This window comes from Ranitomeya imitator, chromosome 8 (assembly GCF_032444005.1).
Source record: "Ranitomeya imitator isolate aRanImi1 chromosome 8, aRanImi1.pri, whole genome shotgun sequence".
In the NCBI taxonomy this organism is placed as follows: domain Eukaryota; kingdom Metazoa; phylum Chordata; class Amphibia; order Anura; family Dendrobatidae; genus Ranitomeya; species Ranitomeya imitator.
This window is the reverse complement of record NC_091289.1, coordinates 60,307,685-60,379,773: the sequence shown is the minus strand read 5'-3', so window position 1 is coordinate 60,379,773 and position 72,089 is coordinate 60,307,685. Positions and strand designations below refer to the sequence as shown.

The 72,089-nt window shown below is 43.3% G+C and overlaps 1 protein-coding gene across 1 annotated transcript; it reads right to left on the bottom strand.

Moving 5' to 3' along the window:
• Window positions 1–11,939: 11,939 nt before the first annotated feature.
• CBX6 (chromobox 6) lies at window positions 11,940–52,907 on the bottom strand. The gene is made up of 5 exons (XM_069737009.1): window positions 52,694–52,907; window positions 28,324–28,367; window positions 19,048–19,113; window positions 18,660–18,726; window positions 11,940–14,852 (listed from the first exon to the last, which is right to left on the bottom strand). Exons 1-5 carry the CDS (start codon window positions 52,760–52,762, stop codon window positions 14,010–14,012), a joined length of 1,089 nt encoding a protein of 362 aa, XP_069593110.1. The 5' UTR covers window positions 52,763–52,907; the 3' UTR covers window positions 11,940–14,009.
• Between the last annotated feature and the right edge of the window lie 19,182 nt (window positions 52,908–72,089).

The following is a 72,089-nucleotide window of genomic DNA, read 5'->3' as shown; positions in this document are numbered from 1 at the left end:
TTAGATTTCTCCTAAATTTCAAATCATTGCCGGAAACAGAGCTTTCCCCCATCAGTGTAGTAAATTTTTCATTTTTTGCACAAAAAAAAAAAAAAAGTAGTGAGGAGCCATTTCCTGCCAGACTATAGCATTACATTGCAGCCATCCATGTAATGCGAAAACCGTTTGCCAAAGACCTTTATGCAGTTACTCTCTACCTTGGTCTTGTAGAGACAGCCACTTCAATTTATGGATTTGCAGAAATAAAACAAAACATTGTATATGCATATATGACATTTGCAGAAGCTACCATTACTGCACAAGTTCATGCAGACGAATGACTTATCAGTCGCATAGTAATCCAAGTTGTGCAATGCGTGAGTACAAAAAAAACCCAAAATAAATAGAATGTTTTATTTTTCTGTCATTTGTCCTAGAAGAAAAGCACAAATATCACTAATAAAAGATATAGCTATATGCACAAAGCGCATCAGAGAAAGACCAAGCATAGAGCACGTGTGGAGAGGCACAACATTGTCGTAAAGAGACGTCATCGCTCGCTCACACTGCACATACAACTACGGAGCTTCGGATTAGCAGTATCTTCAAGATTATTTCTTAGACATAATACTTCTCCAATAGACAATTACAGAATGTTACTTGTTAAGCAGAGCAGCTGTGAATCCATCTTCGTTGACATTTAGTAGCTTACAAATATTTTTAAAAACCAGCACCAAAAAGGAAACTATGTATTCCACAGCGTCCCATATGCACCTTAAAACAAAACAAAACTTCAAAAGCCAAAACTGATTCGGCAAAAATGGTAACACTGAAGTCTAAGACTCCTCCCTAATACAACGAAACGTGTTCCGTGATAATACAGTACACTGCGATTCCTACAGATAAATAAGTCGCGGTTTAGCATTTCAGAGGCAATAGTCAAAGCTACTCTCTAAGGCTACTTTCCACATTTGCGGTTTTTTGGTCAGTATTTTGAATCCACACTTGTATGCCAAAACCAGGAGTGTAAAAGAAACAAAGAAAAACACATAACGAAAAGATTTGCACCAACTCCAAGTTTTGGACCTACGTAGACTAATGTGAATGTCCACCTTTTAATATCAAGTATAGGTCCAGCACTATGTGCTAAACAATTTCATTACATCACTGAGGCTTGAGCTTTTTTTTCTGATACATAAAAGGAATAAACCAGGAATCTTTGGTTTAAGATGTTCATGGACATAAAAACAAAAACTGAATAAAGTATAAATTCTGGCAGATGGTTTCTCCATATCCTTGCGTGACAAAGTGGGATCTACATCTCCAGACATACACGATGTGTAGCAATGACAGCAATCAGAGCAAATCGCTTCCATATTGCATCTGTTGTGCTACTAATATATTTACTGTGTCAAGTATGCAATAAAGGGGTCATCTGCTACTGGACAACCACAGCTTAAATCCAGACCCCACACTCGCCTATCCCATTGGCACTGTTCCAGCAACGTTGCCGCTGTTTCTAAAGAGTGATGTGCAGGCTGCATCCAGTCAGTGGCCTCTTGTTGGCTGAAGGTTAGCACTTTTCCCCCATCGAGGAAGATGTCCGCTCTTGCCTACATGGTAAGGCTGTAGCTGACGCACGCCCGAGGATTGTTGCGTGCTGGCTGCAGAACAGTAAGTCACGTCGCTTTCCGGGATCAGTGGCAAAACATTGCAAGAACAGGGCTGCTGCAGCAGGCAAGCGTAGATTCTTTTTTGCTTTAAAAAAGGGGTCATCCACTACTGGGCAACCCCAGTTCAACCACTGCAAGACACCAATTAAAATAAAATAATATATACTTAACACACTCCGGTGAATGTGATGCAAAGGGGACATTTAATACGATACATACAGTAGTCACAAACGTTTCGGTCTGCAAGGACCGTCAACAGTGTGCTAATAGCTAAGAGACGGAATATGTGGTATAATCCCTATTTTAGTGGATATTAGCATCAGTATTGCATGTAAAACAAGAGTGCAGGTAAAGATTTTGGAGGGCCGCTCAAGCCTAAGGGAGGCTGCAGGGAAGAGATGCGGTGTCCACCGTCCACCACTCCGACTTGCGGTGGACACCGCGTCTCTCTTCCCTGCCGCCTCCCTTAGGCTTGAGCGGCCAATGAGCGGTCCTCCAAAATCTTTACCTGCACTCTTGTTTTACATGCAATACTGATGCTAATATCCACTAAAATAGGGGTTATACCACATATTCCATCTTTTAGCTATTAGCACACTGTTGACGGTCCTTGCAGACCGGAACGTTTGTGACTACTGTATGTATCGTATTAAATATCCCATTTTCATCACATTCACCAGAGTGTGCCAAGTATATATTATTTTACAAATTAAGGTTTGGGAACCTATTCTTAAGCACCTTTCAGGCTGTGCTGAACATTCTCTCTGCCACCAATTAAAATAAAGTCTTAACAAATAACACCCCTACCTTAAAAACCAAAATGCAAAAACAAAAGCGTATCTCGCAATATAGAAATAAATATGAAATGCAGCTAAAAGAAATCCAGTGAATAAGCAGGTAAGTGACATAATTGCAACATTTGTACAAGGGCATACAAACTGTACAGCAGTGCTTCTGAAAAGGTGAGGCGCCCCCTAGCTGATGGTGAGGCACACCTCCTTGGTGAGACACCTCCTTGGTGAGATGCCCCCTAGCTGTTGGTGAGGCACACCTCCTTGGTGAGGCGCCCCATAGCTGATGGTGAGGCACACCACCTTGGTGAGGCGCCCCATAGCTGATGGTGAGGCACACCTCCTTGGCGAGATGCCCCCTAGCTGATGGTGAGACACACCTCCTTGGTGAGACACCCCCTAGCTGATGGTGAGACACACCTCCTTGGTGAGATGCCCCCTAGCTGTTGGTGAGACGCCCCCTAGCTGATGGTGATGCACACCTCCTTGGTGAGACACCCCCTAGCTGATGGTGAGACACACCTCCTTGGTGAGATGCCCCCTAGCTGATGGTGAGGCACACCTCCTTGGTGAGATGCCCCCTAGCTGATGGTGATACACACCTCCTTGGTGAGACACCCCCTAGCTGATGGTGAGACACCTCCTTGGTGAGACAACCCCTAGCTGATGGTGAGACACACTTCCTTGGTGAGATGCCCCCTAGCTGTTGGTGAGACGCCCCCTAGCTGATGGTGAGGCACACCTCCTTGGTGAGATACCCCCTAGCTGATGATGAGACACACCTCCTTGGTGAGACGCCCCCTAGCTGATGGTGAGGCACACCTCCTTGTTGAGATGCCCCCTAGCTGATGGTGAGGCACACCTCCTTGTTGAGATGCCCCCTAGCTGATGGTGAGGCACACCTCCATGTTGAGATGCCCCCTAGCTGATGGTGAGGCACTCTTAAGGGAGTTCGTTTTGGCATAAGTATTCATATTCACGCCAGGAGCTTCAATGGTTGCACAGATATTGTGTTTAGCACCATAATTGAAACTTTGTGCTTACTTTAATGTTACATTTCATTTTTACTGATCTTGGACTACAAAAAAACGCTAAGGCGCTTGTCATGGTTAACCCTATTGCTTTTGGTACTAGGTGGAGGAAACCAATGCAGCACTAACCTCAACATAAAAAAAAAATTGTTAGGCAAAACAGTTTTTTCTTTGTTCTAGATTACAAAAGTAAGCACCATAATGGGAGAAATTTTGACCTCTTGTTTTTTTTTTTTTTAACAAGATTAATATTACCGTATTTTTCGGACTATAAGGCGCACCCAGGTTTTAGAGGTGAAAAATAAGGAAAAAAAGTGGTAAAATATTTAATAACATACTATTATATATAATAACACCACATATAATAGTATGTTATTATGTTGGAAGCTGCGGGACCAGTGTGGTGTCTGTACAGTACTATATGAAGATGCTGGAGGGTGAATATAAGAATGGGGGCACAGGGCTTATATTTAAAGCACCACTCCAGCACTGCAAAATAACACTGGAGTGCTGCTCTAAAATGCAATGGGAGAACTATAACGCCCAGCATGTCCTGCAGATCCTATGACATGCTGGGAGTTATAGTTCACTAAAGAAGTGGCAGAGTGCTTTATTTTGTTTTGGAAAGACTAACCTCTTAATTGTGGCAGCCAGCCACACTGTGGTGAGGTAAAAGCATCCCATGACTGCACACAGAGCCCTCCCTCTTGTTGCCTTTCCACAGCACAGGTAATGGAAGCCAGCAGATTCTAGTGTTGGAGTCTGAAGGACCTGTGATGATGTCAAGAAGAGGGAGGGCTCTGTGCTGCCATGTGATGCTCCAGCCCGCCCACTTCTGACATCATCACAGGTTTTCCTTGTGCACACTGCACAGCACTCAGCTCCAGCCCAGGAAGGTACAGCGATCTCCTCTCCCCCGGACCCTGCTGCTGCTGCCTCCTCCTGCCCCGGACACACAGATCACAGATCTCCCCAGCTGCTGCAGGAATCAGCACTGGGGAAGCCATGTGTTTCCCTGCTTAAGTGCAGTATTCATTTGCCTCTCCAGGCTCACCACTCAGCTGATAGGTGGGCGGGGAGTAGCTAATGAATATTCACTGCACTTAATCATCGGGACCACATGGTTTCCCCAGCACTGATTCCAGGCAGCGGGGACATCCTGAAGTGGGATAACAGTGCAATTCCACTCACTGCTGACCCCTCCCCACATCCTACATCCGTACCATAAGACGCAACCACACTTTCCTCCCAAATTTGGAGGGAAAAAAGTGCGTCTTATGGTCAGAAAAATACGGTAATTTTAAATGCAGTTTTTGTAGCCAAAACTAATAAAGGATTCTGAAAACGACACGTACTATTTTGGGGACTTTCTCCTTTATGTTTGTAGATTTTTAAAGCCAAACTATAAAAGTGTAAGATATGTCAGAAAAGAAAATTAATCTAGTCTTGTACATTTTTACGTTTGGGTTGAACCATCAGATCTGCAGATTGCAATAAAATAGAGTTATCATTATAAGTCTGTTTGTCATATAAATGGATAAAAAAAAAAAAAGAACCAACTTCCTAAGTGAAACTTTTGTGTCAAATCTTTACTAATGGTTCCGTGGGAGCGATAATTAACGTTCCAATGTAAAAGCCTCATGATTCCTCTTGCTCATCTTCATATACTATTCTTTCATTATATTGTTATATACTCGGGCTGCAGACAGTATTACCAGCAGCACACTTTCATAATGAGTGATCAGACGTGCGGTAAATATTACTGGATCAGAATAGAAATGCAACCCCATAAATGTTTTAATCAACTGCACTAATTAAAGCAGGTAATGAAAATATATACAATTTAGAAATTTTTTCAGTCTGTCAATAAGTAGTATGAAGAATTAAAACCTATTGGATATGATGCAGGGTTTCATTCTTAGGCTCCTTTCCCACATCAGTTTTTTTGCCGTCAATCACAATCCGTTGGCTAGATGATCCATCGCAGATTGTGAAAAACTGATGCGACTAATCCGTTTTTTTTTTCGATGGATCAGACAAGGGGGGCTGGCTAAATAAATCGGAGTATGCTCAGTTAAAAAAAAAAAAACGGAATCCGTCGCCATAGGCTTCCATTCTAGCCAACGACGGACGGCGACGGATCAGTCGCTGTCCATTTTTTTCGACGGAGGCAAAAAAATAACTTTACTTTGTCCTATGTCTCCGGCTGCCGGTCAAAACAATTTTCAACGAATCCAGCGAGCGATGGATGAAACGTGAGACCATCTGTTGCAATCCGTCCCTAATACAAGTGATGCCGCCGGATCCGGTTTTTATTTCAAAATTCGAGGGATTGCGACTGATAGCAAAAAACTGATGTGTGAAAGGGGCCTTATACAAGTAAAACTATGTGCCCTTCATGTTTAAAAAAGGTAAAAGCAGAGCCAACAATATAATTAACTAGAAATTTAAAACCCTAGCATATATAATCAAAGTTCTGCCTTCAGATAAAGTACATGCCACTTTTATTACTACAGTCTTTACTTGACCCCCCCCCCCCCCCCCGATGTGCAAGAAAACTGGGTAGGTTAGTGCCAGCCTTCGTTTTCTTTTACCACTCTAGAAGTAGAGGAGTTGTGCAGCCATGAAGAGTTGTAGCTCGGAGGCTCAGATTCAGAGCTTTTCATGCCCAAAGTGGCGTAAAGGCTTTGAAAAGTCACAAAATGTTCACGCAATTCAAAGATGCACCAAAATTGGTTTTTGGAGGTTTCACACTAGTTTTTCCAGCTCAGCCCAAATGAGCAGAACAGGGTGGAGGATGGGGGTGTGACGCGATAGCTCATCTAATTCACGAAGAACTGTCGCTTTCCCATGCCAGAAATCTCACTATTCCCGGCGTGAAACCCGTCACTTGTCAGAAACTCCAGATTCATGAAGAGGTGTGCACATCCAGAATGTCTGACTTCAGCAGGCCACCTCATCAAGACCGGTGAGAAAACTGCCAGCCTTCATGAACCAGGTTTTAAGTGTTGTGGGACTCCCAAAACTGATCGCAGAACAGGCAAACACAGTCAACCATCAGAATACGACTCACAGTAAAGGTACCTTCACACATAACGATATCGTTAACGATATCGTTGCTTTTTGTGACGTAGCAACGATATCGTTAAGGAAATCGTTATGTGTGACAGCGACCAACGATCAGGCCCCTGCTGGGAGATCGTTGGTTGCTGAGGAAAGTCCAGAACTTTATTTCGTCGCTGGATCTCCCGCTGACATCGCTGGATCGGTGTCACACACCTGTCTTCACTGGTAACCAGGGTAAACATCGGGTTACTAAGCGCAGGGCCGCGCTTAGTAACCCGATGTTTACCCTGGTTACCAGTGTAAATGTAAAAAAACAAACACTACATACTTGCCTTCAGCCGTCTGTCCCCGGCGCTGTGCTTCTCTGCACTCCTCCTGCATCCTGGGTCAGCGCCGGCCAGCCGGAAAGCACAGCGGTGACGTCACCGCTCTGCTTTCCGGCTGACAGTGCAGAGGAAAGCAGAGCGCCGGAGGACAGACAGCTGAAGGTAAGTATGTAGTGATTGTTTTTTTTAATGTTTACGCTGGTAACCATCGGGTTACCAAGCGTGGCCCTGCGCTTAGTAACCCGATGTTTACCCTGGTTACCAGGGGACTTCGGCATCGTTGGTCGCTGGAGAGCTGTCTGTGTGACAGCTCTCCAGCGACCAAACAACGACGCTGCAGCGATCGACATCGTTGTCGGTATCGCTGCAGCGTCGCTGAGTGTGAAGGTACCTTAACTCGAGAGCCACAGGTCAAAGAATCCCTATTCTATACCATTAGCTTATGCAATTCTTAGACTTAACGACCACATACTCTTCAGATAGGAACACAACTTTTTTAACTAATTCTCAGCAAAAGACAGAAATCAAAGTTTTTTTAAATTTAATTGCAGGTCCTAAATGTTAGCAAAGTTAAAAATATAAGTTTACTGCAAGTGGTTAAAGAGTAACTAAACTTTTTTTTTTTTTAATAGTTTTATATAACATGAAACTTTGCAAATCGCTTAACTTATCTGTTTACAGATTGGTTTTCACTCCAGAAATAAATTGCATGTAGGTGGCTTCCAGAGCCATGCTGGTCTATTGGTCTGCCTTTAGGTGAATGGTTGTTGGAATATACTCAATTGAACCCTTTTATTTCAGCGATTTGCAAAGTTTCATAAATTTTCCATGCAGGAAAAAAACCCAATATAAAAGTCTAGTTATTCCTAAATTCTTAACATGAAAGTGGCAATACACAAGTGCATTTAGATTTGAAGATCTTGAGGTTTTACCTGTGCAATTTCAAAGTCTCGGTCTAAATTTTATATGAAAATATATTATTTATCAAAGTGAACCCTTGCATGCTGCTCTTTTTACTGACAACATCCAACACTGGCCACAGATGAGATTATGATTAAATCTATGTTTATGTGGCCAGCTTTAGAATAAAATCACAAAATTTACACTTTACCCAGAGCCGATCTGGATGGGAAAAAGAAGAAGTGCATTCTTCCAAAATCCTTTATTACGCGTTTTAAAAAAAGCTTCGTGAAAATTGTAACTCAGAATTACATTTGTGGAACTTTTATTCCAACCAGGAGTCATCCTGAACAGGAAAGCAGCAAAAAGAATTGATAAAAAGTTGCAAGTCTTTTGTTTTTTTCCTTTGTAATAAGTGACATGTTAACTAGACTTTGTGATATATAATACGGTAGGTCTAATCTACAAATCAAATACTAATTACTATTAATTAAAAATGCCCTCTTTATAATCCATCAGAAACAATGGGACACTGGCTTAAGATTTCAAGCATAAGTCATCAAGTCAAAATTTGCTATGGAATCAAAGTAGCAGAAACTCTTAATCTGGCCGAAGCCATCATAAGTGGTTCAAAAGGAGAAAAAGATAGAATGGCACAAGCCATAATTTAAAATAAACACAATAAACACAAACTTTTCTTGTACATGTCAAGTTAGGAAAAGCCTTATTGCCCTTTCCCCATCCTTGTAGGTTGCATACATTGGCACCTTCACTCCATTCTGCTTTATTGCTCCTTAAAAGAACCTCAGCAGATGGGTAAGAGGAACCCGAGGCAAAACCAACAGTGCACACAAAGTCTTTCATTTCATACCCAGATTAAGGAGTAGGTCTGGATATCCGGTAAGGTACATAGTCACAAATTACCCGCCACTTCTTAATCCTTCAAAACCAATTTACCCATAAGAAACATGAACGTAAAACCCATTCAGGATATAGCACCGAGGACCCAGGAGAACGGAACGTAACTCCCGTGGTAAAAGGGTTTCATTAAAGAGCATTTGTCATCTGCACCCAGCATTCTGAGGTTTTATAGCACCAATTATTCTAGAGTAACTCAAACTTTTGCAGTAAGTGAGGTCCAATAACTTAGCCTGTCTTTGTACTTACATGATTTTATTTTTTGCATCAATTAGTTAAAAATATAGCAAAGTTACGCTATACATTAATTTTTTTTTTTTTTTTTAAGAGACAACCTGTTAGCCTTAAATTTTTGTCATGATTTTTTTTTTCATTTTGGAATTATTACCCAGGAAAATTATATATATATATATATATATATATATATATATATATATATATATATATATATATATATATATATATATATATATATATATATATATATATAGTGCCAAAATGGTAATAAAACTGTATTCTCAGCATGCAAAAGACAAGCCATCACACAGCACCATTGACTGAAAATGTAAAAAAAAAAAAAAAACTTAAAAGAGGATGACACCAAAAATGTAGCTTTTTTTTCCTTTTACAAACCCTTCTGAAAATGTACAAAACAACCATTTATAAATTTGGTATCCCTGTGCTCACACATGAGCATAAGAATACTGCCAGATCGTTTTTACTTCATACCGAAAAGCATAGCCCCTTCCTCTCCCCGCCCCTATTTTACCACCAGCAGAATTTTTTTTTAAATCCGTCATTTTTCAGTCCATCACATGGTTGAGTGAATGGTGTCATGGAGTACACAAAAAACAAACAAAAAAAAAAAAAATCTCGTACAGTCATATTGAGAAAAAATAAAAAAATAAAATAAAGAATACGGTAACTCTTCGAAGGAAGGAAGAAAAAAAAAATGAAAGAGGAAAAACGGAAAATGTTCTGGTCAAGGAAACATCAGGAGTTGGTGTTCAACATATCTAGTGCATGAAACCAACAGAAATCTGTGTGCGGTCTATATTGTACATCTGGATGCTACATCAAGGTTCATAAAAAAAGAAACGTGATCAGGTACCGAGCAGAAAACAAGACGCTGTTCATGGGCGCATACAATACACTTCTGATCCAGAAGGACCGTTATCTCAGGACAAGCACCGTGCAAACAAGTGCAGGAGACCACAAACTCATCCGTCTGAATGTCACTCTCCGTTATTTAATATGGCGGCGGCTTAGGCTTCTTTCACACTAGCGTTGGAATCTCCCCGTCGCAATGCGTCGGGCAGAGATTCCGACGCTAGCGTTTAACGCACTGCACAACGGAGGCAGCGGATGCATTTCTCCGGCGCATCCGCTGCCCCATTGTAAGGTGCGGAGAGGTGGGGGGCGGAGTTCTGGCCGCGCATGCGAGGTCGGAAAAAGCGGTCCATCAAGAGCAAAAAGCGTTACATGTAGCGTTTCTTGCTCCCGACGGTCCGCCAAAGCACAACGCATCCGTCGCACGACAGATGCGACGTGTGGCAATCCGTCGCAATGCGTCGTCAATACAAGTCTATGGGGAAAAAACGCATCCTGCAAGCACTTTTGCAGGATGCGGTTTTTCTGCAAAACGACGCATTGTGACGGATTGCAGTTAACATGAATAATCAGGATCACTTTGCACTCAATACAAGTAGGTGCTTAGGAGGAAAAAAATAAAGTCAATAAAATAGAACAACCTCCAGCACACAAAAAAAAGGTGAGAAAAGTCTTGTCTTCAATTCACAATGATGCAATTTTATTCATTAATTCTGGGGGTTCACAGCCATGAAACAAAGTATAATGAGAGATTTTCCCAACGTTTCGACCGTAAAAAGGTCTTTATCAAGGGTACAATCTTTAGTGGTGAACAAGATAAGAAACGGCCTCCCCGATTGCAGTTAACGCTAGTGTGAAAGTAGCCTTATAAATATTCGGTAAAGGTCCCATCAGGTCATTCTGTAATCTACCGACATGTATGTTCCCAGCTGACTCCTCAGAAGAGCTTTCCATTTACCTCCTGTCCAAGTGCCAGTCTACAGAATTATTCACGGACTGCAAAAATGTGGTAACGTCTTTCATTAACTATTGTGTTACCCAGGATTAAGAAGCAGGACTGCCTTCCTTCAAAAACAGCACCAGTGTCCGATCATGCACTTCAGCACCATTAAAGTGAGGACTTCCAATACTACACATATATTGAACGTGGGCTAATGCGCTGCAGTTTGAGAAAGTCAGCCGCCATGTTTCACTAATCCTGGACAACCTTTTTACTAATATTATAAAGTGATGAATGCAATCCTACTGAACAGTGACAGATGCTCTTTAACTTCACAGTTGTTTTTCTTTAAAAGGAACCGGTCACTAGGTTTTTGCTACCCCATCTGAGTGTAACATGATGTAAGGGAAGAAGCCCGGATTCCAGTAATGTATCACTTACTTATCTGATTTGTAGTGTTTTGATACATCGGATACTGAAAGATCTAGCAGTTCTCTGTATGCTGAGCAGTGTTATCCTCGCCCACACCACTAATTGGCAGCTGTGTACCATCTGCATAGGCAGAAATTTGCCAATCAGTGGTGTGGCTGGGATTTTACAGAACTCATCAATATGGGCGACTACATGGCAGCAGGTTTACAAATCTTCTAGTGAGCAAAGATTAATCAGCAGATTATCAAAAAAACTACAGCAAACAGCCCAGTAAGTGACACACTGCTGGAATCAGGGTCTCTGTCCCTACATTAGGGTAGGTGGCAAACATCTGCAGACAGATTCCGGTTAAGGCTGGTTTCACACTTGCGTTTCAAAACGCATGCGTTTTTTTAAAAAAAAACGCATGGTGAAAAAACGCATGTAAACGCATGCAAACGCTGCGTTTTTTTGACGCATGCGTTTTTGCATCTGGTGAAAAAAACGCGGCGTTTTGATGCGTTTTTTCATGCGTTTGCGTTTTTTAAACGCATGCAGATAAATTTGTGACAGCAGCCAATCATCAACATAAAGTAAAAAACCCACTATAAACAGAAAGAGCTAGGGTTAGGGGTAGGGATCCTAACCTTAACTCTAACCCTACCCCTAAAGGGATCCTAACCCTACCCCTAACCCTACCCTTAAAGGGATTAGGGTTAGGGGTAGGGGTAGGATCCCTTTATCAATTTTATGGTGTGGGGTGGTTTATCAGTGTGTTTTTATGTTTTTTTTTAAAAAATGCATGCGTTTTTAACGCATGCAAACGCATGCACAAAAAAACCGCATGCGTTCCCATTGACTCCAATGTGTTTTTTGACCCAAAAAAACCCGCATGAAAACGCATGCGTTTTTTTGTGTCCAAAAAACGCCTCTCAAAAATACAAGTTGCATTTTTGAAAATGCATGCAGTAAAAAAACGCATGCGACTGAAAACGCGACCAAACGCATACACAAAAAAACGCATGCGTTTTCAATGTTAAATATAGGGAAAAAAACGCATGCGTTTTTTGGTGCAAAAAACGCTGCAGACAAAAACGCAAGTGTGAAACCACCCTAATACAAATCTTCATGTCAACGTGCATGAAAAATTACAGTCTGATTATTGAAAAGACAATGTATAGAAGAAAAGCGTTGGGCTAGAGATGCAGTCACCGTAAGGTCGGACAAGAGAAGATGTAGCATGTTAGCACCAGGTGTGGCTTCCTATTGTGGAGGCATTGCAGAGCAGTGTCAGATTGTGGCTGGCAGCTCCTGACCAGCTAACTACCCACCGTATTCACGCGCCGATATAAACAACCTTCATCTACAAAATGGACATAAATAGGTTTCAGCACCAGTGAATTGTACAACACCACAGACCTCAGCGGTGTTCCCGAGATCACATTCCTCCGGGCCTTGTACGAGCTTCTCCACAATTCAGCTTAAACACTTAAAGATGGATTCACTCAAAAGCTTCAGGTTCACGTTTTATGCTGGAAACAATAAGAGTTTCCTTCTTTCAGCCAATAAGTTAAGCCTTTCAATAAAAAGCAATTACCTACACCACCCTTTCCAGCAAATTCATAGAGTTTGTGACTCTTCTACCCAGAAACCTGCAAGTATAGAGGTTACGTCCGCGAATTAACCGTAAAATGTGATGGCAGAGAAATACTGCCCTGGATTATAAAAAGGAGTGGGATTTCGGAATTATACCATAAGAAGTTCATGATCATGTTCTACATCCCAGGACGCAGATTAATTACAGTTGTGCATGATGGCAATACATCTGCTCATAAGGAAAGCTTCGCTGTATTACACACAGATCTGACGTGAGCCGAGGTGGATTGTGATAAATGTTACAAGAGTCAACTATACCTTTTATGATATAAGTGAGAAATTGGGAAACATCTCAGCATCCATCATATTTCTAGGCTGGGGCTGCAAGGCAACATTTGTCACTCAACGGCAATTCTCTAAGAAAAGTCACATGACAAGATTGCCGTCACGCACGACTATATTAGAGCTTGGATTTTGCGCTAAATAAAAACAAAAAAGCCGCATGCGACTTCCCGAAAATCCAAGACATTTGGAAACATTGGCGCAGCACATTGCAACATAGAAAATAATTTCCTCCAATATGGCAATATGTCGCAGCGATTTCAGTGCCATGTCGCCATGCAACCCAAGCCATACGCTTATTTTTCTGTGTGTTTTAATGTCGCTATGATTTAAACACAGATCTGTACAGAACACTACGTAAAGCACATTTCTTCTAGGAATAAAGAGTCATCATTATAGAAATGAAATAAGCAAAGACGTGTGAAAAGCAGACTGAGCGTTTTAGGGAAAGTATTCCATCATAAAGGAAAGTTTTCCTAATAGTGGATCTGTGTCCAGAGACTCGTGCCAGAAATATGTTGCCTCCTGTTGTGTATACCATAGAAACTTGCTTACAAGCTTGAACAATATAAGTTTAAAAGCCACAAAAATGTGCATTTCATGGTAATATTCATGTTGCTTTCTGCTCTACTACCTATTAGAAGAATGACACACTGTTTTCATGAAGACTAGTACGTGCCATCACATTCTAAGTGTACATTGTACCATCACAAGCAAGTACGCACAAAGAGGAGCCGTTTCCTCAGACATCTATTAACCTAGAGGTCAGGCCTAGTCAATGTGATGCACACCATCGAACAGAACAGCACCACAAGCGAATCATGACCTTTAAATACATACTGAATGGGTAGGGTGGTGTAGCAATAGCTTAAGAGTGAATTAACCTTTAAATTGTTGAACCGTTTTAGTACAGTCCCTTCTCCGTACTATTTGCCAGCAGCTGCCACTTTTTCGAAGTCTTGTGCATTGCAGAACTCTTTTATGGTGACTGTCAAAAGGTTGCTTGTAACATCAGTCACTACCACGTTGGAGCATGGCGACATGTCTGGGCGCCAGTCTCCAGCCTCTTCTGGGTCAGATTCATCAGGCTCACCTTGCCCACGTTTGCTTGCTGAAGACTCCGGTGGAATAGAGAGATCCAATGCTTCAGATTCCCGCCAGTCAGGGACAGCGGGGCTAAGGGTCTCGGGCAGTAATTTAGGAGGTCTATCATCAGATGGAGCTGGAGAAGGACACCCAGATGTACTAGAGCTCTCGTCACCAAGACCTTGGTTTGCGCCTTCATCTTCTGCCTTTTCCCCTTCTGGGCCTTGAGTAGTTGGCTTGTTGTATAGGGAAAAGGCTCCGTACTTCAAGTGGCGAATCTGATTCCGAAGCATGCTCTCACTGTACTTCTTGCTTTTCCCGATAACTCGATTTCGGGATGGAATTTTAGGACGTACTAAAGGCGCTTTTGCTCCTTTGTCAATTACCTTCAGATTAAGAATGATTCTGCTACGCTTTGGCTCTCGGGGCTTGGCCTTCCGGTTGATGATCCGTACAGTCTCTGAGAAAGGAGACACAGGGGCACGGAGACCAGAAGTAGTTCCACAGGGCACGGAGGGATCTGGTCGGGGAAGAGGCCGACGAGACATACTATGACAGCGTCGTATGTCCTTCTTCAAACGATGTACAGCAGCACTGGAGTGCAATTTAGGTGAAACACTTGAGCCTGGTTTAATGCCAAAGTGGACATCGTTTATACGAAGAGCTTCAGCCTGGGCTCTGGCCTATAACAAGAGGAAAATATTATACAAACAGTACATTCCCCAAAGTTTAGTCATGGAAATTATTTATCAGTTACCAGTGCTGGGGTCTGAGCACTGAGAAGCTCACCAATCCTGAGAACCGGGGCTGTGAAGAACCAGGAGTCAATGGAGCAGTTGATCATGTGCACTGCTGCTCCATTCATTCCTAATGCAAGCTCCAAAGATAGTTGAGCGCTGTGCCCGACTGATCCTCAAGCATTCCCATTAAGAAGGAAAAGTGCAGAAGTGTGCATGATCAGCCAATGCTCCATTCACTCAGGGCTCCTCAGAGGCAAAGTTCTTCAGATCAATGGGAGTCCCATCAATTGAGACATTAGCCTTTATCCATAGGATGGGGGTGGAGATGTTCAAACTCTGTGTGAATTATGCAACACACTCCGCTATCAATGTCAGTTTAGCGTCAGTTAGCTACCTTACATCAGTAAATGGGATATCACCCAAGACCCCCAAGAATATTATTCAGGGCACAGAATGTTTAGTTCAAAATATACAACTTTTATTGATTCATAAGAACAGCTCTAAAATTACACATATAACACAAAACATTATACAGGAACCTCTAATCCAAATAGAACCTCAAGGGTCTCCTTGAGTGTGCTTCAGCAAGGTGAATATGCTTTCTGTGCCCTATATTTACCATTTGTATATACATTGAAAATAGACATGTGCGTAATAAAAAGGGATGTTTTCATTGGGGCATGAACCATAGAAGTAGCATTATATCTACTCTTGAATATAAGTACTAATGGCATTACAGTGGTTTTTTGACAGCCCAATCCCAGTATGCAGATTACTACTCAAGCACATTGGCACTTTAGTAAATTTACATTAAAGCAGTCACCTTAAAATAGGAAATCAGGGCCTGTATAGCATTCTGTATGCAATAATCTGACCTATGACACCTGTCTATAAATAAGGTCAAAAAAAAAAAAAAAAACACCAAAAAACAGGCAAAGATGCTTACCTGTCTAAATAGGCCTCAATACAAATGCACAAGCAGGGTGCAGCGGACCCAAACAAAATAGCAAGCGCACAGGTGCAATACCTAATGAAACAGCCAGCCTTCAATAAGGGTTTGGCCGTGTGGTACACCAATGCACTAAGATAAAATACTCTGTATGTGGCGTGTTCACACAAGGAATACAAAGCGTCTGGCTACAGCCTATTAATACCGCCCTATGGCGGGCTGCCCGCTTATGGCGTCATTAATAGGCTGTAGCCAGACGCTTTGTATTCCTTGTGTGAACACGCCACATACAGAGTATTTTATCTTAGTGCATTGGTGTACCACACGGCCAAACCCTTATTGAAGGCTGGCTGTTTCATTAGGTATTGCACCTGTGCGCTTGCTATTTTGTTTGGGTCCGCTGCACCCTGCTTGTGCATTTGTATTGAGGCCTATTTAGACAGGTAAGCATCTTTGCCTGTATTTTCTTGAATGTGTCCTTTTTTGGTTTTTTTTTTATAAATAAGGTCAGCATTAAGGTCGGATTTAATAACTACTAAGTACACATCAATGGTTCTATTTGGATTAGAGGTTCCTGTATAATGTTTTGTGTTATATGTGTAATTTTAGAGCTGTTCTTATGAATCAATAAAAGTTGTATATTTTGAACTAAACATTCTGTGCCCTGAATAATATTCTTGGGGGTCTTGGGTGATATCAGTTATTTGAATGTGTTCTGGTAAATTTAACGGACTAATATGTATAAAAAAAAAAAAAAAAAAAAAAATCAGTAAATGGGAGGCTGTGCTTGGTAATGAGATATTGGAAGCAGAGCAGTCACAAATATGGTCTTCCAACACCAAGCGTGGTTAACAACCTTGATACCATTGTGAAGGTCCTCATGAGGTGGTATTGGGACCCTGCCGGTGTGGGTAGGGTAGAGCAGTCTTGGGTTCCTCTCCAGACTGATATATGGGTGCTGGGTTCAGGGGCATCTATTACTTAGAAGCTTTTGTGAATAAGATGGTCCCAGACACGGCCGTCATTCTCCCTCAATAATATAGATTGTTTCCTTGGCTTTGAAACCACCAATTTGTACATCTTCAAAACATAATGGCCTCGCTTTTCAGGAGCGACGTATATATTTTGGAATGTGAGGAAAGAGAAATTGACAGCTATGAAACCAGATGCCAGTTTATCTGGTGCCCCTGGACTGTCTATATTAAGAGCACTCCCTTTACCAGGCCTACTTGTTCTCCTAATAGAGTTCCCGATCGGCTGGAGAGGCCTGGTACTGGTGGCTACGGGTTCTTATCTCCTTCTTATATGGGCACACACAAGCTCACCTTTAGTGCTGTACTTGAGTCTACAAGAAACTACAATAATGCAAAAAAATAAAATAAAAAAGGCATTTAATTACACTTTAAACATATTTGGGTGGCAGGTTTGATCAATTTTACTTTTAACCCCTTCATGACCGGGGGATTTTTCGTTTTTCCGTGTTCGTTTTTCGCTCCCCTCCTTCCCAGAGCCATAACTTTTTTATTTTTCCGTCAATTTGGCCATGTGAGTGCTTATTTTTTGCGGGACGAGTTGTACTTTTGAACGACATCATTGGTTTTAGCATGTCGTGTACTAGAAAACGGGAAAAAAATTCCAAGTGCGGTGAAATTGCAAAAAAAAGTGCAATCCCACACTGGTTTTTTGTTTGGCTTTTTTGCTAGGTTCACTAAATGCTAAAACTGACCTGCCATTATGGTTCTCCAGGTCATTACGAGTTCATAGACACCAAACATGACTAGGTTATTTTTTATCTAAGTGGTGAAAAAAAATTCCAAACTTTGCTAAAAAAAAAAAAAAAAAAAAAAAAAAATTGCGCCATTTTCCGATACTCGTAGCGTCTCCATTTTTCATCATCTGGGGTCGGTTGAGGGCTTATTTTTTGCGTGCCGAGATGACGTTTTTAATGATAGCATTTCGGTGCAGATACGTTCTTTTGATCGCCCGTTATTGCATTTTAATGCAATGTCGCGGCGACCAAAAAACGTAATTCTGGCGTTTCGAGTTTTTTTCCCGCTACGCTGTTTAGCGATCAGGTTAATACTTTTTTTTATTTGATAGATCGGGCGATTCGGAGCGCGGCGATACCAAATATGCGTAGATTTGATATTTTTTTTATTGATTTATTTTGATTGGGGCGAAAGGGGGGTGATTTAAACTTATGTTTTTTTTATTTTTTTCACATTTTTTTAAACTTTTTTTTTTTAACTTTTGCCATGCTTCAATAGCCTCCATGAGAGGCTAGAAGCAGGCACAACCCGATCGGCTCTGCTACACAGCAGCGATCTGCTGATCGCTGCTATGTAGCAGAATTGCACGTGTGCTGTGAGCGCCGACCACAGGGTGGCGCTCACAGCGACGGGCAATCAGTAACCATAGAGGTCTCAAGGACCTCTATGGTTACAATATACAAGCATCGCCGACCCCCGATCATGTGACGGGGGTCGGCGATGACGTCATTTCCGGCCGCCCGGCCGGAAGCGGTAGTTAAATGCCGCTGTCTGCGTTTGACAGCGGCATTTAGCTAGTTAATAGGTGCGGGCAGATCGCGATTCTGCCCGCGCCTATTACGGGCACATGTCAGCTGTTCAAAACAGCTGACATGTCCCGGCTTTGGTGCGGGCTCACCGCGGAGCCCTGCATCAAAGCAGGGGAGCCGGCATCGGACGGTATAGTACGTCCGATGCCGGTAAGGGGTTAAGGTCTTCAACTGAGTGTAAGGGACAAGACTACGGGATGGTATTGAAGAATAAAGCGTGTACCTTTAAAAGAAAGTTTTTTGGCTTTGGGCCCCTCTTCTTGGGTCCATATATTTCCTGTTCTCGCTCTCTGTGAATATATATATAAAAAAAAGAACATTACAAGTGTAACAAACACACAATAGCTTTGTTCTAGGCATGATGTATCGGTTTGGAATTTGCTGTAATTAGGAAGCGCAAAGACTAAAAACTATTACTATGATAGAAAATAGGAAAGAAATCCACTGTAAATGGTAAGTTCATCAGAATTAAAATACTGACAGGGGACACCTGAAGATCCCAGCTCCCCTTGTGTGGACCTGAAGCAGTTAAATGGGCCTCCGCGCTGTGCTTCTTTAAGCATACGGTAAATCAGACATGAAGAAGTGATATAAAAGAACCTGGAACTTACTTCTGCTCAAAAGCAACAATAAGTCTCGAGTCCAATATGTTCTCCTCGGGTTCCCATGTGCTGTACCTAGAAAGTAAAATAAAAAAAGGCTGTTCAATAATTCTATTTCCCGCATTATATTTTCCTACATAAAATGTATTCTTTTCACATGTTCTTTTGCATTTTTTACACTTGTTTTCTTAAGGATTTTTACCAAGCATTGTGTAACAAAGCTCCTATGTACTGTGCACATGTGCCATTACTCTTCATCCCCTTCTTTAAAAAGGGAAATAACTTCTTTAATGGTTACTTTTTCTTTTTTTTTTTTTAAATCCTTGTGCCTGCATAGGAATATGAGGGCTTAGGTTTTTTTTTAGGTCTAGGTATAGCTTGGAATGACACCATTGAATTTACCATATAAAAACGTACTGAAAGCTGGGAGGGGGGGAATTTATGTGCAGTATAAATGTAAAAGTAAAAAAACGCATTTCCGGTACATATATTTGGTTTGTGCTGCCATTTTCTGAAACTCAATGTTTTTAATTTTTCCATGAATAATATCGAATTGAGGGCTTTTTTTCTCCTCTGTGGCGAGCTGGGTTCCAGTAGCTCAGATTTATACAGATATTGTGATACCAATTCTAATTCTGCTAATGTTAATGGGGGTACAGGGATATTTTTAATTTACACATATATACAAATTTTGTAGTTTTTTTTAGTCCCCTTGGGTACCTGAAACGGAGATCCTTTGAGCATTTAAATATAGTGAAAATTACATTTTTCTATGAAGCAACTTCCCAGGATGACGAAGATGGCCGCTTTGACTGACAGCAACAATTAAATGGTAAAATCTTAGAGATCAAATAAATGGGTCCTCGATGGAGGATGTACTATAAGGGAGTGTGCACATAACCGATTATATTGGACAAAACTATTCGTGGGTACTACTCATACCCATGATATTCTAAGGGGCTGTGCACATGTCCGATTTTGATCTAAAAATGGGCTATGCAAGTCTACGAGTCCATGAAAGCCCATCAGACTGCACTAGGAAAACATCCGAGAGCTGAGCGATTTTCACAGATTGAGACTGGTTCCTTTAAGTGCTCTTCCTCCACTTTCTCCAGTCATCTGATTCATGCTACCCAAACCATGAGCAGAATCAATTAGGGTCTGACTACGATCAGTGTTAGCAACGTTTAACCCCATACATGCTGATGTTAACAGTGACAGCGGCATCTAGATCATTAACACAGAGGTAACCAGGCCAAGTAATGGCCACAAGGTCTGTCAGCTTTGGTGGCCTGTTTTAGTAGAGAAATATCAATTTTCTATTCCATGTACTCCATGCTTTGTATTCATTCCTGTGAAGGGCCTGAATAGCCTTCACCACCTTGGGGTTTTCAATTTTTGAGCTTTCGTTTTTTGCTCCCCTTCTTCCCAGAGTCCTAGCTTTTATTTTTCCATCAATATGACAGTGTGAGGTCTTTTTGCTGAATGAGTTGTACTTTTGAACGACACCATTGATTTTAACATGTCGTGTTCTGGAAAATGGGGAAAAAATTCAAAGTGAGGTGAGATTTCTTTAAAAAAAAAATGCAATTCCACAATTGTTTTTTGCTTTTTTTTTTTTTTTTTTACACCATGTTAACTAAACCCTAAAAGTGACCTGTCGTTACGATTCTCCAGGTCAGTACGTGTTCGTAGATACCAAACACATACCTCCCAACCGTCCCGGATCCAGCGGGACTGTCCTGATTTTGACAGTCAGCCCCGCGATCCCGGGCGGGACATTAAATGTCCCGCACTGGTTGGGAGGTGTGTATATCACCCGGTCAGCTGAGAGCTCCCCGAGTCCCTGCACAGGCTGCACCCACAGAGCAGCACACCACGTAATGGCTGCTCTGTGCAAACAGGACCTGTGACGAGGTCACAGGATGGGAGGAGTCAGGGATCACATGATAGATCGGGAGGACCTCCGTGTACAGGACTCTGCTGGTTGCCATGGCGCCAGAGGAGGGTAAGTGTATGTGTGAGGCCAGGAGGTGTTTACAGTGTGGATGTAGCAGAGCCGTGTGTGTACGAGGTGTATGGATCGGAGCAGCGTGTGAAAGGTGTATAAAGCGGAGTCGTGTGTGTAAGACGTGTACGGAGCGGAGCCATGTGTGTAATACGTGTACGGAGCCGTGTGCATGAGGTGTACAGAGCGCAGCCGTGGGTGTACGAAGTGTACGGAGCGGAGTCGTGTGTGTAAGACGTGTACAGAGCAGAGCCACGTGTGTACGAGGTGTACAGAGCAGAGCCACGTGTGTACAAGGTATGCGGAGCAGCGTGTGCAATGTGTATAGAGCAGACCCGTGTGTGTACGAGGTGTATGGAGAGGAGCCGTATGTGTATGAGGTGTACGCAATGGAGCCCTGTGTGTGCGCGCAAGGTATACAGAGCGGAGCAGCGTGTGCAATGTGTTTGGAGCGGAGTGGTGTGTGTATGAGGTGTATGGAGTGGTGTCATGTGTGTACGGGATGTATGGATAGGAGCCGTGTGTGTATGAGGTGTATGGAGCGGAGGCGTGTGTGTGTGTGTGCGAGGTGTACGGAGCGGAGCCGTGTGTATGAGATGTATGAAGCGGAGCCGTGTGTGTGTATGAGATGCATGAAGCGGAGCCGTGTGTATGAGGTGTATGGAGCGGAGCCGTGTGTGTATGAGGTGTACGGAGCGGAGCCGTGTGTATGAGATGTATGAAGCGGAGCCGTGTGTGTGTATGAGATGCATGAAGCGGAGCCGTGGGTATGAGGTGTATGGAGCGGAGCCGTGTGTGTATGAGGTGTATGGAGCGGAGCTGAATGTGTACGAGGTGTATGGAGCAGAGCCGAGTGTGTACGAGGTGTATGGAGCAGAGCCGTGTGTGTACGAGGTGTATGGAGCAGAGCCGTGTGTGTACGAGGTGTACAGAGCGGAGCCGTGTGTGTATGAGTTGTATGGAGTGGAGCTGTGTGTACGGAGCGGAGCCGTGTGTGCAAAGTGTACGGAGCGCAGCCGCGTGTGTAGGAGTAGCTACAGTCATGGTCAAAAGTATTGACACCCTTGCAATTGTCAGATATTACTCATTTTCTTCCTGAAAATGATTGCAAACACAAATTCTTTGGTATTATCTTTATTTCATTTGTCTTAAATGAAAAAACACAAAAGAGAATGAAGCAAAAAGCAAAACATTAATCATTTCACACAAAACTCCAAAAATGGGCCAGACAAAAGTATTGGCACCCTCAGCCTAATACTTGGTTGCACAACCTTTAGCCAAAATAACTGCGATCAACCGCTTCCGGTAACCATCAATGAGTTTCTTACAATGCTCTGCTGGAATTTTAGACCATTCTTCTTTGGCAAACTGCTCCAGGTCCCTGATATTTGAAGGGTGCCTTCTCCAAACTGCCATTTTTAGATCTCTCCACAGGTGTTCTATGGGATTCAGGTCTGGAATCATTGCTGGCCACCTTAGAAGTCTCCAGTGCTTTCTCTCAAACCATTTACTGGTGCTTTTTGAAGTGTGTTTTGAGTCATTGTCCTGCTGGAAGACCCATGACCTCTGAGGGAGACCCAGCTTTCTCACACTGGGCCTTACATTATGCTGCAAAATTTGTTGGTAGTCTTCAGACTTCATAATGCCATGCACACGGTCAAGCAGTCCAGTGCCAGAGGCAGCAAAGCAACCCCAAAACATCAGCGAACCTCCGCCATGTTTGACTGTAGGGACCGTGTTCTTTTCTTTGAATGCCTCTTTTTTTCTCCTGTAAACTCTATGTTGATGCCTTTGCCCAAAAAGCTCTACTTTTGGCTCATTTGACCAGAGAACATTCTTCCAAAACGTTTTAGGCTTTTTTTTTAGGTAAGTTTTGGCAAACTCCAGCCTGGCTTTTTTATGTCTCGGGGTAAGAAGTGGGGTCTTCCTGGGTCTCCTACCATACAGTCCTTTTCATTCAGACGCCGACGGATAGTACGGGTTGACACTGTTGTACCCTCGGACTGCAGGGCAGCTTGAACTTGTTTGGATGTTAGTCGAGGTTCTTTATCCAACATCCGCACAATATTGCGTTGAAATCTCTTGTCAATTTTTCTTTTCCGTCCACATCTAGGGAGGTTAGCCACAGTGCCATAAGCTTTAAACTTCTTGATGACACTGCACACGGTAGACACAGGAACATTCAGGTCTTTGGAGATGGACTTGTAGCCTGGAGATTGCCCATGCTTCCTCACAATTTGGTTTCTCAAGTCCTCAGACAGTTCTTTGGTCTTCTTTCTTTTCTCCATGCTCAATGTGGTACACACAAGGACACAGGACAGAGGTTGAGTCAACTTTAATCCATGTCAACTGGCTGCAAGTGTGATTTAGTTATTGCCAACACCTGTCAGGTGCCACAGGTAAGTTACAGGTGCTGTTAATTACACAAATTAGAGAAGCATCACATGATTTTTCGAACAGTGCCAATACTTTTGTCCACCCCCTTTTTTATGTTTGGTGTGGAATTATATCCAATTTGGCTTTAGGACAATTCTTTTTGTGTTTTTTTTCATTTAAGACAAATTAAATGAAGATAATAAAACCAAATAATTTGTGTTCGCAATCATTTTCAGGAAGAAAATGAGTATTATCTAACAGAATTGCAGGGGTGTCAATACTTTTGGCCATGACTGTATGTGTGGTCATTATACGGTACGAAGCATCATGTGCGGCCAATATACAGTATGGAGCATCATGTGCGGTCATTATACAATATGGAGCATCATGTGTGGCCATTATACAGTATGGAGCATCATGTGCAGTCATTATACAGTATGGAGCATCATGTGTGGCCATTATACAGTATGGAGCATCATGTGCGGCCATTATACAGTATGGAGCATCATGTGCAGTCATTATACAGTATGGAGCATCATGTGCAGCCATTATACAGTATTGAGCATCATCTGTGGCCATTATACAGTATGGAGCACTGTGTGGCCATATTTTTTGTTTATAATTATTCTTTATGAACAGTGTTATCAGCAGTGCTAAATGGGTGTGGTTGGGACGTGGATATGGGTGTGACTAGTGAATGGGTGTGGTCAGAGGCGTGGCCTAAAATTTGCAGGGGCGCGCAACGCGCACCGCAAACTTTGTCCCTCTTTCCCAGCTTCAAAAGTTGGGAGGTATGCAAACATGTATAGGTTCTTTTTTATTTAAGTGGTGAAAAAAAAAAAAAAAAGGTACCATTTTTTGGAATCTGGGTCTGGGTGAGGGCTAATTTCTTGCACATCAGGCTGACTTACTGATACCATTTTGGGATCGAGATGATCTTTTGTTCGCCCATTATTGCATTTTAATGTAATGCTGCGGCGACAAAAAAAAAACAAAATTCTAAAGTTTTGATGTTTCTCGTTACGCCTTTTACAGATCAAGTTAATTCTGTTTATATCTTGATAAACCAGGTGTTTCTGATACCAAATATGTGTATTTTTTATTTTGTTTGAATTGTTTTATTTTGAATGGGGCAAAAAGGGTGACTTAAATTTATTTAAAAATATATATATATTTCTGAAATTTTATATTTTTAAAAAACTTTTTTCTTTTTAATGGCTTCAATAGTCTCCATGGGTCAACTGAAGCTATGTTTGCTAAGGGGCCAGGTGTCGGCACTTTCTATTCTTTTTCAGAAAAACGTATCCTCCAGTTCTCAGGTCAGAACTTTTCTCCAAGGGGTAGCACATGCTGCGCCCCCATAGCAGACACCCGTGGACCTCAATCTGGTCCTGTAGGCCCTTAGAAGTTTTCCTTTGAACCTCTCTGAGAGGTCTGTCTGTCCTGTCTTGGAAGGTGGTGCTTCTTGTGGCCATCACCTCCATTAGGCGCATCTCTGAATTGGCGGCTCTTTCCTGTTCCCCTTTCCTGGTTCTCCACCAGGACAAAGTGGTTTTGCGGCCTCTACGTTCTTTCCTTCCCAAGGTGGTGTCCGCCTTTCACCTAAATGAGAATATTGTCCTCCCTTCCTTTTGTCCGGCTCCGACTCATCGTCTGGAGCGTTCACTGAACAGGATAAACCTGGTCAGGGAGGTGCAGGTCTATTTGGCTAGGACCGCCCCCTTTAGGAAGACGGACTCTCGCTTTGTCATTCCAGAGGGTGCACGTAGAGGCCTTCTGGCCTCCCAAGGCTACGATTACTCGCTGGATCTGTACGGCAATTTTGGAGGCATACAGGGTTAAGAACAGAGCGCCTCCCCCTGGGATTAAGGCACACTCTACCCGGGCAGTGGGCGCCTCCTGGACGGTACACCATATGGTATCCACCCTGCAACTCTGCAAAGCAGCAACCACACGTTCACTAAATTTTACAGGATCTTGCAGGTAGCAGTTGTGAGTTCTCCGACCTGAAAGGAGTTTCTGCTGTTCTCTCCCCAGGAACTGCTATGGGACATCCCATGGTTTCCTGTGTCCCTCAATGAAAAAAATAGAGAAAACAGGATTTTTGGTTACTCACCGTAAAATCTGTTTCTCGGGGCCATCATTGGGGGACAAAACACCCTCGCATGTTTAACAGCTCTGCTTACTGTGTTATATTGTTACAGTTTGAGTTGTGCTTGTTTCTTTTACTTGTTGCTTCTCCAAATGCTTTCTCACTAACCTAATAACAGTCGGTGTGGTGTACACTTTGGAGGAGGTAACTGTTTTGTGCATAGTGTCAGCCTCCTAGTGGGAGCAGCATACCCCAATATGGTTTACTGTGTTCGTCAATGAAGCGATAAAGAAATAGGTCCGGCACCATAGTAAGAGAAACATGCCTATATCATGATGCTGGCACCACCATGCTTCACGGTCTTCAGAGTGTACTGTGGCCTGAATGCAGAGTTTGGGGGTCATCTGATGAACTATCTCCGGCCCTTGGACCCAAAAAGAACAATTTTACTTTCATCAGTCCACAAAAATGTTTCTCCATTTCTCTTTAGGCCAGTTGATGTGTTCTTTGGCAAATTGTATCTGCTTCAGTTTTTGTTTTTTTTTTAATTTATTTTTTTTACAGTGGGACTTAAAGAACTTGTTGCTAAGCGATTGGCGTCACACAGGCGTCTAACTGTCACAGTACTTACAGGCACTTTGAGACGGTCTTTAATCATTCCTGGAGCTGATCATTGGCTGAGCCTTCGCCATTCTGGCTATTCTTCAATCCATTTGAATGATAGTCTTCCATTTTCTTCCACGTCGCTGTGGTTTGGCTTTCCATTATAAAGCATTGGAGATCATTTTGGCTGAACAGCCTATCGTGGTTTGCACTTCTTTATAAGTTTTACCTTCTCCAATCAACTTTTTAATCAAAGTACGCTGTTCTTCTGAACAAAGTCTCGAACGACCCATATTTCTCAGGATTTCAAGGAGAAATGCATGTACAACATGTCCTGGCTTCAGCCTTAAATAAGGGCCACCTGATTCCCTCCTGTTTCTTCACAGAATGATTGATCTCACTAATTGATCTCCACTCTGCTATTATTTTGAACACATAGCCTTTCAATGAATTATTAATACACAGACTCAAACCTGCAGATTGTGAATGCAGAGTCTGGTGGTTTTCTGAGAATCTACTGCACTAACTGGTAAATTGTTTGACATGTGATAATATAATTTATGCCAAAAACACTGATTAGTCCGATTAGTTATATTGGACTGCTATTATTTTTAACACTAATGTATATTCACCAGGATGGGATCAGGATAAGGGACATATATACGAGGATGGAGGTCATATACATACACACATACATATGCTAGGAATGAGCCAAAATTGAGGCTATCTACTATATAATTGTCTAAGGGTCACTTCCGTCTTTCTGTCTGTCTGTCACGGAAATCCCAAGTGGCTGATGGTCGCGGCAAAACGGCTGCTCCCTACTCCCCTGCCGTCAGTGCCCGCTCCATACTCCCCTCCAGTCAGCGCTCACACAGGGTTAATGGCAGCGTTAACGGACCACGTTACGCCATGGTGTAACGCACTCCATTAACGCTGCTATTAACCCTGTGTGACCAACTTTTTTTACTATTGATGCTGCCTATGCAGCATCAATAGTAAAAAGATCTAATGTTAAAAATAATTAAAAAAAATAAAAAAATCATTATATACTCACCCTCCGTCGGCCCCCCTGGATCCAGCCCAGGCCTTTCCCGATCCTCGCGACACTCCGGTGACCAGTCAATGCATTGCGGTGTCGTGAGATGATGACATAGTGGTCTCGCGAGAAAGCTACGTCATCATCTCGCGAGACCGCAATGCACTCTTGGGATCGGAGGGTCGCGAGGAGCATCGGAAAACGCCTTGCCTGGATCCGGGGGCCGACGGAGGGTGAGTATATAACTTTTTTAATTTAATTTTTTTTAACAGGGATATGGTGCCCACATTGCTAGATACTACGTGGGCTGTGCTAGATACTACGTGGGCTGTGCTAGATACTACGTGGGCTGTGCTAGATACTACGTGGGCTGTGCTAGATACTACGTGGGCTGTGCTAGATTTCTCTGCTGTATCTATGCATCATGAATCGTGGTATGTGTTAAAGAGGAGGACCCACTGAGACTTTTGCCCGGGGCCCTCAAAAACGTGGGCTGGGCTATATGCTACGTGGGCTGGGCTATATGCTACGTGGGCTGGGCTATATGCTACGTGGGCTGGGCTATATGCTACGTGGGCTGTGTTATATTTCTCTGCTGTATCTGTGCATCATGAATCGTGGTATGTGTTAAAGAGGAGGGCCCACAGACTCTTTCGCCCGGGGCCCTCAAAAACCTGGAGCCGGTCCTCGCTTCACTGATTGGTCACGCCCAGCCGCGAACAATAAGCGACAGACGCAGTCCAGACGGTGAATTGGCGCGGAATTTGAACCACGCTTCGCTAATTGGTCGCGGCCGGCCGGATCCTGTGTATAAATTGCATTTTTCTGAAAACTTCATAAATAAACTACATACATATTTTAGAATACCCGATGCGTTAGAATCGGGCCACCATCTAATTGCTACATAATGGGGGAGGAGGTGTAACTTGTATGTCTTTATAGGATTTAGAATGCTACAAGGGCCCGTACATCTGATCAACATGCAGGGGGGGGGGTCATGTCCAAATCTTGCACTGGGGCCCATCGGATTCTAGTTACGCCACTGCATGTCAGATTTTATTTTTAAAAAATGGGTTTAGTCACGGAGGAGTTAAGCTTCCTATAGTTTTGCTGGCGGGATGCAGCACTGCGTGCAAAAAACACACAAAACAGGCACAGAAAACTTACTTGATAGCCCAACCTTTCCACTTCACAAGATATTCAACACGACCCTGAAATAGAAAATGGAAATTCATTCTTGCACTTGATAAGTCGGTGGACATGTTTTTTCCAGCACATTCACACGGTTTCTTAGATCTGTATTTGATTAACCCTTTAAAATGACCAGAGAATTTCTCAATTTTTTGTCCCGCTTTCTTCCAGAAGCTATAACTTTTTAATTTTCCTGTCGACGTAGCCATAGGGGAGCCTGATTTTATATGGCGACACCAAACTTGCATCTATTTTTTTCTTACTTTTTTTTCTCTATGATGTGAAGTAATGGTTAAGAAAAAAAAAAAAAAAAGTGTGGCACTCATGAATGCAAATAACGCTTCTCTGGACTAAGGGTACCGTCACACAGTGCAATTTTGATCGCTACGACGGCACGATTCGTGACGTTCGAGCGATATAGTTACGATATCGCAGTGTCTGACACGCTCCTGCGATCAGGGACCCCGCTGAGAATCGTACGTCGTAGCAGATCGTTTGAAACTTTCTTTCGTCGTCTAGTGTCCCGCTGTGGCGGCATGATTGCATGGTGTAACATATCGTATACGATGTGCGCATAGTAACCAACGGCTTCTACATCGCACATACGTCATGAAATTATCGCTCCAGCGTCGTAGATTGCAAAGTGTGACAGCAGTCTACGACGCTGGAGCGATATTGTTACGACGCTGGAGCGTCACGGATCGTACCGTCGTAGCGATGAAAATTGCACTGTGTGACGGTACCCTTAGTCCAGGTGGAGCAGCTAAACAGAGCTGGAGCGGGCTCACTTCTAGCGCCGCTATGCATCACTGATAATGGCTAATCCAGATGAGCGCCAACTATTGTAACTGACCGCCACACCAACATTATATAAAGTATAAATCCTTCTCTACTGCTGAAATACTGTATGGGCAGTTATTAAAAATTTCTGAGACCTGCAACAAATTTTAGTTTTCTATTGAGGAACCTGGCTGAGGGCTTGTTCATTTTTGCGTGATGAGCCAATGTTTTTTATAGATTCCAATTTGGGGTAAATATGATGACGTTTTGATCACTTTTTATAGCTATAAAAATGTGAGCAAAAAAATTAAATAAAATGCAAATTGGCTTTTTTGGGGGTTTACTGGATGGTTTAATGAATTTTATATTTGCTATCCATGAAAGTACGATATATGACTTTTTTCTTCATTTTTAAAAGCATAAAAGGGCAATTTCAATTTTTAGATTTTTCCAAAACCGTTTACATAATTAGTAGTGATGAGCGAATATACCGTACTTGTTACTCAAGCACGCTCGGGTGTCCTCCGAGTATGTTTTAGTGCTCGGAGATTTAGTTTTTATTGCCGCAGCTGAATGATTTACATCTGTTCTCCAGCATAAGTACATGTGGGGGTTGCCTGGTTGCTAGGGAATCCCCACATGTACTTATGCTGGCTAACAGATGTAAATCATTCAGCTGCGGCAATAAAAACTAAATCTCCGAGCACTAAAAAAAATACTCAGGACACCGGAGCATGCTCGAGAAATCTCGAGTAACGAGTATATTCGCTCAACACTAATTACTTCTCTTACAGGACTTGAACCTGCGATCAAGTTAGGGCCTATACTATACACTTCAATACCTCAGTTTTTCAGTATATAGGGAATATCATGTTCACCTGTGGCTTGGCTTCTGCCATGGTAACCCATAGACACTCCAACGCAAGTCATGGGTCGCCGATGGTAGCCGGTGTGCGCATGTACTGGCAACTGTTCCACTTTTACGTCAAGTGCTGTCAAAGACCTAAATGGTTAACTCTGAATCTAAGCAAGACACAGATGCCAGCTATGTAACAACTTCTCAGCCCGCTTCACACTTGCAAACACCCAAAAAGCTACCATAATCCATATCCTAATGGGGAAGTGGGTTACAATCCAACTCCGTAACAACATGCAGTAGATTTGTAGAGAAAAAGCACGATAGCGTGAGCGAGCGCCAGAGCAATTCTGCAAGATATAACTTCAAGTCAAATCTGCATAAATACACTTGTTGCGGCAGACACAGAAGAACTCCATTGGAAGTATATTGGTAGCTATTATCTGACGGCTCAACAGAAGAGGGCAAATTAAGACCCATGTTTAACGGAGATCTTTTCTGGCCATTTAACCTATGAACTCTTGTCTTTACGTACAGTTTTAAGCATTGATTTTCTGAGGCACAAGTCAGTGCATATATATCTAGGTACAGAACACAAAAAAACTCAAACAGGAAAAGCAGTTTATCTCCCCCCTGAGGCCACAAAAGTTTATGAAGTAATACCACCGAATTAAAATGAAAGCAAAGTAACAATGGCACGGATGACGAAGGAAAGAAAGGAGATTTTATAAATCCCGACAGACATCGTAAAAGCAACGCTCTGCCGTATATACTTCATTGTCAAAAATTTCTGCCGAAACGCCATATGAAACATGTCACGAGCTGCAAGATTCCAGACCCAAACCTACTAACTGGAGTCAATTTACAACGTTTTTGATTTAACCATTAGAAAAGTCAGTTATCAATTTACATTGTTTTTACCAATTCATTGCAATCTAATTCACATGTAACAGACTGCTGTGTACTTTATAGAGAAAACCTGCAGCAAATTACAGTATCATGTGAATATATGAGGTGGTTTTAAAGTAGATTTCCTTCAAAATCCACATAAAAATAACTAATTGTGAACATAGGGTCATGACGTAACTTGGCATATTTTCACACTGACTTTTATGGTGATTTTTAAGCAGCTTTATTTCAAAATCAATGTTAAAAAAAACGGTGTGAGCATAGTCCAAATTGCCGCATGACCCTTTCGATTACAGATTTTCAAGGAGAACTGTATTCTGCAACAACATTTGTGGCAAAATACATCTCTGCATTTTTTATTTTACTTTTTTTTTAAACGTGTTAACATACGAAGACTTAATCTGCAATACAACTGCAAAACACAACTTTTTTAGACGAGACTATAAAGATCCAAAGACAGCAATGTGCCGGAAGGCTGGTCTATACCGGAGCTCGGCTTCTTTAACCACTTCCTCCACAACAATAGTCACTGCTGATCTCCGATGCTTAGTGCATAAAGTTACCAACTGCAGACTGGACAGGGGGAGAATGATGTCCAAATGTACTGTCCCTTATTTAGACTATAAATGTCACCGTAAAATATAAATGTGACTTTAATGATTCAATTCTCATTAAATTAATTTCACCAAAGATCTACACATGTGGTTTTCTTGCTGATCAATTAAGAATTACCAAACAGTGGACCTTCAAAACAAATTACCAAAACATTGCAACTTAAAGTGGCCCTCCACCCTGGGACTGAGAAGGGACTATTCAGTCCTCATGTGCAGTACTCACAATACCTGGTGCCCTACTTTTGCCTCCCCTGCTCAGACCAATGTTCTGTTCCTTCTGCGTCAGGGATGGCCGCCACAGAGTGCAGTGCCAAGTCTAAACCAAAACGTCCCCAGCTGTTCTAGCCTACAGTACAGGACAGTCACGGATGGTGTGGTTTAGACTAAGGGCTTGTTCTGGCGTCAGTATTTCACGGATAGAACCCATAACTATGATAGTCTATGGGGTAGTTCACATGTACGATTTTTCCGGAGGACTGAGTGGTCCACACAAAATCAGAGACTTTGTCCATATCGATGCTAGTGTCAAAGCAAATTCGACACCAAGTCTATGGATCCATAGAGGATGGTGAGGGGGGGAACCCCAACAGAATCAGCCAGAACTCTGATGCCATCTGTCTGCTGTCCAATTTTCAAGGACTGTTTGATAGGAAAAGCCTGTGAAAACTCTTATTTTTTCCATCTGAGAAAAACTTGAAACTCAGACCAAACTGATGGTAAAAACGAACACTGACCAAACTCTAAAGACACTCTGATCAAAAACACGGATGAAACTCAGACTGATTTCTGAGTACGAGAAAAATTACCAATGTGTGAAGGAGCCCTTAAAGGGCTTATTGAGGTTTGGCACAAAGATATGCAATCACTGTGTGACTGCATACTTGTGAACCCTCACATCTCACACAGTGCACACTGTCAGAATTCTCCGATGCCAGGAGTGGGTGGTCACATTCAGACTAGACGTGCACATCCTTTCTGAATTCACTTTCATTGAACGAGGCCGTGCACATCTAGTCAGGATGTGGCTGCATGTATGCATATCATATACTTATGGTCAAGAGACCGCCCACTTCCGGCACTGGAGAATCCTGATGGCGCACTGTGCATATAGAATGACTACATATCTTCCTGCCAAATCTGCACAACACCTTTAACCCTTCCTGACATTATTATACATTTTTATAGCGCCATTTATTCCATGGCGCTTTACATATGAATGGGGCAAATATAGACAAGTACAATAAACATGAGTAAAACAAGGCACAAACAAGTACGGGAGGAGAGAGGACCCTGCCCGCGAGGGCTCACAGTCTACATCCAATGTAATATTCCATCCATGTGACCTGGGCCTATTTGACCATGGACAGAATATTACGTTATCAAAACTGCGTGCGCACATAGGTGCGCGGGCTATCACCGCCGGGTGTCAGTTGATTCTGACAGCTAACACCTGGCACTAGGTGCCAAGAGCGGTCACAGACTACTCCCGGCACTTTGACCCCCGAAATGCTGTGATCGAAAACGATCACAACATTCCGGAAGCTGACAGAAGGTTGACAGCCCCTTTGCCTTTAGATCGGAGACCCGACGGCGTGACACAGGGTCCTGATCATTGCCATAGTAACCCGATGTCATCATGACGACATCCGAGTCACCAGAGCTAGGAAACTTGCTGATCATACGCTGTGCAAAGCTGACAGTTTCTCCAGCATGAGGATGCTGCTTAAAGGGAACCCGTCACGCCCCCAGACGTTTGTAAAAAAAAGCCACATTGTGCAGCACTAATGCTGCATTCTGACAAGGTGGCTCTTTTAATTCGGGTCCCTGCAAACGCTGCAATAATCGCTTTTATAATTTGTCCCTCATACCTTGAAATAGACCTAGGGGCATGTCTTTTCTCCTGGACAGAAATGTCTCCCAGCCGTCACTCATGGCCTCTGCGCGCCGGGCGCCGCCCCCCTCTTCCTTCATTAGCGTCCCCGGCGCCTGCGCTCTAAGTTTTTTGGGGGGCATGTGCAATTGTGCTGCCCTTCGAACTTACAGCGCAGGCGCCATGAGTGACGGCTGCGAGGTGCTTCTGTCCGGGGGAAAAGACATGCCCCTAGGTCTATTTCAAGGTATGAGGGACAAATTATGAAAGCGATTATTGCAGCGTTTGCAGGGACCCGAACTAAAAGAGCCACCTTGTCAGAATGCAGCATTAGTACTGCACAAGGTGGCTCTTTTAGTTACAAACGTCTGGGGGGGGGGGGGGGGGGGTGACGGGTTCCCTTTAATCTCTATGCTGTAGAAGCAATCAGCCTGCAGAAAATGATTGTTCCATATTGGGACAAAGTAAAAAAAAAAAAATTAAAAAGTAAGAAAAAAGTTGGAAAAAAAAAATTAAGTGTGACAATATTTAAAAAAAAAAAAAATCAATATATACCATCTCTAAATAAATATTTGAATGAAAAAAAAATAAAAAAAATAATGAAACTACACATATCTGGTATCACCGCGTCTGCAACGACCCGACCTATAAAACTACACCACTAGTTAACCCTTTTAGTGAACACCATAAAAAAAGGCAAAAAACATCATACCGCCGAACAATAAGATGGATAGAAATAAACATGGTACCGCTGAAAGAGTCATCTTGTCCCGCAAAAAACAAGGCACCGAGATCTCAATCTGCACATGTACCGCCTCTGGCGGTCATTTTCCTGGAGGCCACCGCATTACAGAAATGGAAATGCGGTGGCTCCATGCTTTCACAAAATGTCAGCGGAGCCCCTGCACCACCGAGCATCGCCGAAACTGCCACGCACCAGCCTGGGATGAGACTCCTGGCAAGTACATCCGGACTATAAGATGCACCCCCATTTTCCTCCAAAAATTTTGGGGAAAAAAAATACATCTTATAGTCCGAAAAACACAGTATATTCAACTGATGACATCAAGAGCAGGCAGCTGATGGGACTATTACTCCCATCTAGCACTATTAACTCAAGTCATAGGTATAAGCGATCCGAGTTTAGAAGAGATCCATGATAAAATTCTATTTTATTAGTACACAGGATTAAAAACTAAAGATTTATAAGCAGAAATGCCATACGGGGGACGCTTTTAGGTGACAAAAAATTATAATAAGGGGGAAAGATAGATGTAATTACAAAATATTTAAATTGTACTGTGACATCATGTATTTCTCCATACCCTTAAAATACACCAAATTGAAAGCAATAGGCACAAGCAGAAATATAGTAAACAGCAAGTAATGTAACGGCCAATGATGGGGTCAGAAAAGGGAGCCTCCAGTTAATCCTTGAAATTAGTTAAAAGTACAGAAGATCTGACAAGGGATGGCAGATTGTATATTGAATCAAATATGTTTTATTTGTAAGAATAATTCCATTTAAATCATTAAGTGTCTCTGGTACATGTGAAACTGTCACCACATGTACAGGACACAATGACTTCTGAAAGAGGCCTTGCATGTACCGTAGTCACCCTCCTTTTCAGGAGAGCTTGCAACAGAATGTGTGTCTGCCCCCAGCTCGTTCCTCTCTCCATAGAACTATATGAGCGCCAACTACCATCTATCTCAGAAATGTGAGAATCTGCATTCACTGAATACTCATTTTACTGTGAACTGAGTGTATTGAGAATGGGCAGTCCACCAGGAGAAAGAAGCAGATAGCTCTGAGAAGATATATTACAAAGTTGTATACCAGTTCATGAAAAAATAAATAATGGCTACTCTAACACAATGTTTCAACTAACAGGAGGAACAGAACACTGATCTGAGTGTAGGAGGAAGGGGAACAGGTAGGGTGACTGGCACTGAAAAGGGACTATACATTTTTCATGTACGGCGTATAGGAATAAAAAAAATAAAAATAAATTAAAAAGCAATCACATATATTTCCGACAAATATATACACAGTTGCGCTCAAATGTTAACATACCTCAGCAAAATTTTTGCGTTCTTGGCCTTTTTCAGAGAATATGAATGATAACACCAAAACCTTTTCTCCACTCATGGTTAGTAGTTGGGTGAAGCCATTTATTATCAAACTAATGTTTTTTTTTAATCATAATGACAACCCAAAACATCCAAATAACCCTGATCAAAAGTTCACATACCCCATTTCTTAATATCGTGTATTACCCCCTGTAACATCAATGACAGCTTGAAGTCTTTTGTGGTTGAGGTTCTTTATTTTCTGGGTTGGTAAAGCTGCCCCCTCTTCTCAGCAAAAAGCCTCCGGTTCCTGTATATTTCTGGGCTGTGTAGCATGAACTGCGTGCTTGAGATCTCCCCAGTCTGGCTCAATGATATTGAGGTCAGGAGACTGAGATGGCCACTCTAGAACCTTCACTTTGTTTTGCTGTAGCCAATGACAGGTCGACTTGGCCTTGTGTTTTGGATCGACAAAACATCAGCAATCCAACTCCGTGCTTTACAGTAGGAATGGTGTTCCTTTCATCATAGGCCTTGTTAACATAGTAACATAGTTAGTAAGGCCGAAAAAAGACATTTGTCCATCCAGTTCAGCCTATATTCAATCATAATAAATCCCCAGATCTACGTCCTTCTACAGAACCTAATAATTGTATGATACAATATTGTTCTGCTCCAGGAAGACATCCAGGCCTCTCTTGAACCCCTCGACTGAGTTCGCCATCACCACCTCCTCAGGCAAGCAATTCCAGATTCTCACTGCCCTAACAGTAAAGAATCCTCTTCTATGTTGGTGGAGTACTGTGTCCAGTTTTGGGCACCGGTGCTCAGGAAGGATATAATGGAACTAGAGAGAGTACAAAGGAGGGCAACAAAATTAATAAAGGGGATGGGAGAACTACAATACCCAGATAGATTAGCGAAATTAGGATTATTTAGTCTAGAAAAAAGACGACTGAGGGGCGATCTAATAACCATGTATAAGTATATAAGGGGACAATACAAATATCTCGCTGAGGATCTGTTTATACCAAGGAAGGTGACGGGCACAAGGGGGCATTCTTTGCGTCTGGAGGAGAGAAGGTTTTTCCACCAACATAGAAGAGGATTCTTTACTGTTAGGGCAGTGAGAATCTGGAATTGCTTGCCTGAGGAGGTGGGGATGGCGAACTCAGTCGAGGGGTTCAAGAGAGGCCTGGATGTCTTCCTGGAGCAGAACAATATTGTATCATACAATTATTAGGTTCTGTAGAAGGACGTAGATCTGGGTATTTATTATGATGGAATATAGGCTGAACTGGATGGACAAATGTCTTTTTTCGGCCTTACTAACTATGTTACTATGTTACTATGATATGGAGTTAAACAGTTATTCTCATTGAGATAATCCAGAATAACATCCCTCAGAAACCCTTCAAATATTTTACCAACAATAGAGGTTAGACTTACTGGCCTATAATTTCCAGGTTCACTTTTAGAGCCCTTTTTGAATATTGGCACCACATTTGCTACGCGCCAGTCCTGCGGAACAGACCCTGTCGCTATAGAGTCCCTAAAAATAAGAAATAATGGTTTATCTATTACATTACTTAGTTCCCTTAGTACTCGTGGGTGTATGCCATCCGGACCCGGAGATTTATCTATTTTAATCTTATTTAGCCGATTTCGCACCTCTTCTTGGGTTAGATTGGTGACCCTTAATATAGGGTTTTCATTGTTTCTTGGGATTTCACCTAGCATTTCATTTTCCACCGTGAATACCGTGGAGAAGAAGGTGTTTAATATGTTAGCTCTTTCCTCGTCATCTACAACCATTCTTTCCTCACTATTTTTTAAGGGGCCTACATTTTCAGTTTTTATTCTTTTACTATTGATATAGTTGAAGAACAGTTTGGGATTAGTTTTACTCTCCTTAGCAATGTGCTTCTCTGTTTCCTTTTTGGCAGCTTTAATTAGTTTTTTAGATAAAGTATTTTTCTCCCTATAGTTTTTTAGAGCTTCAATGGTGCCATCCTGCTTTAGTAGTGCAAATGCTTTCTTTTTACTGTTAATTGCCTGTCTTACTTCTTTGTTTAGCCACATTGGGTTTTTCCTATTTCTAGTCCTTTTATTCCCACAAGGTATAAACCGCTTACACTGCCTATTTAGGATGTTCTTAAACATTTCCCATTTATTATCTGTATTCTTATTTCTGAGGATATTGTCCCAGTCTACCAGATTAAGGGCATCTCTAAGCTGGTCAAACTTTGCCTTCCTAAAGTTCAGTGTTTTTGTGACTCCCTGACAAGTCCCCCTAGTGAAAGACAGGTGAAACTGTACAATATTGTGGTCGCTATTTCCTACATGCCCAACCACCTGCAGATTTGTTATTCTGTCAGGTCTATTAGATAGTATTAGGTCTAAAAGTGCTGCTCCTCTGGTTGGATTCTGCACCAATTGTGAAAGATAATTTTTCTTGGTTATTAGCAGAAACCTGTTGCCTTTATGGGTTTCACAGGTTTCACTTTCCCAGTTAATATCCGGGTAGTTAAAGTCCCCCATAACCAGGACCTCATTATGGGTTGCAGCTTCATCTATCTGCTTTAGAAGTAGACTTTCCATGGTTTCTGTTATATTTGGGGGTTTGTAACAGACCCCAATGAGAATTTTGTTACCATTTTTCCCTCCATGAATTTCGACCCATATGGACTCGACATCCTCATTTCCTTCGCTAATATCCTCCCTTAAAGTGGACTTTAGACAAGACTTTACATAGAGACAAACCCCTCCTCCTCTCAGATTTTTACGATCCTTTCTAAACAGACTGTAACCCTGTAAGTTAACTGCCCAGTCATAGCTTTCATCTAACCATGTCTCGGTCATTCCCACTATGTCAAAGTTACCTGTAGATATTTCTGCTTCTAGTTCTTCCATCTTGTTTGTCAGGCTTCTGGCGTTTGCGAGCATGCAGTTTAGAGGATTTTGTTTTGTTCCAATCTCCTCGCTGTAGATTGCTTTAGAAATGTTCTTACCTCCCATCTGAGTATGTTTTCCTGGGTCTTCTTTGTTCAAGTCTAATGTTTTTCTTCCCGTCCCCTCTTCTTCTAGTTTAACGCCCTCCTTGTTGACCTCTTTCCAAATGTAATGTTTACGGTTGTGGCCAAAAAGTTCAATTTTGGTCTCATCTCTCCAAATTACGTTGTTCCAGAAGTTTTGAGGCTTGTCTCTGTGCTGTTTTGCGTATTGTAGGGGAGATACTTTGTGACATTTGCACAGTAATAGCTTTCTTCTGGCGACTCGACCATGCAGCTTATTTTTGTTCAAGTGCCTCCTTATTGTGCATCTTGAAACCGCCACACTGCTAGTTTTCACAAAGTCTTGTATTTCAGCTGATGTTATTTGTGGGTTTTTCTTTACATCCTGAACAATTTTCCTGGCAGTTGTGGATGCCATTTTTTGTTGGTCTACCTGACTGTGGTTTTGTTTGTACAGAGCACCTAATTTTCCATTTGTTAATCACAGTTTGAACGCTGCTGACTGGCATTATCAATTCCTTGGATATCTTTTTGTATCCCTTTCCTGTTTTATACAGTTCAACTACCTTTTGCCGTAGATCTGTTGACAATTTTTTGGCTTTCCCATGACTCACAATCCAAGAAATGTCAGTGGCTGGATAAAAGATGAAAGAGTCTGTCTGGATCTCCAAAACTCTCTCAACTTTTATGCGCACACTGTTTACAAGCTAACAGATCACGGGTGAGGATGTTACATTTAGCAGCCATTCAAACCCATTTGCATGTTATCAGGCCAAAATCACCAGGGTATGTAAACTTTTGATCAGGGTCATTTGGATGTTTTGGTTTGTGATTATGATTTAAAAAGAGAAAACACAGTAGTTTGACAATAAAGGAGTGGAAAAAGAGTTTTGGTGTTATCATTCATATTCTCTGAAAAAAAGGCCAAGAAAGCAAAAATTCTGCCAGGGTATGTAAACTTTTGAGCACAACTGTAATAAATAGAATATATTCCTGCCGACTTCAACTGAAAAAATATTTCACGAATCCATTCATTCCTCAACCAAGAATCTGCAAAAACCCTAGTGCATGCCCTCATCTCTCGCCTTGACTACTGCAACCTCCTGCTCTGTGGCCTCCCCTCTAACACTCTCGCACCCCTCCAATCTATTCTAAACTCTGCTGCCCCACTAATCCACCTGTCCTCCCCGCTATTCCCCAGCTTCTCCCCTCTGTCAATCCCTTCATTGGCTCCCCATTGCCCAGAGACTCTAGTACAAAACCCTAACCATGACGTACAAAGCCATCCACAACCTGTCTCCTCCATACATCTGTGACCTTGTCTCCCGGTACTTATCTACACGCAACCTCCGATCCTCACAAGATCTCCTTCTCTACTCCCCTCTTATCTCCTCTTCCCACAATCGTATACAAGATTTCTCTCGCGCATAACCCCTACTCTGGAACTCTCTGCCACAACATATCAGACTTTCGCCTACCACGGGTAGTACCATCGAAACCTTAATAATAAGCAGCACTTGCAGCGCTGGGGTCCTGAGTTCCAATCCCACCCAGGACAACATCTGCAAAGAGTTTGTATGTTCTCTCCGTGTTTGCGTGGGTTTCTTCCGGGCACTCCGGTTTCCTCCCACATTCCAAAGACATACTGCAAGATTATTATTATATACATACATATATACATAAATTGTCCGAGTTTCATCCAGAAAAATACTTTTTCATCTCAATTGTTATCCGTATGGCGATTGCAATGTATCTGTAAAAATTGGATAATTGGATACAACACAGGTGATCCATATGCAAAACAATTTCAGTTTTCCTCGCACCCATAGACTTGAATAAGGTGACTCACATAAGTAACTAGTGCATGCAGCGATTTTTTCCTGTGCAGATTCAGTCTGTGAATAAAAATAAATGATCCTCTGAACAACCCGCCTGTGGGTCAGTTTTTTCATGGACAGCACTCGAACCGAAAATACCGTCGTGTGAACTTGGCCTCACTGAGACTGGAAATATCTAACACCAAATCAAGGAGCCCAACACTTATTAGAAGACACACATGCCTCTTTTTTGGCTCAAAACCAAATCTACTCACGTTACAAGTTTAGACTACAGCACAAATTTGGCCGCGAGTTTACAGCAGAAACCTGCTAAATATAACACAATAGGGCTATAACTGGACTGATGCAGAGCATATGGAACCAGAAATTCATCATTAATGCACTGCATACATAATACAAGAATTCTGCTGCAGGCGGACTACTGATTTACACGATACCTGCAGATATCACCAGGCCTATTCACAATAGGTGGATTACATAGCACTAGTCTGTAACAGATAAAGCCTGCCACAGTTTAAAAAAAAAAAAAAAAAGAAAAGGACTTTTCTGTCTCAAGAGACTCAACCAGGAGCTGTGCTGTATTCTGCTGCATCTGTCATAGTCTCCACTGTTCCGATCTTCAGCATACAGGTCCCTGGTTCGTGAAAAAATATGAAACTTTGAACTCTTGTTTCCGGCTAAAAACATGATCCAGGACTAAACGTCAAATTGTGCACATCTATAGAGAGATTAAAGGTGCGTTTACGCTGCAAAACACTCGTTCAGCAAGTGAAATGATCTTGTCTGCAGCACAAAAGATCATAGTTCTCGGCAGCACATCTTGTGGAAACAAGTCTTGCGCTGCCAAGAATAATGGCAGCTGTGCACACCGAGCGATTTATTCCATGGTCTGCCTGTGTAAACAGATAAAAAAAAAAAAAAACCACCTTTGGACTTTTTTTTTAGCGTTTTTGCGGTGGTTTTCCTCTGCAGAAACGCTAAAAAAAACTTACATTAAGCAGCCCATGATTTTAATGGTTTTCCCACAATAGAATTGTATTGGGACAATTGTAAAAAAAACAAAAAAACTAAAAATCCACGAAAAAACACGAGAAATACGCGCAAAAAAAAGGCAATATAAAAACGCAAGTGGATTTCCTGTGAAGGGAGTCCGGATTTTATCAGGAAAATTCTGCATACTTTCTGTACATGGGCACATAGCCTTAAAGAGTTTTTTTTTTTTTTTTTTTAATTTGCAGCATGTCAATGCTTTTAGGAATTGTGCAGCATTCTTCCCCGATGGTCTTTCTGCTCCGACCAGTGATGTCACAGCGGGATCCAGATCGCTGCTGCGTGTCAAACACAACGATATCGCTATCCAGGTCGCTGCAACGTCACGGATCGCTATCGTTATTGTTGTAATGTTGTTCAGTGTGAAGGTACCTTAAGACGCTGTGTTTTTGACATAGTGAAAATACACAGCTTAAAAAATAAATTGTAGGCACACAACCTATTATGTGGTTTGTTTAGTTTTGTGTTTTCTTTTTTCCCCTCCTATTCATTGCCATGGGGGAAGAATGCTGCACAATTCCTAAAAGCATTGACATGCTGCAAATTAAAAAAAAAAAAAAAAAAAAAAAAAAACTCTTTAAGGCTATGTGCCCATGTACAGAAAGTATGCAGAATTTTCCTGATAAAATCCTGATACGACTCCAGTGCTGTGGAGTAGTAGATGAGATGAATCTGTGCTGCACTTTATGTACATACTCAGTAGTGACCAGTGCGGTGGAGTCGGAGTGGAGATGAATCTGTGCTGCACTTTATGTACATGCTCAGTAGTGACCAGTGCTGTGGGGTCGTAGTGGAGATGAATCTGTGCTGCACTTTATGTACATGCTCAGTAGTGAGCAGTGCTGTGGGGTCGTAGTGGAGATGAATCTGTGCTGCATTTTATGTACATGATCAGTAGTGACCAGTGCTGTGGGGTCATAGTGGAGATGAATCTGTGCTGCACTTTATGTACATGCTCAGTAGTGACCAGTGCTGTGGGGTCAGAGTGGAGATGAATCTGCGCTGCACTTTATGTACATGCTCAGTAGTGACCAGTGCTGTGGGGTCGTAGTGGGGATGAATCTGTGCTGCCGTTTATGTACATGATCAGTAGTGACTAGTGCTGTGGGGTCATAGTGGAGATGAATCTGTGCTGCAGTTTATGTACATGCTCAGTAGTGACCAGTGCTGTGGGGTCGTAGTGGAGATGAATCTGTGCTGCATTTTATGTACATGATCAGTAGTGACCAGTGCTGCAGAGTCGGAGTGGAGATGAATCTGTGCTGCATTTTATGTACATGCTCAGTAGTGACCAGTGCGGTGGAGTCGGAGTGGAGATTAATCTGTGCTGCATTTTATGTACATACTCATTAGTGACCAGGGGTTGTGGGGTTGGGAGTCAGAAGTCAGGAAAATTAAGGAGTCAGTCAGTGGTTTGGCTTATTGACTCCACAGCCCTAGTGGAAACACATCAAAACACATGTAATCAGAACATGACTAGTAATACATTTTGCCAAAGCCAAATATGAGGAAAAATAAAAAACAAAGCAGTTTTATTTAAAGCATGACATACAAAAAAACGCAGCATTTAAAAAAGCAAGTAAAAAATGCAATAAAAACGCAAGTAGCTCAATATATTTAAGGCCATGTGCACACGTTGAGTATTTGGTCAGTTTTTACCTCAGTATTTGTAAATAAAAACCAGGAGTGGAACAGTAAGAGGAAAAGCATTAGGCCGGGTGCCCATGATCCGGAAATAACAGCGCTTTGGACGCAGAGCATGTCCGCTGCGTCAGAAGAGATGTCGTGCAGATTCACAGAGTCCAATTCATTCTATTTTGGAAAGAGCCATTAACATGCTGCGGCCTGGAGAGATGCACTGCTTCTCAGTGTCCGCGGGTGATTTCTTAAAATCCCGTCCACTATGCTGTAACAGCTGGCCACAGTGGGTTTGACGCTGCACAAGTACGCAGCGTCAACCCTGTAGCAACTCCGAATGGTGGACACATACCCCAACACAAACACGTCACCACTTCTGTATTTATCACCCACTCCTTATCTTGGCTTACAAATACTGAGGTAAAATACTGACCAAATACTGAACATGTGAACGTGGCTTTATAGGTGCAGAAAATCTGAAACAAAAACCCAATAAAAGCTCATGATGCAAAGGTAGCAACATTCTTACCACGAGCTTTTGAAGGTGCAGGCTTGCTGCACCCATTAAGTAAAATAGGCTACTTGCATTTTTTGGGAAATATACAGCGTAAAACTCATCATGGGAAGGCAGCCCAAGGCCACATTCACACTAGCAGTATTTGGTCAGTATTTTACCTCAGTATTTATAAGCCAAAACCAGGAGTGGGTGATAAATACAGAAGTGGTGACGTGTTTCTATTATACTTTTCCTCTGATTGTTCCTCTCCTGGTTTTGGCAACAAAAACTGAGGTAAAACACTAACGTGTGTGAACATGGCCTTACATGGATGTTACTCAGCATTTTTCCCGCCATTACTGGTTTTTACAGTAGAAAAATGTGCAGGTACCCCAACACAGGTTATAGCTGCCAGGAATACGAAGGCCACAAGGTGAACAATGTCAGGTATCTGTGCCAGGTAGAAGTCTGCAAGGCTAATCCCTCTTCATGGAGACTTTACACATGAGGATTATGACTTACCGGGGTAAGATTTACACAACAAACGTGTAAATGCTAAAATTTCACAAGAAAGGGGAGAGGAAACAAAAACCTGACAGCACAGAGTACTTAGTGTTGAGACTCTGCCAAAAAGTGAAGTAGCGTGTCCCCATTTAACTCTGCAAACACGGAGCCCGTCCAGGCACAATGTATCGCTACAGCCGTGGTCAGCGCCATGCACAAGCTCGGATCCTGATCTCCATCCTCACCCAGCTCAGGATTCATGTAACGGGGGCATACGAGGCCAGCGAGGGGCACAAAGGGGGATTCTGCTCGGCTCAAGCTGCAAACAGATGTGTGTATACATTATCACTGACTGCAGGAACAAAACTTCTGGCCTCAACCCACAGAAGGCGGGTACGTCGGACCCCACATCCATCACAGGGGCGGCCTGCGAACACTGGGGGCTCCACGGCGCAAGAAGTCACACAGAAAGTGATGTAAATTTAGGATTCTGACTTCAATTGTTCCCTGAACAATAGAAAGCGACAATCCAAGTGCTGCAGAAGATTCCAGCAGAGGTCACCGGGAACTTTCCTTCTCCCAGGGAACAAGCCGGACATCAGAGTGGTGCAAGGAGGGCTCATGAGATCAGGCAGAATGATCGGCAGCCAGATGGATCTTATGTATTCTAAGCTGAACTATAGATAATAATACAAACGTACTGGCTGCGGCCACAGATCTTATATAGTCTGTACAGCATGGATAGTGAATATAGAGAATCATACATAATATTACTACTGAGGCCCCTGCAGACAGGCTGCGGCCACAGATCTTATATAGTCTGAACAGCATGGATAGTGAATATAGAGAATAATACATAGTAATATTACTACTGAGGCCCCTGCAGACAGGCTGCGGCCACAGATCTTATATAGTCTGTACAGCATGGATAGTGAATATAGAGAATCATACATAATATTACTAGTGAGGCCCCTGCAGACAGGCTGCGGCCACAGATCTTATATAGTCTGTACAGAATGGATAGTGAATATAGAGAATCATACATAATATTACTAGTGAGGCCCCTGCAGACAAGCTGCGGCCACAGATCTTATATAGTCTGTACAGAATGGATAGTGAACATAGAGAATAATACATATTACTAGTGAGGCCCCTGCAGACAGGCTGCGGCCACAGATCTTATATAGACTGAACAGCATGGATAGTGAATATAGAGAATCATACATAATATTACTAGTGAGGCCCCTGCAGACAAGCTGCGGACACAGATCTTATATAGACTGTACAGCATGGATAGTGAATATAGAGAATCATACATAATATTACTAGTGAGGCCCTTGCAGACAAGCTGCGGACACAGATCTTATATAGTCTGTACAGCATGGATAGTGAATATAGAGAATCATACATAATATTACAGACAGGCTGCGGACACAGATCTTATGTAGTCTGTACAGGATGGATAGTGACTATAGAGAATCATACATAATATTACAGACAGGCTGCGGACACAGATCTTATGTAGTCTGTACAGCATGGATAGTGAATATAGAGAATCATACATAATATTACAGACAGGCTGCGGCCACAGATCTTATGTAGTCTGTACAGGATGGATAGTGAATATAGAGAATCATACATAATATTACTAGTGAGGCCTCTGCAGACAGGCTGCGGCCACAGATCTTATATAGTGTGTACAGCATGGATAGTGAATATAGAGTATCATACATAATATTACAGACAGGCTGCGGACACAGATCTTATATAGTGTGTACAGCATGGATAGTGAATATAGAGTATCATACATAATATTACAGACAGGCTGCGGACACAGATCTTATATAGTCTGTACAGCATGGATAGTGACTATAGAGAATCATACATAATATTACAGACAGGCTGCGGACACAGATCTTATATAGTCTGTACAGCATGGATAGTGACTATAGAGAATCATACATAATATTACAGACAGGCTGCGGACACAGATCTTATATAGTGTGTACAGCATGGATAGTGAATATAGAGTATCATACATAATATTACAGACAGGCTGCGGCCACAGATCTTATATAGTCTGTACAGCATGGATAGTGACTATAGAGAATCATACATAATATTACAGACAGGCTGCGGACACAGATCTTATATAGTCTGTACAGCATGGATAGTGACTATAGAGAATCATACATAATATTACAGACAGGCTGCGGACACAGATCTTATATAGTCTGTACAGCATGGATAGTGACTATAGAGAATCATACATAATATTACAGACAGGCTGCGGACACAGATCTTATATAGTCTGTACAGCATGGATAGTGACTATAGAGAATCATACATAATATTACAGACAGGCTGCGGACACAGATCTTATATAGTCTGTACAGGATGGATAGTGAATATAGAGAATCATACATAATATTACAGACAGGCTGCGGACACAGATCTTATATAGTCTGTACAGCATGGATAGTGACTATAGAGAATCATACATAATATTACAGACAGGCTGCGGACACAGATCTTATATAGTCTGTACAGCATGGATAGTGAATATAGAGTATCATACATAATATTACTAGTGAGGCCCCTGCAGACAGGCTGCGGCCACAGATCTTATGTATGGATAGTGACTATAGAGAATCATACATAATATTACAGACAGGCTGCGAACACAGATCTTATATAGTCTGTACAGCATGGATAGTGAATATAGAGAATCATACATAATATTACAGACAGGCTGCGGACACAGATCTTATATAGTCTGTACAGCATGGATAGTGAATATAGAGAATCATACATAATATTACAGACAGACTGCGGCCACAGATCTTATGTAGTCTGTACAGGATGGATAGTGAGTATAGAGAATCATACATAATATTACAGACAGGCTGCGGACACAGATCTTATGTAGTCTGTACAGCATGGATAGTGAATATAGAGAATCATACATAATATTACAGACAGGCTGCGGCCACAGATCTTATGTAGTCTGTACAGGATGGATAGTGAATATAGAGAATCATACATAATATTACTAGTGAGGCCTCTGCAGACAGGCTGCGGCCACAGATCTTATATAGTGTGTACAGCATGGATAGTGAATATAGAGTATCATACATAATATTACAGACAGGCTGCGGACACAGATCTTATATAGTGTGTACAGCATGGATAGTGAATATAGAGTATCATACATAATATTACAGACAGGCTGCGGACACAGATCTTATATAGTCTGTACAGCATGGATAGTGACTATAGAGAATCATACATAATATTACAGACAGGCTGCGGACACAGATCTTATATAGTCTGTACAGCATGGATAGTGACTATAGAGAATCATACATAATATTACAGACAGGCTGCGGACACAGATCTTATATAGTGTGTACAGCATGGATAGTGAATATAGAGTATCATACATAATATTACAGACAGGCTGCGGCCACAGATCTTATATAGTCTGTACAGCATGGATAGTGACTATAGAGAATCATACATAATATTACAGACAGGCTGCGGACACAGATCTTATATAGTCTGTACAGCATGGATAGTGACTATAGAGAATCATACATAATATTACAGACAGGCTGCGGACACAGATCTTATATAGTCTGTACAGCATGGATAGTGACTATAGAGAATCATACATAATATTACAGACAGGCTGCGGACACAGATCTTATATAGTCTGTACAGCATGGATAGTGAATATAGAGTATCATACATAATATTACTAGTGAGGCCCCTGCAGACAGGCTGCGGCCACAGATCTTATGTATGGATAGTGACTATAGAGAATCATACATAATATTACAGACAGGCTGCGAACACAGATCTTATATAGTCTGTACAGCATGGATAGTGAATATAGAGAATCATACATAATATTACAGACAGGCTGCGGACACAGATCTTATATAGTCTGTACAGCATGGATAGTGAATATAGAGAATCATACATAATATTACAGACAGGCTGCGGACACAGATCTTATATAGTCTGTACAGCATGGATAGTGACTATAGAGAATCATACATAATATTACAGACAGGCTGCGGACACAGATCTTATGTAGTCTGTACAGCATGGATAGTGACTATAGAGAATCATACATAATATTACAGACAGGCTGCGGACACAGATCTTATATAGTCTGTACAGCATGGATAGTGACTATAGAGAATCATACATAATATTACAGACAGGCTGCGGACACAGATCTTATATAGTCTGTACAGGATGGATAGTGAATATAGAGAATCATACATAATATTACAGACAGGCTGCGGACACAGATCTTATATAGTCTGTACAGCATGGATAGTGACTATAGAGAATCATACATAATATTACAGACAGGCTGCGGACACAGATCTTATGTAGTCTGTACAGCATGGATAGTGAATATAGAGAATCATACATAATATTACTAGTGAGGCCCCTGCAGACAGGCTGCGGCCACAGATCTTATATAGACTGAACAGCATGGATAGTGAATATAGAGAATCATACATAATATTACAGACAGGCTGCGGACACAGATCTTATATAGTCTGTACAGGATGGATAGTGAATATAGAGAATCATACATAATATTACAGACAGGCTGCGGACACAGATCTTATGTAGTCTGTACAGAATGGATAGTGACTATAGAGAATCATACATAATATTACAGACAGGCTGCGGCCACAGATCTTATATAGTCTGTACAGCATGGATAGTGACTATAGAGAATCATACATAATATTACAGACAGGCTGCGGCCACAGATCTTATATAGTCTGTACAGCATGGATAGTGACTACAGAGAATCATACATAATATTACAGACAGGCTGCGGCCACAGATCTTATATAGTCTGTACAGCATGGATAGTGAATATAGAGAATCATACATAATATTACAGACAGGCTGCGGACACAGATCTTATATAGTCTGTACAGCATGGATAGTGACTATAGAGAATCATACATAATATTACAGACAGGCTGCGGACACAGATCTTATATAGTCTGTACAGCATGGATAGTGAATATAGAGAATCATACATAATATTACAGACAGACTGCGGCCACAGATCTTATGTAGTCTGTACAGCATGGATAGTGAATATAGAGAATCATACATAATATTACAGACAGGCTGCGGCCACAGATCTTATATAGTCTGTACAGCATGGATAGTGAATATAGAGAATCATACATAATATTACAGACAGGCTGCGGCCACAGATCTTATATAGTCTGTACAGCATGGATAGTGAATATAGAGAATCATACATAATATTACAGACAGGCTGCGGACACAGTTCTTATGTAGTCTGTACAGCATGGATAGTGACTATAGAGAATCATACATAATATTACAGACAGGCTGCGGCCACAGATCTTATGTAGTCTGTACAGCATGGATAGTGAATATAGAGAATCATACATAATATTACAGACAGGCTGCGGACACAGATCTTATGTAGTCTGTACAGCATGGATAGTGACTATAGAGAATCATACATAATATTACAGACAGGCTGCGGACACAGATCTTATGTAGTCTGTACAGCATGGATAGTGAATATAGAGAATCATACATAATATTACAGACAGGCTGCGGACACAGATCTTATGTAGTCTGTACAGCATGGATAGTGACTACAGAGAATCATACATAATATTACAGACAGGCTGCGGCCACAGATCTTATGTAGTCTGTACAGGATGGATAGTGACTATAGAGAATCATACATAATATTACAGACAGGCTGCGGACACAGATCTTATGTAGTCTGTACAGCATGGATAGTGACTATAGAGAATCATACATAATATTACAGACAGGCTGCGGACACAGATCTTATGTAGTCTGTACAGCATGGATAGTGACTATAGAGAATCATACATAATATTACAGACAGGCTGCGGACACAGATCTTATGTAGTCTGTACAGCATGGATAGTGACTATAGAGAATCATACATAATATTACAGACAGGCTGCGGACACAGATCTTATGTAGTCTGTACAGCATGGATAGTGACTATAGAGAATCATACATAATATTACAGACAGGCTGCGGACACAGATCTTATGTAGTCTGTACAGCATGGATAGTGACTATAGAGAATCATACATAATATTACAGACAGGCTGCGGACACAGATCTTATGTAGTCTGTACAGCATGGATAGTGACTATAGAGAATCATACATAATATTACAGACAGGCTGCGGACACAGATCTTATATAGTCTGTACAGCATGGATAGTGAATATAGAGAATCATACATAATATTACAGACAGACTGCGGCCACAGATCTTATGTAGTCTGTACAGCATGGATAGTGAATATAGAGAATCATACATAATATTACAGACAGGCTGCGGACACAGATCTTATGTAGTCTGTACAGCATGGATAGTGAATATAGAGAATCATACATAATATTACAGACAGGCTGCGGCCACAGATCTTATATAGTCTGTACAGCATGGATAGTGAATATAGAGAATCATACATAATATTACAGACAGGCTGCGGCCACAGATCTTATATAGTCTGTACAGCATGGATAGTGAATATAGAGAATCATACATAATATTACAGACAGGCTGCGGACACAGATCTTATGTAGTCTGTACAGCATGGATAGTGACTATAGAGAATCATACATAATATTACAGACAGGCTGCGGACACAGATCTTATGTAGTCTGTACAGCATGGATAGTGAATATAGAGAATCATACATAATATTACAGACAGGCTGCGGACACAGATCTTATGTAGTCTGTACAGGATGGATAGTGAATATAGAGAATCATACATAATATTACAGACAGGCTGCGGACACAGATCTTATGTAGTCTGTACAGGATGGATAGTGAATATAGAGAATCATACATAATATTACAGACAGGCTGCGGACACAGATCTTATGTAGTCTGTACAGCATGGATAGTGACTATAGAGAATCATACATAATATTACAGACAGGCTGCGGACACAGATCTTATGTAGTCTGTACAGCATGGATAGTGACTATAGAGAATCATACATAATATTACAGACAGGCTGCGGACACAGATCTTATGTAGTCTGTACAGGATGGATAGTGACTATAGAGAATCATACATAATATTACAGACAGGCTGCGGACACAGATCTTATGTAGTCTGTACAGCATGGATAGTGACTATAGAGAATCATACATAATATTACAGACAGGCTGCGGACACAGATCTTATGTAGTCTGTACAGCATGGATAGTGACTATAGAGAATCATACATAATATTACAGACAGGCTGCGGACACAGATCTTATGTAGTCTGTACAGGATGGATAGTGACTATAGAGAATCATACATAATATTACAGACAGGCTGCGGACACAGATCTTATGTAGTCTGTACAGCATGGATAGTGACTATAGAGAATCATACATAATATTACAGACAGGCTGCGGACACAGATCTTATATAGTCTGTACAGCATGGATAGTGAATATAGAGAATCATACATAATATTACAGACAGGCTGCGGACACAGATCTTATATAGTCTGTACAGCATGGATAGTGACTACAGAGAATCATACATAATATTACAGACAGGCTGCGGACACAGATCTTATATAGTCTGTACAGCATGGATAGTGACTATAGAGAATCATACATAATATTACAGACAGGCTGCGGACACAGATCTTATGTAGTCTGTACAGCATGGATAGTGACTATAGAGAATCATACATAATATTACAGACAGGCTGCGGACAAAGATCTTATATAGTCTGTACAGCATGGATAGTGAATATAGAGAATCATACATAATATTACAGACAGGCTGCGGACACAGATCTTATATAGTCTGTACAGCATGGATAGTGAATATAGAGTATCATACATAATATTACAGACAGGCTGCAGACACAGATCTTATGTAGTCTGTACAGGATGGATAGTGACTATAGAGAATCATACATAATATTACAGACAGGCTGCGGACACAGATCTTATATAGTCTGTACAGCATGGATAGTGAATATAGAGAATCATACATAATATTACAGACAGGCTGCGGACACAGATCTTATATAGTCTGTACAGGATGGATAGTGACTATAGAGAATCATACATAATATTACAGACAGGCTGTGGACACAGATCTTATGTAGTCTGTACAGCATGGTTAGTGAATATAGAGAATCATACATAATATTACAGACAGGCTGTGGACACAGATCTTATGTAGTCTGTACAGCATGGATAGTGAATATAGAGAATCATACATAATATTACAGACAGGCTGTGGACACAGATCTTATATAGTCTGTACAGCATGGATAGTGACTATAGAGAATCATACATAATATTACAGACAGGCTGCGGACACTGATGTAAGTGCAAGTCATCAGCTGCTCACACTGCAGCCTGCTAAGCGCGCCACTGCCGGCAGGGGGCGATAGTTGCTATGAAGGACGGCTCTTTGGCACCGGGCCAGTACCGTAGAAGCCCTTTGATGCCACACACTGGCACCGGGCACAGCATAGCGTCCTCACCCCGCAGGAGAGCCCCACGGCCGCCACACCGCACCGCCTCCCAGGTCTGAGCTCCGGGCACGGACAGTAGCCGGTGCCGAGCCCGTCACTGCACGTCCGCCCCGGGTCTCCCTGCCGCTCACCTTCCTTATACGCCGTTTAATAATTGATTCGGCAGCAAAAACCCGCTCCCCGACTGCAGACAGCTCCATGTTCAGCGCGACCCCGGCAACACTAGCAGCAGCAGCAGCGGCAGCAAGCGAACAACTCCTCCTCCCAGAGCGCCGCTGTCACCTCGGCCGTGTCCGCGCCCCTTCCCGCTGTCAACGTGTTATCCCCGCCCCCTCCGCCTGTCACTGAGCGGGGGCACCGCGCCGGGACACGCCCACTTTAAAGCTCCCACTTGTGTCCACGCCCTCCTTCTCTTTCTCCTCTGGACCATTCGCTCCTCCCCTTTACCAGCTTCACGATAAGGCTCCGCCCACTGCGCGTTCTTGTGAACACGAGCGCGAGAGAATCTTCTCACTTCTTGTTGGCGGGAAGTGCGGGCGCGCGCCTCCGCGGAGAGTCAGGGAGTGAGCGGCACGGAGCGCAGCCTGAGCGGCGGGCATTGCAGCGCCACCGGGCATTGCGGCGCCACCGGGCATTGCGGCGCCACCGGGCGATACTCTGCTGCAGCGGTGACGTGTCCGCCCTCAGCGATGCGCAGATGCGGGGGGATTCTTCACTGCATCTCATCTTTACAGGGGGTTTCCACTACTCGGACTCCTTCTCCCCTGCTATGGCTCCCAGTCATCAGTTTCCTCTCTTTTTTTCTAGTCGCACGGCTGCATGAACTTTGAGGAGAATTGAAACCTGCTCTTTTTCTGTCATTTCACCAGTTCAGCTGTTCCTTTTATGTATTGTGTTTGCAAAATGGTGTAAAAAATGTTCCAGATTACTGTTGGTGCAGAGCAGGGGACTGAGGGAAGTTCCCCCCAAATTCTGCAACTTAATAAAAACAAAGTGAATCGGGCGAAAACCTCTGGAGACTCCCATGGGGGTAAAAACCAGAAATCGGAACAAAAGAAGGAAATGTTCGAATTTGTCACAAATCAAAAAGTCATTACGAGGTCCTGAAACTGGTGGCTATGCTACAGCACACCGCCTCTTTATTAGGCCGTTTCACACGTCCTGATATTTCTGGTACCGGTAAACATGGAGATGTCCATGTGTGTCCTACATGTGGCACACGTGTGGCAACCCTGTGCCGCATCAGTACCACACGGACGGCCGCAGGGGAAGCAGCGCTACAGTAAGCACTGTTCCCCTGCGTGTGGTGCTGAAGCTGTCTGTCATCCCTTCTTCCCTGCTCGGCCGGTGAGCAGGGGAGAATTCATGAAAGAAAAAACTGACCCGGCAAAACTCACAGCTGGGGGCTGCTATTCTCATGCTGGTAAGGGGCCATGGATATGGGCCCCTCCAGCCTAAAAACAGCAGCCCGCAGCTGCCCAGAAAAGGCACATCTATTGCTAGGTTCACACTAGCGTTGCGCCGCCCTGCGTCGGCGACGCGACGCACGTAAAAACGCGCGCAAGCGCGCGTTTTGCGACGCGTGCGTCGTTTTTGACGAAAATCGGACGCACAGAAAATGCTACAATGTAGCGTTTTCTTGCGTCCGACGCTAGCGTCGGAAACGACGCACGTGGCGAAAAACGCCACCAAAACGACGCACGCGTCCCCTATGTTAAACATAGGGGCGCGTCGCCGGCGCAACAGCGACGCACATTGGCGGAACGCCAATGTGAACGTAGCCTATTAGATGCACCAATTCTGGAGCTTTGCCCGCTTCTTCCCACTTGCCCTGTAGCTGTGGCAAGTGGTGCAATGAGGGGTTACTGTCACCTTCCTATTGTAAGGTGACATTAAGCCGGCTTAGTAATGGAGAGGTGTCAATAAGACACCTCTCCATTACTAATCCTACAGTTGTTAAAGGGTTAATCAAACACCACACAGTAAGAAAAAAGTATTTTAATGAAATAAAACAATATACACATTTTTTCCATCTTTATTAGTCTGCCATTCAAAGCGAAGCCCTCGATCTCCTGTAAAAAATGTCAAAATAATAAACCAACAATATACCCATACCTGTCCGGCGTACAGTCAGTCCCACGCAGTAATCCATATCTGAGGTATATACCCTTTACAACCTGGAGGGCTGCTAATGCGATCGCTCCCGGCTGTAAACTACTGGGGAATGAATGAAATGCTGAGAGCGGAGCTTCAGTGACTAGCGGTGACGTCACTGAAGCTGCGCCCCCTGCCGGCATAAACTCAAATGAACTCTTGAGCGTGGGAAAATGCCAGCTGATATTCCCTCACTGAAGAGTTCATCTTTCTTAGGCTACGTTCAGATTAGCGTTTCCCGACGCTGCGTCGGGAAACGCAGCAGCGACGCACGCGTCATGCGCCCCTATGTTTTACATTGGGGACGCATGCGTTTTTCTTGTTGCGTTTTCCGACACGTGCGTCGTTTTTGACGCTAGCGTCGGACGCAAGAAAATGCAACATGTTGCATTTTTCTTGCGTCCGATTTCGTCAAAAAAAACGACGCACGCGTCGCAAAACGCAGCGTTTTTTCGTGCGTCGTGCGTTGCGTCGCCGACGCAGCGGCGCGCAACGCTAATCTGAACGTAGCCTTACTGTGCAGGCAATCAGTGGCCGCTATGCAGCTGTTTCCTTTACACTCCCCCCCCCCCCCCCCCCAGAGGATCCTTGTAGTGTGATAAAAGCAGCCTATTCGCTACTGATTGGCTGCAGCGTTCATGTGCAGAATGTCTCTGGAGGTCTGACATTGCTAGAATTGAGAATACTTAGCACATAAGTCACTATCTGTAACTGTACTGTAATCTACAGTCATGGCCAAAAATATTGACACCCCTGCAATTCTGTCAGATAATACTCAGTTTCTTCCTGAAAATGATTGCAAACACAAATTGTTTGGTATTATTATCTTCATTTAATTTGTCTTAAATGAAAAAAAAAACACAAAAAGAATTGTCCTAGAGCCAAATTGGATATAATTCCACACCAAACATAAAAAAGGGGGTGGACAAAAGTATTGTCACTGTTCGAAAAATCATGTGATGCTTCTATAATTTGTGTAATTAACAGCACCTGTAACTTACCTGTGGCACCTAACAGGTGTTGGCAATAAATAAATCACACTTGCAGCCAGTTGACATGGATTAAAGTTGACTCAACCTCTGTCCTGTGTCCTTGTGTGCACCACATTGAGCATGGAGAAAAGAAAGAAGACCAAAGAACTGTCTGAGGACTTCAGAAACCAAATTGTGAGGAAGCATGAGCAATCTCAAGGCTACAAGTTCATCTCCAAAGACCTGAATGTTCCTGTGTCTACCATGCGCAGTGTCATTAAGAAGTTTAAAGCCCATGGCACTGTGGCTAACCTCCCTAGATGTGGACGGAAAAGAAAAATTGACAAGAGATTTCAACGCAAGATTGTGCGGATGTTGGATAAAGAACCTCGACTAACATCCAAACAAGTTCAAGCTGCCCTGCAGTCCGAGGGTGCAACAGTGTCAACCCGTACTATCCGTCGGCATCTGAATGAAAAGGGACTGTATGGTAGGAGACCCAGGAAGACCCCACTTCTTACCCCGAGACATAAAAAAGCCAGGCTGGAGTTTGCCAAAACTTACCTGAAAAAGCCTAAAACGTTTTGGAAGAATGTTCTCTGGTGAGATGAGAAAAGTAGAGCTTTTTGGGCAAATGCATCACCATAGACTTTACCGGAGAAAAAAAGAGGCATTCAAAGAAAAGAACACGGTCCCTACAGTCAAACATGGCGGAGGTTCCCTGTTGTTTTGGGGTTGCTTTGCTGCCTCTGGCACTGGACTGCTTGACCGTGTACATGGCATTATGAAGTCTGAAGACTACCAACAAATTTTGCAGCATAATGTAGGGCCCAGTGTGAGAAAGCTGGGTCTCCCTCAGAGGTCATGGGTCTTCCAGCAGGACAATGACCCAAAACACACTTCAAAAAGCACTAGAAAATTGTTTTAGAGAAAGCACTGGAGACTTCTAAGGTGGCCAGCAATGAGTCCAGACCTGAATCCCATAGAACACCTGTGGAGAGATCTAAAAATGGCAGTTTGGAGAAGGCACCCTTCGAATATCAGGGACGTGGAGCAGTTTGCCAAAGAAGAATGGTCTAAAATTCCAGCAGAGCACTGTAAGAAACTCATTGATGGTTTCCGGAAGCGGTTGGTCGCAGTTATTTTGGCTAAAGGTTGTGCAACCAAGTATTAGGCTGAGGGTGCCAATACTTTTATCTGGCCCATTTTTGGAGTTTTGTGTGAAATGATCAATGTTTGCTTCATTCTCTTTTGTGTTTTTTCATTTAAGACAAATTAAATGAAGATAATAATACCAAAGAATTTGTGTTTGCAATCATTTTCAGGAAGAAAATGAGTATTATCTGACAGAATTGCAGGGGTGTCAATACTTTTGGCCATGACTGTATATGATCTGCAGGAGAGATATCAACCGCTATATGGTCACCATATCGCGATAATACCAGTGTTTGGATAGAAATGTTTTTTAGTAACAGCGCGGTCATCTGCTGAGGTTCTCCTACATCCACTGTTAGGGTGCGTCACCCAGTTGTAATCAGGGTTACCTGGTTAGGCTGGGGTCACACTTGCGAGTGCAATGTGAGAAACTCCCCCCCCAGTCCCTCTCTATTAAACCATAAAAATTAACTTTTATTCTGTATAATTAACTTTTATTCTATACAATTGTAATTGTATAAAATAAAAGTAAATTTTGATGGTTTAAAAGAGGAATTTTGGGGGGTTCTCCCCAATTTGGGTATGTTAAAATTGATATACAGTATGATTTTAAATCTGCAGCATGGCCATTTATGCTGTGGGTTTTCATTGGGACTTTCAGTCACACTGTGACACCTCAGGAGTTCGGGTGTCACAGTGGTATTGCCTTCCTCACGGGGAGTGATGCCATGCCTGGAAGCGAGGAAAGATCCCTTTAACAGGAAACACATACATACAACACTGTTCCGACTCCAGGCCAGAAGGGGGAGCTCTGATCCAGTTTGTGGGTGGCTTCCCTATATATATTCTGGCTGGAGGAGGAGTTAGTCTGTCAGAGAGGATATAGGAGTGGAAAGCTGGGGCCGTGCAGACACGTTCTGCAGCTCCTGGAAAGAGAAGAGAGAGGCAGAGCAGTCTGTAGGAGACTGTAAGGAGGAAGGGGCAAAGGAGAAGTGAATAACTGGAGGGGAGCTGCGACTGAGCTCCCTCCACACTGAAGCGCAGGAATCTAAGGCCGGAATTCCGAGGTTGTGGGGGTAACTGTATGCCCCACAGCAGAAACCGGCGGGCATTAGATTTCAAGTCGCCTGTCAACCAGTAACACCCAAAGGCACAGCAGCATATAGAGCCCGGAGTCGCCACAAATAGAGACACCTGTAAAAAGGCTCAAGTTGCCTTCCATACGGATATTGTCCTATTAATAGGACAGAGAGAAAGTGAGGATCTTGTGTGAAGCCTTCGGCAGCAAGGGACTACAACACAGTGTTGTAAGGAAGGCTTCCAACCCCACCTGGTTAGGGAGATTCTGAATCGCTTCCAGGCCAGCCGGACCGCACTATCACCTGTGATCCGTACCCTGGACTGTGGCTGCCTTAGACCAGTAAAAGGTAAAGAGACTGCAACCTTGCGTCCTCTAATTCTTTCCAGCACTACACCGTCTGTCATCTGTGCCCACTACACCGGGAGCCCTGGGGACTACGCTTCACCTGTGGGAAGTCATACCATCCCTGCTGCAGTACCATCATCCCCAGAGGACCCCTTTAAGAAGTGTCAACAATCTCTGACCGAATACCACAGGTGGCGTCAGAAACAAATAACTTTCATAAACTTTATTCCCCATTCACATCCCCTTTTGTTGGACGCCCAGGGCCACGGACCGGGTCACTGCCACCGTGACCACCCCTTTAATAACCAGCCCGGTACCGAGTATCCCCACGGCCCTGGCGGGTGCTCCAACACTGTGATATGTAGAGGGTAAAAGCTGGGTAAGACCACATGAAAATAAGCATCAAATCCACACATTTTGTACGTTTCAAATGAAGCCTTTTGAATTGTGCAGATTTGTTCTGTACTGACTGGTGCGGACATCTATAATATAACGCTGGGAGCGTCACTCTGTCCGAAGCCTTTATAGACTGCGCAAGCGCAAGCGCCGGCGCAGTTTGGACCCCACAGAGTGACACTCCCAGTCGCGGTATGCGTAAACACTGAACGCACACCGCGATCTTCAACAGAGAGGGAGGGACCGCCAGGAGGGTAAGTATCGGCTATATTCACCTGTCCCCCGTTCCAGCGCTGCGTGCGGCTCCGTCTCCGTGTCCCGGTCCTCTGCCTGTGACATTCAGTTCAGAGGGCGCGATGACGAGCCTTATGCGCACCGCCCTCTGACTGACCAGTCACAGCCAGAGGAGCCGGAAGATGGCGGCGCGCAGCGGTGGAACGGGGCCAGGTGAATATAGCAAGTGCTGGGGGGCCTGAGCTAGCGGCGATACCGGCACCTGACCCCCACAGCGCGCCGGTGTCCCCGCCTGCTCAGGCCCCCCAGCACTCGGCGCCCAGCGACAATAGGTGAGTATGATATTTTTTTTTTATATATATTGCAGCAGCATATGGGGCATATACAATGGAGCATCTTATTGGGGCCATAAACCATAATGGAGCAGTGTACGGGGGCATATACAGTGGAGCATCTTATGGGGGCCATAAACCATAATGGAGCAGTGTACGGGGGCATATACCATGGAGCATCTTATGGGGGCCATAAACCATAATGGAGCAGTGTACGGGGGCATATACTATGGAGTATCTTATGGGGGGCCATCAACCATAATGGAGCAGTGTACGGGGGCATATAATACCATGGAGCATCTTATGGGGGCCATAAACCATAATGGAGCAGTGTACGGGGGCATATAATACCATGGAGCATCTTATGGGGCCATCAACCATAACGGAGCAGTGTACGGGGGCATATAATACCATGGAGCATCTTATGGGGGCCATAAACCATAATGGAGCAGTGTACGGGGGCATATAATACCATGGAGCATCTTATGGGGCCATCAACCATAATGGAGCAGTGTACGGGGGCATATACCATGGAGCATCTTATGGGGGCCATAAACCTTTATGGAGCAGTGTACGGGGGCATATAATACCATGGAGCATCTTATGGGGGCCATAAACCATAATGGAGCAGTGTACGGGGGCATATACCATGGAGCATCTTATGGGGGCCATAAACCTTTATGGAGCAGTGTACGGGGGCATATAATACCATGGAGCATCTTATGGGGGCCATAAACCTTTATGGAGCAGTGTACGGGGGCATATAATACCATGGAGCATCTTATGGGGGCCATAAACCATAATGGAGCAGTGTACGGGGGCATATACCATGGAGCATCTTATGGGGGCCATAAACCTTTATGGAGCAGTGTACGGGGGCATATAATACCATGGAGCATCTTATGGGGGCCATAAACCATAATGGAGCAGTGTACGGGGGCATATACCATTGAGCATCTTATGGGGGCCATAAACCTTTATGGAGCAGTGTACGGGGGCATATAATACCATGGAGCATCTTATGGGGGCCATAAACCTTTATGGAGCAGTGTACGGGGGCATATACCATGGAGCATCTTATGGGGGCCATAAACCATAATGGAGCAGTGTACGGGGGCATATACTATGGAGCATCTTATGGGGGCCATAATAATAATAATCTTTATTTTTATATAGCGCTAACATATTCCGCAGCGCTTTACAATTTACACACATTATCATCGCTGTCCCTGTTGGGGCTCACAATCTAAATTCCCTATCAGTATGTCTTTGGAATGTGGGAGGAAACCGGAGTGCCCGGAGGAAACCCACGCAAACACGGAGAGAACATACAAACTCTTTGCAGATGTTGTCCTGAGTGGGATTAGAACCCAGGACTCCAGCGCTGCAAGGCTGCTGTGCTAACCACTGCGCCACCGTGCTGCCCAATAAACCTTTATGGAGCAGTGTACGGGGCATATACTATGGAGCATCTTATGGGGGCCATCAACCTTTATGGAGCAGCGTATGGGGCATATGGATGGGAGCAGCAAATTAAAGAATGGTGGCGCAGGATGGGAGCAGCACATGACAGAACGGGTGCGCAGGATGGGAGCAGCACATGACAGAATAGGGCAGCATATGACAGAACGGGGGTGCAGGATGGCAGCAGCACATGACAGAACGGGGGTGCAGGATGGAAGCAGCACATGACAGAACGGGGGTGCAGGATGGGAGCAGCACATGACAGAACGGGGGCGCAGGATGGGAGCAGCACATGACAGGATGGGGCGCAGGATGGGTGCAGCACATGTCAGAATGGAGGCGCAGGATGGAGCAGCACATGTCAGAATGGAGGCGCACGATGGGTGCAGCACATGTCAGAATGGGGGCACAGGATGGGAGCCGCACATGACAGGATGGGGGCGCAGGATGGAGCAGCACATGACAGGATGGGGGTGCAGGATGGAGCAGCACATGACAGGATGGAGACCATATACCAATATAAATGCTCGTCACCTGGGCGTAGAACGGATTCAATAGCTAGTTAGTGTTACGCTCGCGCCCTGACTGGTGGGCGTGAGCTCGGGGGTTTTGTGGCCCCACTGTGCCACAAACCAGACTACCCTGGAAGGGGCGTGACTATGACAGCTGCCTGGGTTTTCACTGGAGCCTCTGATGGTGAGGACAGGCTTGTGCAGCAGGCAGCTGCCAGGTCCTACTCCAGGGTGGTGTCTGGCTGTGGCTGCTGATCCCACTTGGGAGACAGGAACACCAGGATTGGTGCGGGCATTAGGCAGGACTGGCAGAAGAGCACGGCTGGAACACAGACGAGTAGGCTGGCACGGCTGAGACAGGGCTGGCAGAGACACGGCAGAGAACACAGGGCTGGCAGAGACACGGCAGGAAACAGGACTGGCTAGGACAGCAGGAACACAGGACTGGAAGGCAGGGCAGGAACGGCAGGACTGGCAGGAACACAGGATTGGGAGGCACGGCAGAGAACACAGGACTGGTTGATGTGGTATATGAAGGAACAGGTAAGGGCCTGTTCACACTGGACGTGCAGGTACAGATTTGTAGTTTGGAACACAGGGCTGGCAGAGACACAGCAGAGAACACAGGGCTTGCTAGGACGGCAGGAGACACAGAACTGACTTAGGACGGCAGGAGACAGGACTGGCTAGGACGGCAGGAAACACAGGACTAGCTGATGAGATATTAGAATCAGGCTGCACTCAGATGACACCCGAGTGCAGTCCAATTGTGAGTGAGATGAAGGAACAGGTAGGGATATATATTTTGGAGGAACAGGTAGGGACCTGTTCACACAGGAGAGGACTGAAAGACTGCAGATAGGAATGGAAAGCAGCAAGCGGTAGCGTAGCGACAAAAGCTGAGCAGAGCCACAAAGAATGTGGAGAGAAGCTGCAGCAAGAGATACTGCAGAAGCTAAGCAAAGTGGAACCGCAAGGATTGCAGAGAGGAACTGCAGCAAGAGGTTTCTGCAGCAACGGGAACGGAGCAGAGTAAGACGGACCAGAACCGCAGAAGTGCGGAGCAGCGGTAAAGCCACCAAGATGCAGAGCAGGCAGAGCCGCAAGAGTGCGGAGTGTAAGCAGACTGGGAACACAAGGAAAGACACAGCAGGGAAGGAAGCCACAGACAAGGAAACCGAGAAAAGACAAAGTACAGACAAGGCAATGGAACAAGACACAGGGACAAAGACACAGGGACCAGGATATTCAGCCTCCTGGAGGGCGGACAAAGATCAAGGCAAATGCACAGAGAAAAGCCTCCAGAGAGGGAGCAACATAGAGCAAGACCTGGCAAACTCAGAAGCAAAACACTAACTGAGCAAACACATTGCACAGGCCCAGACCACAGGGTGGAGCTGCACTATATACAGGAGGCCTCTCGGTAATTGGTCAGGAACTGATTGGACAGATGCGCCTGATTCCTATAAGAACCAGAGAGTTCAGGCGCCGGCCCCCTATACACATAGCCATGAGGCATGCAGAGAGCAGAGGAACAGACTATGGAGCTGGCATGAAACAGAAACCACATCATGGCCTGGAGCAGTGGGTAAGATTGTGTGAGAGATGTGAGGCCATGCTGTGATGCCAGCAGAGTTGTTACAGTTAGTATATAGGGAGAGTGGCAATGACGCTTAGAGAGCACTGGACAAACGTCAGTTCAATAAAAAACATGGATCACCATCTGGATTACAAAATGTTCATTAAAATTAATAGACTGAGGGACAAAGGAAGGGCGACTCGGAGTCAGGAGTTATGGATCCTCCTTCCGATCTTTAAACAATATATAATAAGAACTACCGTACAACAATCATTTTTGGCTGAAAACGCGATAGCACTCTCTTTATTAGCAAGCATTCTCAATATACAGCAGTGTAGTAAAAGTGCAGCCTTGCTCTTTTTCTGTTGGATCATTCCCATTCCGAGCCAAATCTGCTGGAATACTTTCAATTCATATTCTGTTAAATGAAATATGCAACTTGCAATTTATTTTACTTTTTTCATCTGCAAGGGGACTTTCAGTTTAGAGAGATTGGAGGGTTCTGTGTTTTTGCTGATCTTTGCTATGGCTGTAGGAAATGTTAGTGATGGGCAGTCCGGCTCTTATGGCTCCACTCATCAAAAAGAGCCAGCTCTTTTTGGATCCTAAATGGATCCCGATTAAATATGTGTTCACCATAGGTGAACACATATTTAAAGGTGACGTCAATATGGCTGAAACTCCGCCCACTAGTGGTCGACACCACGTCCATGTAAGGCAGCCAATTAAATTGACGAATGGGCGGGGTTTACTTCAGGAGGTCGGGGTTACATCTGTCGAACATGGGAATTATACGCCCAGTGAGCGCCATTAAGAGAATTCAATGGCTCTCACTGGGGTGGCGGCTCCCATCGTTCACAGCAGGGAGCCGGCTGTGTCTCGGATTGTTCACGAACGACCCATCACTAGTAGGAATGTGGCTGAGTACAGTGGCAAGTGTCTTCTGTATGTGCTCACATGGACATAATCGTACATGATTCAGCCCAAACCATCTTTAACGTTCTAGGGCCAAAAGGGATTCACATTCACTTTAAAGTGGTTATCTAGGACTAGTAATTTTTTTTCACAATGGGCTGAAATAACAGGCAGGTAGTAGCTAACTACCTGCCTGCCCTACTTGGCGCCGATCTCCGCCGGCACAGAGTGGGCCCAGACTGCTCATGCCGGGTATTCAGCAGCTTCCACTGATATTACATTGACAGAGTAGAGGCTCCTCTTCCGCTCTGCTCTGTTGAGAGGGCATGACTGCCAATGTCATGCTTATTTTCAGTCTGCACACCGCTGCCTGCAGAACCCAGCCGTCAGTCTGCAGAGATGCCCATCAACAGAGCAGCCCTGAAGAAGAAGCTGCTTTATTGATGTGCAGCAGCCAAATCCCCGGCAGGAGCGGTTAGTGACCGCTCTGCACCGGCGCCGGATTGAACAGGCAGATAGGTTCCTCTGTTAGCAACTACCTGACTCTAAAGTTTTAGGCCCATATTAAAAAAAAAAAAAAAAAAATTCCCGGACAACCCTTTAAAGCTTGGCTACACTGATATTTGTTGAGTTCTGGGTGGCATCTAGTGGTGTATCAGAAAAGGACTTGGACAATACTATACTGTGTTTACGTTTCCAGTCAAACCAAAGTGCACCAAAGTTGTGAATATTTTTGCTGGCTGCGCCACATTCTTCTGCTTTATTGTTTTCTGTAATTAACATCGGACATAGTCTCATTGAAATTAATAACAGTGCAACTGTTTTTATCTCTAGACAATTGTACTTTAGAATTGTCATTAAGAAAAGCGCGATTTATTGTCAGAGCTCATCAAAATAAACTAGCAGTCATTGATAAGCAAATAGTTAAATGGCTTTTCCCCGCTCAATTTTTTTTTTTTTACAATATTGTGGCTCAGTTAAAAAACAAAAACAAAATCAAGTGTTACTCACCCTCCACAGGTCCAATGCTGCTTCTGCCGCTGCTCCTGTGAAAGCAGGGACTTGCAGAGACCGCACCAGGAGGGGGTGAGTATGACAGGGAGGGCGATCCATGCGATATTCACCTGTCCCCCATTCCACCGCCGGGCTCTGTATCCATGTCCTCTGGCTGTGATGTTCAGGTCAGTGGGCGCGATGACGTGTTTAGTGCACGTCTTATGCCTGAACAGTCACTGTAGAGAGCCGGAAGACACAGCGGCGCGCGGCGGTGGAACGGTGACAGGTGAATATCGCAAGTATTGGGGGCCTGAGTCAGCGGCGACCCCGGGAACCTGGCCCCCATAGCGCGCCGGTGTCCCCACCTGCTCAAGACACTGGTACCCCTACCCCAGCGGCGAGAGGTGAGTATGTCTTTTTTTTTTTAATTGCAGCAGCATATGGTGCATATTATTTTATGGAGCATCCTATGGGGCCATCAACCTTTATGGAGCAGCATATGGGGCATATTATGCAATGGGGCATATTATGCAATGGAGCATTTTATGGGGCCCTTTATGGAGCAGCATATGGGGCATATTATTCTATGGAGCCTCTTACGGGGCCATCAACCTTTATGGAGCAGCATATGGGGCATATTATTCTATGGAGCATCTTATGGGGCCATCAACCTTTATGGAGCAGCATATGGGGCATATTATTCTATGGAGCATCTTATGGGGCCATCAACTTTTATGGAGCAGCATATGGGGCATATTATGCTATGGAGCATCTTACGGGGCCATCAACTTTTATGGAGCAGCATATGGGGCATATTATTCTATGGAGAATCTGATGGGGTCATCAACCTTTATGGAGCAGCATATGGGGCATATTATTCTATGGAGCATCTTATGGGGCCATCAACCTTTATGGAGCAGCATATGGGGCATATTATGCTATGAAGCATCTTACGGGGCCATCAAGCTTTATGGAGCAGCATATGGGGCATATTATTCTATGGAGCATCTTATGGGGTCATCAACCTTTACGGAGCAGCATAAGGGGTATATTATGCTATGGAGCATCTTATGGGGCCATAAACCTTTATGGAGCAGTATATGGGGCATATTATTCTATGGATCATCTTATGGGGCCATCATTAACCTTTGTGCAGCATTATATGTAGCAAATTTTAATATAGAGCATTTTATGGGGCCATTATTAACCTTTGTGCAGCATTTAATGGGGCACATTTTTGTATGGAGCATCTTATGGGGCCCATCATGAACTGTATGGAGCATTATATGGGGCTCCTGATTCAATATGGATATTCAAAAACATTTAACCTACTGATGTCTCAATCAATTTTACTTCTATTGGTATCTATTTTTATTTTTGAAATGTACCAGTAGCTGCTGTATTTCCCACCCTAGGCTTATACTCGAGTCAATAAGTTTTCCCAGTTTTCTGTGGCAAAATTAGGGGTCTTGGCTTATACTCGGGTGAGCTTATACTCGAGTATATACAGTACTTAAGACAGAATGGAATAGAGAATGAAAAGACTGTTCCATACACACCTGAAAAGAACGGGGTAGCAGAATGGAAAAACAGAACTCTGACAGAAATGATAAGGTGTATGCTAACAGACGCCAAACTACCAGAGAAATACTGGGGTGAAGCAGCAATGACAGCTACTTATCTGCAAAACAGACTTTTTTCAAGAAACTGAAAAAAAAAACATATGAACTGTGGCAAGGTAAGAAACCAAGTGTGAAGAGTTTTTGGATAGATGGATCTATGTGCTGATATATGTGGACGATATTTTAGTTTGTTTTGAAAAAGAAAGGGATGAAGCAGAGATAGTGAAAACTTTGGATCAACACTTTGAGATCAAAGATCTGGGAAATGTGAAACAGTACCTAGGAATGCAGATAGAAAGAGAAGAAGATGGGAGTTTCCTTCTTAATCAAAATCACATGATTCAAGACATAATCGAAACATTTGGATTGAAAGATGCAAAACCAGTAAAGTTTCCAATGGAAACGAACTATCTGAAGGAAATATTGACCAGAATCTGTTACCGAATAATGAAAAATACAGAAAGGCAATGGAAAAATTATTACAGTATATCTTGTGACTGTTACAAGGCCAGACATTGCAGCAGCAGTGGGAATTTTAAGCAGGAAGGTGTCAAAGCCAAATAAAATGGATTGGAATTCTGTGAAGAGGGTAATTGAAAGGGACTAGCAGTGTTAAACTGAAACTACCTGCAAAGTGAGAAATGTATTTTAACTGGATATGTTGATGCAGACTGGGCTGGAGATCGAATTGGCAGAACGACCAATGACTATCTTTTCTTGCTCTCAGGCGGACCTGTTAGTTGGATTAGTAAGAAACAATCTATAGCAAGTAACACTGTCGTCAACAGAAGCAGAATATGTCGCCGCAGCACGTCAGTCAATAAGTTCTATGGTTAAGACAACTGCTAACAGACTTAGGACAACAACAATCGGGACCAACAAAGATGTACGAGGACAATCAAGGATGTCTAGTTCTTGCTCAGATAGAAAGAGTTAATCCAAGAATTAAACACATTGATTGTGAAGTTTCACTTCTTGAGATCACCAGGAACAAGAAATCCTAAATTTAGAGTAGTGTCCAATTGAAGATACAATAGCAGATATTTTCACAAAGGCATTAAATGCTGAAAGACATCAGAGACTGATGAAGAAATTAGGGTTAACTGAATAAGTCCTTACTGTTGAGAAAGGGTGTTGACAGATATGCAACAGATACAGACTTATTTGTGTGCAGGAGGAGTTTACTTTTTTCTGACAGTAGATGGTGATGTTGTTACTGTTATATGCTTAGTTGAATGTAATGCATATACTTGCTGTACTTTGGTTTCACGTTCTCTCTGGTAAAAGGTCCTTCAGACTTCCTGTTATGCTGTATTAAAAAGTTGATGCATGTACCTCATGTTCTGTGTAGATAAAAGTTGAATTAACCCATATAATCTACTCTCACAAGTTTCTTCTGTGACCAAACTATGCAACACAAAGTGGGGTTCCTCAGCCATAATAAGTCGAGCACTGCTCCTGGTTTGTGAGCCGCTTCCCTCCCCTGGGGGACTCTCGGCTCTGGCGGCTGGCTCCAGCACGCCGAAGATGCAAGGAGTAAGACGCACATATGGCGACATCATCTTTAGGAGCTGGGCAGCGCGCACTTCCGGGCCTCAGCGTGTGTACCATGGTGGAATGAGGAAGAAGAGAAACCCGGGGACATGGATGTGATTGTGCTATTCAATATGGATGACTCGGGCAGAACAGATGCTACATCTGAACAGGCCCAGGTGTACGTGAGTGGGGATTTTGTTATGGAAGGCATACAATCTGCTACAAGTCCCTTTACCCCCACCTAAACATATAGTGTTATACTCTGTGTATTTTAGGGGGAAGTATCCACCTCTGTAGCATCAGCATCTAAAAAGGATGGCAGGAAAGTGTCAGGGAAATTTAGGAGATGTGCTATCTGCAACTTCAAATTATCTAACGCATGGAGAAAACAGTTATGCGAGAGCTGGACTTCCAAAATTATCAGGGAGGAATAATCATCTTTCCTAACAGATATGAGATCCATGATCAGAGAGGAAGTTCAGGCTTCCATATCTGGTCTACTTTCTCTGCATACATCTCAGCCAGTGTTTCAAGATGGTTCTCCTACTAAAAGACCAAGATGGGAGTTGGAGCTGAGTTCCGACAAAGATGTACACCCTTAGGATCAGATCAGGTGGAGGAGGGAGAAACAGCCACAGATGCTCCAGAGAAGGGGAAAAAATACCTCTTCTCATCAGAAAATACGGATGAGCTCCTGCTTGCGGTTAGGAATACAATGCAGATAGAAGATGCCCAGAAGTCTCATTCTCAGTCTGCACAGGATGAGATGTTTAGGGGTCTGAGATCTCAGAGACAGAGGCTTTCCTGTAAATAACCACATCCGCACCATGATTATGGAAGAGTGGGAGTATGTGGAGAAAAATGTATAATTCGCCAGATGATATTAAACCCTATGAAGAGATCCCAAATATAGACATCCCAGTATTCAAGATTAAAAAAAAAGTCAAACCTGTTTGAAGATTCTTCGAGTCTCAAGGAACCCATGGATAGGAAGGCAGACGGTTTCCTTAAAAGAACCTGAGAGACATTGGCAGCTATAATAAGAGCCAATATAGCGGCAACTTCATTCGCTAGATCCATGCAACTGTGGCCCAAAGAACACTTAAAGGATAAGACTTCTAGGGGGTTATTTTAAGATCCATGCCATTGATTAAACTAGCTACAGGGTTCATGGCAGACGCATCTGCAGAGTCAGTTTGATTCGCTGCCAGGAACAGTGCCCTGTCAAAAGCTGCCCGTCGGACTATTTGGTTAAAAATGTGGTCAGGGGATACCCAGTCCAAAAATATTCCATTACCTTTTCGGGTTCTAGAGTGTTTGGTGCCATTGTAGACTAAATTCTGGAGAAGGCATCGGACACAAAGAAAAAGTTCCCAGAGGATAGGACTAAGAAATAACAGCCTTTCATAGACCCCAACCCTCCCAGAGGCCAGGCTATAAGGGGAAGTCAGGCAGATGGAGCTACCCCAAAGGAAGTAGGGATAGGGGCAGTATCTTTGGCTTAGGACCAGGTCCAGGAAGGCAATGATGCCATGGGTGTGGGAGAACAGCTATGATTGTATATAGAAGGTTGGCAGGACATTTTTTCAGAATCAGTGAGTGCTAAGAACTATATCATCAGGCTAAATGATAGAATTTATCCAGATCTCACCAGAAATGTTTGTCCTAACGGATTCCCAGTCATCTACCGTCCTCTCCCCAATGTGATCAGACTTACAGGATCTATTAAAGATCGGAGCGATAGTCCCGGTTCCCCAGAGAGAAACATTCTGGTGTCACTGTTCGAGTCTTTTCTCGGTTAAAAAACCCTCTGGTGAGTCCCGTACAATAATAAATTTAAAGCTCCTGAATCGCTCTGTAAGATACAAGAGACTCAAAATTGAGTCAATCAAGTCTACCATTCCTCTGATAGACAGGAATGCGGTGATGTGTACATTGGACCTAAACAACGCGTATTATCACGTTTCCATTCATCCTTGCCATCAAAAGTATCTGAGGCTTGCAATAAAAGTCCAAGATCAGATTCATCATTATCAGTTTTGATATCTTACCTTTGGCCTAGTCTTGGCTCGATACTTCACGAAATTGGTAGCGGACATAGTGACCTACCTAAGGAGATTAGGCATTGCCATAGTCCCCTACTTGAGCAATTTCCTAATAAGCATCGGCAGACCTTAGTACCTGGAACCAGGAAAAAATTCATTCGCATGATCTCCAGGATGCTATTTTATTAGCCTGGGACAGACGGCAACTAACTCTAGACAACGTAATGCCATTTTCCACATCAGTGATGAGACCTCTGGTTTGGTGGACAATTCCATGGAGCCTTCAGGTAGGGATTTGATGGATTCTCTCCCTTGGCATGGTGGCTACCACTGACACAAGTCAGTTAGGATGGGGCAGTCATCTGGAACGAAAATTCCTCCAGGGAACATGGACTCTGGAAGTTCAAGCCAGATCCTCGAACTACAGAGAGCTGTGTATAATATGGAAAGTCTTAAGACAAAGCCAGCCTGTAGTCAGGAACAGACACATAAAGATTCTGTTGGAACAATATGACGGCGGTAGCCTTTCTACACCAACAAGAGGGTCCAAATCATCCCTTATTACAGAGTCTAGCGAAGAGGATTTTTCAGTGGGCAGAAGAGAGAAGTGTAGAGGGCAAAAATAATCCTAATAGTGCCCTTCTGGCCAAAAAAGGAGCTGGTTTCCCCTATTGAGAAAAGATGTTTTTGGAAGATCCTATCCTGCTTCACCGGAGAGAAGACCTCCTTTTTCAGTGCCCAGTTCTTCATCAGAATGTAGACAGGTTTCACCTTTCAGCGTGGAACCTGAAAGGCAGGTGCTAAGATCCAGAGGGTTGTATGATGCAGTTATATCTACTATACAGGCAAGTAGGAAGCAGTAACATCAGCTACCGTATTTTTCGGACTATAAAACACACTTTTTTCCTCCAAAAATGTGGAGTAAAATGGGGGTGCATATTATAGTCTGAATGTACCGGTACCAGGTGTGGTGGGGAGGTGGGGGAGTGGCATAGGCGGAGCAGCGGGTCACAGTGGCAGGAGTCGGCTACTGTGGCTAACTCCTGTGCCTGCTTCTATAGAGAAATGAATATTCACAGCATTCCACGCCTCGTGAGTGTGGAGGGCAATGGATATTCATTTCTCTTTAATAGCATCTTGGTATGATTGGCCCCCAAACCTGGTCCTGGTATGCATGGCTCCATCAGAAAACATAAAAAAACTATTACACTTACCTTCCCGGCGTTCCCTCGCAGCATCTTGTTGCGATGATGCCAGCAGCTGATTTATGCATGTAAGCAGTGCATGGCAGGGATGTCATGCCCTGCTTGCAAGCTGAAGGGTACCTGCTGGAATACTCACTGCTCTGCACGCCGGGACTGTGTGCGCAGAGAGCAGTGAGTATTCATTGCTCTTCAGTAGCGCACTCAGTGTCAGCCGGAGCCTTCTTGCAGTTGCCGGGTGGTGACGTGTGCTACTTAAGAGAAATGAATATTCACCTCTCTGAGCGTGGAGAGTGCATTCCAAATTGACTGCATAGCCTTTATGAGTCTAGGTACTCCTAGACTCATAAAGGCTATGCACTTTTGAGGGTTATATATCAAGAAAATGTACTCCAACCACGGAATAGTCTGAGTGAGCAACATGCAAGTAATAATGATATGTACAGAAATTGAGTAAAATTTCAGCCCCATTTCTACATTTTTTGGCAGGAGATAGGCATCTGCAAAACCGTGTTTTATTGTGCATTTTTGATTGATTTGAGTGAAGTCAATGGTAAAAAAAAGTGGGGCAAAAACGCACAATTGAATTGACATCCTGCAGATTATTTTCTGCACCAAATCTGCAAGTCAAAGCTACTCAATGTGTGCATGACACTTTAGGTTTCTCATTCACTTAGCTGGAATCAGGTTTTGCTTCATGTTTTGTCACAAATCCGGTCCGAAAAAAACACACAACAAAAAAGCACCAAATCTGCAACAACTGGTGGGCCTCATTCAAATATTTTAAAAGTGTACTTGATGTACTCCTACACTTATAAAGGCTTTGCACAAAGTACAAAGCCAGGACAAAAATATAAGGACAAACGGTCATCTATAGACCCCTGAAAGCCAAGCAGGGAAATACAGTAATTCTCTTTAGGTGTCTGCTTCTCCTTCCTCTTGAGGACAAGGAAAATGGTGTGCACTCAGGTCAGGGACAAGGAGGTGC

What these genes read in the sequence shown, in the direction of transcription:
- CBX6 (XM_069737009.1), bottom strand. Translation starts at nt 52,762, where the DNA reads ATGGAGCTGTCTGCAGTCGGGGAGCGGGTTTTTGCTGCCGAATCAATT. An exon ending in ATTGTTGCTTTTGAGCAGAA is followed by an intron (nt 18,727 to 19,047) that starts GTAAGTTCCAGG and finishes ATATATTCACAG; the next exon opens with AGAGCGAGAACAGGAAATAT. An exon ending in CAAAAAACTTTCTTTTAAAG is followed by an intron (nt 14,853 to 18,659) that starts GTACACGCTTTA and finishes CTCTTGTTATAG; the next exon opens with GCCAGAGCCCAGGCTGAAGC.